We start from the raw sequence: 72,089 nt of genomic DNA, 5'->3' as shown, positions 1-72,089 counted from the left end.
CAATAAACTTTTTTTCCTCTTTGAAAGTGGCTGGAAGTAATTCTATGGCCATTTGTAATGATGGGATTTCGCATTCAATGGGTAACACAGGTTCCAAACCATAAACTAGTTGGAAAGGAGTGAAACCGATTGACGTTTTTATTGAGGTTCAATATGCCCAAAGTGCTGAAAATAGCATGTTATTCCAATTCGACCCAATCAGATCATACAAAGTAAAAACAATAAATGAGCATCCAGTTTAGTAAGACCCAATCAGGCAGTGAATAAATGAACCAATCAAGCACAAACATGATGATAAGGGCATGTATTTGCTAATTTCTCTCACTAGCCCTTATTGTCATACTGCAACTATGATGTGCAGGTCATTTAGAAAACCTAATAGACATAAATTCACTATAGAATGGGTTCCCATAATAGAAGAAACTTGAAATTCCTATATTATGGATTTGGCTACCATTTCGTCAAACAATTTGGCCACTCAGATTCTGGCATATAGAAAAAAATTTAATATGTCTACCATGGATATTCCCCCGTTTTTTATGAGTGCTTATACTATGGATGCACTATTATTAACCTCTAATTTTCCATCCACGGGATGGAAATAGACTTTAGAATCCCCTACCCCCATCCACATATACCATAATATCCTATGGGAAAGTAACTATCTGACCCGTTTCTATAAAACTTGCCATGGGGTATTGTTAGCATTGTATGAGAACATCTTGTATGAAAACCCTGCTAGGTTTTCTAGAGAAGCCCTAGATGACCTTACAATCATAGGAAAATGGTTTGGGGAAGAATGTTTCACTTATGTCAGGATCTATGGAATCCTAGATGCCCCTCATGTCCTCCCTCTTTGTGTCCTAGGTAGATTGTTGGCCAGAGAAGTAGCATATTAGACTGTGGGCAATGGACTGAATAAGTCTCTTAAGGAAGCTAAGAAATCTATTTGGCCACCTTTTCCTACTCATAGTGGATTTTTCACTCTAGAGAATTTTGAGCATACAACGCTTGAAATCGAGAAAATCCTATGTATGAAGTTTCCCATTATTCAACCTAGGCAATATGACCCGAACAAGAAAGCTCAAAATGTCACTGTGCAGGTTAAAGTGAGGCATTTCTAGCATGAACCAGATGACTTTGATGACCTTTTCGAGATAGTTGCAGATTATCATCAAGTGGAGAGATTAGCCAAAGCTCACCTAAACCTAGTTGATTTGGATAAATTCAGAGAATACAGTAACAAAAAGTTTGAGAATATCCTCCTTGACATACCGGTTATAGTTCAAATCCAAAAGGAACCTCCAGTCAATAAGGGAACACTAAAAGTACATCCTTAGTGCGACGGACGAATAAATCACTGCCTACTAGCAATTTGGATAAAGTATGGGAACAATTTGATAAGATTATCAATATAGCCTCACAAGAAACTCAAACCACAAATCCTAAAAAATTTCTTAAAACTCCTTAGGTTAATAAGAATATTTCACTCACTATTGGATCTTTTGATAAGGCAATTAGCACCAATGATTTGGAATTCATCCCAGCACACCCCACATCTGAAGTTGTACTCAATATTGAAGAAATACCTCCCTTGGATGTATTCTACAACCCAAAACACAAAGTTTTTATGAGAAGGCAAAAGAGGAGGAAAGTGATAGAGAAATCCCATGCCCTAATTCTTCCAAATATACCTCTGGATGTTCTATGGAAGGATTCTCAAATCGACCCTGGTAATGATGCCACAACACTGTCTCAATCTACAGGGGCATATGCTACAATGACTGTTGAAAATGCCTAAGAGGTACAAATTCTACTAAGGGAAAAGGATGATAAGATCCTGCAATTAGAGCAATCATGATCGAATGTAAGGCAGAGTATTGGTGAAGAATGACAGGTACAAATAATGTAACTATAGAAGAGCTTTGATGAAATGAAGCTTTAAGATGAAGAAAACATCAAAGGCAAGGCTGAACAACTGCAACATCTTCAGCTAGGGATTGATCAACTCAGAGATAATCCTAATCTTGAAGAATTCAATAAGGAAGTGTAAGAACCTAACACTCTCCTAGCTTAACAAGAGGTTGTATTTTTTCAAAAGATGGCAATAGTCAATGATCTATGTAAGCCAAGAAATTTGCTGATGAATAATTTAGTTTTCTGACCTGAGGACATAATTTGATGACATAGAAGATAAGATCTCTAACTATATCACCTAGCAAGACAACGAAAAAGGAAAAGTAACTAATCCTCCAAGGATTCATGACACATAGAAGGAAATACTTTTTGGGGATTTGGACATGATAATGAGATAGACAGAGGGACGTCACAAGTAATATCAGAGAGACCATTCATGAAAACCTTTTAAATGCAAAGTTGATTCAAGAGTGCCCCATAGATACATTGTCAGAGGTCAAAATACTTATGAAGCATTGGCAGGATTGGTCCAAGACAAAGGCAAATAACATAAACAAGTTATCTAAGTTAAAATGTCAACATTATTGGAAACACTTGGTTAAACCACATAGCCAATGACTAATATTATGTTGTTTCACAAATAGTACTATCTACATGCTACCAACTCTCTCCAATGTAATTTATGCGGGCCAAATGTGACTCAACCCAGCTCATCCTCCAAACTTAAAGTCCATAATGGATATTTATGAAATGGGGCAAAAAATGAAAGAAAGAAAGGCTTCTCATTCTGAATGATTGGTTCTAATAGACTCTATTTTTGTCTTTTAGTTTTATATTAAGGGATGTTGTTTGAAGCTCCTCAACATTTTCATTATTCATTAACTTTTGTAATTTATATTTTTATAAATACCCCTTTCATGTATTTAGAAAGGCATTGTAAATTGTTGTAAGGAAATTTAAGAGACTCACACTATTGTATCTTTCAAGTGTCTTAATAGGAAGGAGGAACTGAGACTATCTTCTTTTAATCAGCAGAGAGTTAACCTATTGGTTACTATTATCCTTGTTTTATCGTTGTATTTATATTTGATGACAATCAAATATTTTCTTTATTGTTTTTACTTTGTATGATCTTATATATTGTTGAATACTTATTCATTATTGAAGATTATGAAATTTATATTCTTGAATCCATTGTAGAACCAACGAAATCCTATATGCGATATGTTTTAAAACAATTAATTTGATTAACTATTTAATCAAATTAATTATCTCTGTTTTATTTATTTCTTGAAATTCTATATGATCTATGTAGCACATTAACGAATTTTTAAACAATAGAATAAGGATGATTTTAATCCTGGTAAATAAATAGTTAGATATATATATATATATATATATATATATAGATATATATATAGATATATATATATATATATATATATATATATAGATATATATATATATATATATATATATATATATATATATATATATATATATATATATATATATATATATATATATATATATATATATATATATATATATATATATATATATATATATATATATATATATATATATATATATATATATATATATATATATATCTTATTTTCATCTCCATCCACCACATCCCTTCTACTCACGATTATACTCGAAATCTAATCATATACACAAAAATGGAAATTGGTCCCTTGATCCCCAGTTGGAGCCACTATTCTAAGTGGATATAGAATGGATTTCAAGTTCCCAACCAGGTCGTTATCCTTGATTTCGAGGCAATGACATTCTAGGCCTTAAACATTTTTGGTGCTAGAAGGAGGGCCTCGACTATGAATGGAAAAATGGTTTGATCCTACATCAAAAGGCCATCTGAAGAGTTACTTCCCCTCAAGATCTCCACCAACTTCTTGAGCTCATTCCAAATCACCCACTACTAGATTGGAAGTTATGAAAACAACCACAAAGTCTCCTAATGCACTACTTCAGTCATCTGATCAACCTCCTTCTCAAGATATACCTGAAGTTCAAAATATAATTCAGAAATTAGAACGAATTTGTATTTCTGACGAGAATTCACAACAATTTTACTTATCTAAAAGTAGTGTTTCCTCATCTTTTCAATCTACTTGTATTTTGACTCATTCCAAAAGCGATAAACTTGGGGTTAGCCCATTTGAGTTTCCCCTGCCTTCTCACTGAAGAAAGAAAGAAAAATTGAAGCTCAATCATCCACTAGCGAGAATTTATCATCAAATTCACCTCAAACACATTTATTTCAAAATTCACAAACATTTTTCTCTCCTCCACTTAATCCTCCCTTTTATTCTCTCCTGCCCAATCAGCTGGTGTTGATTTTACCAACACTATGTGAGGAGCTACTTCTACCTCAACATAGTCAACTTCTTCTACCATTATAAGACCTTCTTTTCAAGTTCCCATAATGGAAGGTAGACAACAAAACCCAACAACAACTAGACCACGGAGTAGTCCTTGAGCTATTTAGATGGCCACGTCTCCATCCTTTACCAAAACATCCTAAAATATGGTTACCAAAGTTCAATCTTTATGGTGGACTTCAGACTAAAGAACATCTCCGTAATTTAATGTTGGCCATTAATCTCCATGGACTAGTAGAAGAAGATTGTGTAGTGAGACTATTCCCATATATCCTTGAATGATATACAGGGTCGTGGTATTTCTCATTACCACCAACATCTATCACTAGTTGGGATATATTTGAAGAACAATTTTTAACTAAGTTTGGTGATGATCGTACAACTGCTACTCTAGTCAATGATCTATCTAATCTTAAAGGCAACCCCAATGAAAAAATCAAAGATTCAGATTCTAGGTTTAATAAATTGTTAAATAAAATTCCAGATACCTCTAATCCTCGTGTTGATATTGAAATTGAATGGTATATTTTTTCTCTTCCTTCCAATATCATAAATTTTGTAGATAGGGCTAATATAGCCACTTTAGTTGACGATATGAAAGAGTCAATAGCTATAGAAAAAAGGATTCTTGCCTTCGAAAATAAAACTTCTGAAGAATAAAGAAAAACTAAGAAATTTACCTTCAAAGAATAACTAAAGAAGAAAACTCCTAAAGATCCTTTTGATCTAGAAGGATTACAAAATGTTCTTAAATGTATGTCAAATGACATGGTAGATATTAAAAACTAGGTAGCTAAGCCTTCTAAAAAATCTTTCCGATCTTTTAGGAGAAACCAAACATCAAACCGCCAACCCCCTACTGTCATACCAAAAATTGAATCTGGTCGAGAGGGGAAAGGGGAAGAAAAAACATGATATGTCAATGAATCACAAGAATAAGAAAAAATCTAACTTCAAGGATTATATGACTTTATTCTTCCATATTTAGATGATGAAAATTAATGTGAAGCTTTTCTAGTTAATACATGGATTAAGGGCTCTATATTTTCATTACAGTAGACCCAAAAATAGAAACCTTCTATTCCTAACACTAAAGGCAAAGCTTCACCCAAAAAAACTCCCATTACACCTTCTATCTCAATCCCATCTTCTTCAAACTCTCCATCCATGTCTAAAACATTGGTTGTTTTTGATACCATACAGTATAAGCTAATAGAGGATATGAATAAGGGGAAGGCTAATATTTCCTTCTATGAAGTAGCTAAAATAAAGAAACAACAGAAATATTTACTTAAAGAATTGAATGTAGTCCCTACACCCCCTTTGCGAATTGTTGTTACTTCTAAAGCTTCTAAAGTAATAAGAAAACATCCCATTGATCCCTAAGATAAGATTGATCCCACCAATGTTATCCTTATTGTAGCTGATAGGTCAAATTCTCATACCCCTCCATTTCTAACACGCTTTGAAATATTCAATAAGAATGTGGATAATTGTTTAGTAGATTCATGGGCATCTTCAAATGTACTACCTTATTCAGTTTGTCTTAAACTGAACATTTCAACCCAAAAATATCTTGTGCATATCATCCAACTTGGGAGAATCAAAGTTAAAGTATTAGGGGAAATTAATTCAGTTCTTATTAGACTTTCCTCTAATGCTAAATTTTTTCAAATCATGGATGTACTTGTCACTGATATCTCTGACATTTACGATTTAATTCTAAGCACAAATTGGTCAGAGAACTTACATGGTTATTTCGCCACTAACTGGTCTCATATGTGGCTTCCTTATAATGTAAATCCTGATCGAATTTGCATTTACTGAGAAACGAACATGAAATATTTAGTAATGGACTTTGATGAAGAAATTGAACCGATGGTTTTTTCTAATCATATTCTTGGGAGCTACTATTTATATTCATTCTTGGGTAATTTTAGTGCACAAGAATCACCTTTGGAAGTCGATTTTGTAACTTCTCAAGTTGAAATATTTTAACAAACAAACTCATCAACATGTGTAAATATTTTAGATAAATGAGTAGCTAAATATTTATTTTAGACAACAAAACCCAACAACAACTAGACCACGGAGTAGTCCTTGAGCTATTTAGATGGCCACGTCTCCATCCTTTACCAAAACATCCTGAAAGATGGTTACTAAAGTTCAATCTTGATGGTGGACTTCACACTAAAGAACATCTCCGTAATTTTATGTTGGCCATTAATCTCCATGGACTAGTAGAAGAAGATTGTGTAGTGAGACTATTCCCATATATCGTTGAATGATATACAAGCTCGTGGTATTTCTCATTACCACCAACATCTATCATTAGTTGGGATATATTTGAAGAACAATTTTTAATTAAGTTTGGTGATGATCGTACAACTGCTACTCTAATCAATGATCTATCTAATCTTAAAGGCAACCCCAATGAAAAAATCAAAGATTTTGATTCTAGGTTTAATAAATTGTTAAATAAAATTCCAGATACCTCTAATCCTCGTGTTGATATTGAAATTGAATAGTATATTTTTTCTCTTCCTTCCAATATCATAAATTTTGTAGACAGGGCTAATATAACCACTTTAGTTGACGATATGAAAGAGTCAATAGCTATAGAAAAAAGGATTCTTTCCTTCAAAAATAAAACTTCTGAAGAATAAAGAAAAACTAAGAAATTTACCTTCAAAGAATAACTAAAGAAGAAAACTCCTAAAGATCCTTTTGATCTAGAAGGATTACAAAATGTTTTTAAATGTATGTCAAATGACATGGTAGATATTAAAAACTAGGTAGCTAAGCCTTCTAAAAAATCTTTCCGATCTTTTAGGAGAAACCAAACATCAAACCGCCAACCCCCTAATGTCATACTAAAAATTGAATCTGATCGATAGGGGAAAGGGGAAGAAAAAACATGATATGTCAATGAATCACAAGAATAAGAAAAAATCGAACTTCAAGGATTATGTGATTTTATTCTTCCATATTTAGATGATGAAAATTAATGTGAAGCTTTTCTAGTTAATACATGGATTAAGGGCTCTGTATTTTCATTATAGTAGACCCAAAAATAGAAACCTTCTATTCCTAACACTAAAGGCAAAGCTTCACCCAGAAAAACTCCAACTACACCTTCTGTCTCAATCCCATCTTCTTCAAACTCTCCATCCATGTCTAAAACATTGGTTGTTTTTGGTACCATACAGTATAAGCTAATAGAGGATATGAATAAGGGGAAGGCTAATATTTCCTTCTATGAAGTAGCTAAAATAAAGAAACAACAGAAATATTTACTTAAAGAATTGAATGTAGTCCCTACACCCCCTTTGCGAATTGTTGTTACTTCTAAAGCTTCTAAAGTAATAAGAAAACATCCCATTGATCCCTAAGATAAGATTGATCCCACCAATGTCATCCTTATTGTAGCTGATAGGTCAAATTCTCATACCCCTCCATTTCTAACACGCTTTGAAATCTTCAATAAGAATGTGGATAATTGTTTAGTAGATTCATGGGCATCTTCAAATGTACTACCTTATTCACTTTGTCTTAAACTGAACATTTCACCCCAAAAATATCTTGTGCATATCATCCAACTTGGGAGAATCAAAGTTAAAGTATTAGGGGAAATTAATTCAGTTCTTATTAGACTTTCCTCTAATGCTAAATTTTTTCAAATCATGGATGTACTTGTCACTGATATCTCTAACATTTACGATTTAATTCTAAGCACAAATTGGTCAGAGAACTTACATGGTTATTTCGCCACTAACTGGTCTCATATGCGGCTTCCTTATAATGTAAATCCTGATCGAATTTGCATTTACTGAGAAACGAACACGAGATATTCAGTATTGACTTTGATGAAGAAATTGAACCGATGGTGTTTTCTAATCATATTCTTGGGAGCTACTATTTATATGCATTCTTGGGTAATTTTAGTGCACAAGAATCACCTTTGGAAGTCGATTTTTTAACTTCTCAAGTTGAAATGTTTTAACAAATAGACTCATCAACATGTGTAAATATTTTAGATAAATGAGTAGCTAAATATTTATTTTAGACAACAAAACCCAACAACAACTAGACCATGGAGTAGTCCTTGAGCTATTTAGATGGCCACGTCTCCATCCTTTACCAAAACATCCTGAAAGATGGTTACTAAAGTTCAATCTTGATGGTGGACTTCACACTAAAGAACATCTCCGTAATTTTATGTTGGCCATTAATCTCCATGGACTAGTAGAAGAAGATTGTGTAGTGAGACTATTCCCATATATCGTTGAATGATATACAGGCTCGTGGTATTTCTCATTACCACCAACATCTATCACTACTTGGGATATATTTGAAGAACAATTTTTAACTAAGTTTGGTGATGATCGTACAACTGCTACTCTAATCAATGATCTATCTAATCTTAAAGGCAACCCCAATGAAAAAATCAAAGATTTTGATTCTAGGTTTAATAAATTGTTAAATAAAATTCCAGATACCTCTAATCCTCGTGTTGATATTGAAATTGAATAGTATATTTTTTCTCTTCCTTCCAATATCATAAATTTTGTAGACAGGGCTAATATAGCCACTTTAGTTGACGATATGAAAGAGTCAATAGCTATAGAAAAAAGGATTCTTTCCTTCGAAAATAAAACTTCTGAAGAATAAAGAAAAACTAAGAAATTTACGTTCAAAGAATAACTAAAGAAGAAAACTCCTAAAGATCCTTTTGATCTAGAAGGATTACAAAATGCTCTTAAATGTATGTCAAATGACATGGTAGATATTAAAAACTAGGTAGCTAAGCCTTCTAAAAAATCTTTTCGATCTTTTAGGAGAAACCAAACATCAAACCACCAACCCCCTAATGTCATACTAAAAATTGAATCTGATCGAGAGGGGAAAGGGGAAGAAAAAACATGATATGTCAATGAATCACAAGAATAAGAGAAAATCGAACGTCAAGGATTATGTGATTTTATTCTTCCATATTTAGATGGTGAAAATTAATGTGAAGCTTTTCTAGTTAATACATGGATTAAGGGCTCTGTATTTTCATTACAGTAGACCCAAAAATAGAAACCTTCTATTCCTAACACTAAAGGCAAAGCTTCACCCAAAAAAACTCCAATTACACCTTCTGTCTCAATCCCATCTTCTTCAAACTCTCCATCCATGTCTAAAACATTGGTTGTTTTTGATACCATACAGTATAAGCTAATAGAGGATATGAATAAGGGGAAGGCTAATATTTCCTTCTATGAAGTAGCTAAAATAAAGAAACAACAGAAATATTTACTTAAAGAATTGAATGTAGTCCCTACACCCCCTTTGCGAATTGTTGTTACTTCTAAAGCTTCCAAAGTAATAAGAAAACATCCCATTTATCGCTAAGATAAGATTGATCCCACCAATGTCATCCTTATTGTAGCTGATAGGTCAAATTCTCATACCCCTCCATTTCTAACACGCTTTGAAATCTTCAATAAGAATGTGGATAATTGTTTAGTAGATTCATGGGCATCTTCAAATGTACTACCTTATTAAGTTTGTCTTAAACTGAACATTTCACCACAAAAATATCTTGTGCATATCATCCAACTTGGGAGAATCAAAGTTAAAGTATTAGGGGAAATTAATTCAGTTCTTATTAGACTTTCCTCTAATGCTAAATTTTTTCAAATCATGGATGTACTTGTCACTGATATCTCTGACATTTACGATTTAATTCTAAGCACAAATTGGTCAGAGAACTTACATGGTTATTTCGCCACTAACTGGTCTCATATGCGGCTTCCTTATAATGTAAATCCTGATCGAATTTGCATTTACTGAGAAATGAACACGAAATATTCAGTATTGACTTTGATGAAGAAATTGAACCGATGGTGTTTTCTAATCATATTCTTGGGAGCTACTATTTATATGCATTCTTGGGTAATTTTAGTGCACAAGAATCACCTTTGGAAGTCGATTTTTTAACTTCTCAAGTTGAAATGTTTTAACAAATAGACTCATCAACATGTGTAAATATTTTAGATAAATGAGTAGCTAAATATTTATTTTAGACAACAAAACCCAACAACAACTAGACCACGGAGTAGTCCTTGAGCTATTTAGATGGCCACGTCTCCATCCTTTACCAAAACATCCTGAAAGATGGTTACTAAAGTTCAATCTTGATGGTGGACTTCACACTAAAGAACATCTCCGTAATTTTATGTTGGCCATTAATCTCCATGGACTAGTAGAAGAAGATTGTGTAGTGAGACTATTCCCATATATCGTTGAATGATATACAGGCTCGTGGTATTTCTCATTACCACCAACATCTATCACTACTTGGGATATATTTGAAGAACAATTTTTAACTAAGTTTGGTGATGATCGTACAACTGCTACTCTAATCAATGATCTATCTAATCTTAAAGGCAACCCCAATGAAAAAATCAAAGATTTTGATTCTAGGTTTAATAAATTGTTAAATAAAATTCCAGATACCTCTAATCCTCGTGTTGATATTGAAATTGAATAGTATATTTTTTCTCTTCCTTCCAATATCATAAAATTTGTAGACAGGGCTAATATAGCCACTTTAGTTGACGATATGAAAGAGTCAATAGCTATAGAAAAAAGGATTCTTTCCTTCGAAAATAAAACTTCTGAAGAATAAAGAAAAACTAAGAAATTTACCTTCAAAGAATAACTAAAGAAGAAAACTCCTAAAGATCCTTTTGATCTAGAAGGATTACAAAATGCTCTTAAATGTATGTCAAATGACATGGTAGATATTAAAAACTAGGTAGCTAAGCCTTCTAAAAAATCTTTTCGATCTTTTAGGAGAAACCAAACATCAAACCACCAACCCCCTAATGTCATACTAAAAATTGAATCTGATCGAGAGGGGAAAGGGGAAGAAAAAACATGATATGTCAATGAATCACAAGAATAAGAGAAAATCGAACGTCAAGGATTATGTGATTTTATTCTTCCATATTTAGATGATGAAAATTAATGTGAAGCTTTTCTAGTTAATACATGGATTAAGGGCTCTGTATTTTCATTACAGTAGACCCAAAAATAGAAACCTTCTATTCCTAACACTAAAGGCAAAGCTTCACCCAAAAAAACTCCAATTACACCTTCTGTCTCAATCCCATCTTCTTCAAACTCTCCATCCATGTCTAAAACATTGGTTGTTTTTGATACCATACAGTATAAGCTAATAGAGGATATGAATAAGGGGAAGGCTAATATTTCCTTCTATGAAGTAGCTAAAATAAAGAAACAACAGAAATATTTACTTAAAGAATTGAATGTAGTCCCTACACCCCCTTTGCGAATTGTTGTTACTTCTAAAGCTTCCAAAGTAATAAGAAAACATCCCATTTATCCCTAAGATAAGATTGATCCCACCAATGTCATCCTTATTGTAGCTGATAGGTCAAATTCTCATACCCCTCCATTTCTAACACGCTTTGAAATCTTCAATAAGAATGTGGATAATTGTTTAGTAGATTCATGGGCATCTTCAAATGTACTACCTTATTAATTTTGTCTTAAACTGAACATTTCACCCCAAAAATATCTTGTGCATATCATCCAACTTGGGAGAATCAAAGTTAAAGTATTAGGGGAAATTAATTCAGTTCTTATTAGACTTTCCTCTAATGCTAAATTTTTTCAAATCATGGATGTACTTGTCACTGATATCTCTGACATTTACGATTTAATTCTAAGCACAAATTGGTCAGAGAACTTACATGGTTATTTCGCCACTAACTGGTCTCATATGTGGCTTCCTTATAATGTAAATCCTGATCGAATTTGCATTTACTGAGAAACGAACACGAAATATTCAGTATCGACTTTGATGAAGAAATTGAACCGATGGTTTTTTCTAATCATATTCTTGGGAGCTACTATTTATATGCATTCTTGGGTAATTTTAGTGCACAAGAATCACCTTTGGAAGTCGATTTTGTAACTTCTCAAGTTGAAATGTTTTAACAAACAGACTCATCAACATGTGTAAATATTTTAGATAAACCTGTAGCTAAATATTTATTTTAGACAACAAAACCCAACAACAACTAGACCACGGAGTAGTCCTTGAGCTATTTAGATGGCCACATCTCCATCCTTTACCAAAACATCCTGAAAGATGGTTACTAAAGTTCAATCTTGATGGTGGACTTCACAATAAAGAACATCTCCGTAATTTTATGTTGGCCATTAATCTCCATGGACTAGTAGAAGAAGATTGTATAGTGAGACTATTCCCATATATCATTCAATGATATACAGGCTCGTGTTTATTTCTCATTACCACCAACATCTATCACTAGTTGGGATATATTTGAAGAACAATTTTTAACTAAGTTTGGTGATGATCGTACAATTGCTACTCTAATCAATGATCTATCTAATCTTAAAGGCAACCCCAATGAAAAAATCAAAGATTTTGATTCTAGGTTTAATAAATTGTTAAATAAAATTCTAGATACCTCTAATCCTCGTGTTGATATTAAAATTGAATGGTATATTTTTTCTCTTCCTTCCAATATCATAAATTTTATAGACAGGGCTAATATAGCCACTTTAGTTGACGATATGAAAGAGTCAATAGCTATAGAAAAAAGGATTCTTTCCTTCGAAAATAAAACTTCTGAAGAATAAAGAAAAACTAAGAAATTTACCTTCAAAGAATAACTAAAGAAGAAAAGATCCTTTTGACCTAGAAGGATTACAAAATGTTCTTAAATGTATGTCAAATGACATGGTAGATATTAAAAACTAGGTAGCTAAGCCTTCTAAAAAATCTTTCCGATCTTTTAGGAGAAACCAAACATCAAACCGCCAACCCCCTAATGTCATACTAAAAATTGAATCTGATCGAGATGGGAAAGGGGAAGAAAAAACATGATATGTCAATGAATCACAAGAATAAGAAAAAATCGAACTTCAAGGATTATGTTATTTTATTCTTCCATATTTAGATGATGAAAATTAATGTGGAGATTTTCCAGTTAATACATGGATTAAGGGCTCTGTATTTTCATTACAGTAGACCCAAAAATAGAAACCTTCTATTCCTAACACTAAAGGCAAAGCTTCAGCCAAAAAAACTCCCATCACACCTTCTGTCTCAATCCCATCTTCTTCAAACTCTCCATCCATGTCTAAAACATTGGTTGTTTTTGATACCATACAGTATAAGCTAATAGAGGATATGAATAAGGGGAAGGCTAATATTTCCTTCTATGAAGTAGCTAAAATAAAGAAACAATAGAAATATTTACTTAAAGAATTGAATGTAGTCCCTACACCCCCTTTGCGAATTGTTGTTACTTCTAAAGCTTCTAAAGTAATAAGAAAACATCCCATTGATCCCTAAGATAAGATTGATCCCACCAATGTCATCCTTATTGTAGCTGATAGGTCAAATTCTCATACCCCTCCATTTCTAACACGCTTTGAAATCTTCAATAAGAATGTGGATAATTGTTTAGTAGATTCATGGGCATCTTCAAATGTACTACCTTATTCAGTTTGTCTTAAACTGAACATTTCACCCCAAAAATATCTTTTGCATATTATCCAACTTGGGAGAATCAAAGTTAAAGTATTAGGGGAAATTAATTCAGTTCTTATTAGACTTTCCTCTAATGCTAAATTTTTTCAAATCATGGATGTACTTGTCACTGATATCTCTGACATTTAGGATTTAATTCTAAGCACAAATTGGTCAGAGAACTTACATGGTTATTTCGCCACTAACTGGTCTCATATGTGGCTTCCTTATAATGTAAATCCTGATCGAATTTGCATTTACTGAGAAACGAACATGAAATATTCAGTAATGGACTTTGATGAAGAAATTGAACCGATGGTTTTTTCTAATCATATTCTTGGGAACTACTATTTATATGCATTCTTGGGTAATTTTAGTGCACAAGAATCACCTTTGGAAGTCGATTTTGTAACTTCTCAAGTTGAAATGTTTTAGCAAACAGACTCATCAACATGTGTAAATATTTTAGATAAATGAGTAGCTAAATATTTATTTTAGACAACAAAACCCAACAACAACTGGACCATGGAGTAGTCCTTGAGCTATTTAGATGGCCACGTCTCCATCCTTTACCAAAACATCCTGAAAGATGGTTACTAAAGTTCAATCTTGATGGTGGACTTCACACTAAAGAACATCTCCGTAATTTTATGTTGGCCATTAATCTCCATGGACTAGTAGAAGAAGATTGTGTAGTGAGACTATTCCCATATATCCTTGAATGATATACAGGCTCGTGGTATTTCTCATTACCACTAACATCTATCACTAGTTGGGATATATTTGAAGAACAATTTTTAACTAAGTTTGGTGATGATCGTACTACTGCTACTCTAATCAATGATCTATCTAATCTTAAAGGCAACCCCAACGAAAAAATCAAAGATTTTAACTTGAGGTTTAATCAATTGTTAAATAAAATTCCAGATACCTCTAATCCTCGTGTTGATATTGAAATTGAATGGTATATTTTTTCTCTTCCTTCCAATATCATAAATTTTGTAGACAGGGCTAATATAGCCACTTTAGTTGACGATATGAAAGAGTCAATAGCTATAGAAAAAAGGATTCTTTCCTTCGAAAATAAAACTTCTGAAGAATAAAGAAAAACTAAGAAATTTACCTTCAAAGAATAACTAAAGAAGAAAACTCCTAAAGATCCTTTTGATCTAGAAGGATTACAAAATGTTCTTAAATGTATGTCAAATGACATGGTAGATATTAAAAACTAGGTAGCTAAGCCTTCTAAAAAATCTTTCTGATCTTTCAGGAGAAACCAAACATCAAACCGCCAACCCCCTAATGTCATACCAAAAATTGAATCTGATCGAGAGGGGAAAGGGGAAGAGAAAACATGATATATCAATGAATCACAAGAATAAGAAAAAATCGAACTTCAAAGATTATGCGATTTTATTCTTCCATATTTAGATGATGAAAATTAATGTGAAGCTTTTCTAGTTAATACATGGATTAAGGGCTCTGTATTTTCATTACAGTAGACCCAAAAATAGAAACCTTCTATTCCTAACACTAAAGGCAAAGCTTCACCCAAAAAAACTCCCATTACACCTTCTGTCTCAATCCCATCTTCTTCAAACTCTCCATCCATGTCTAAAACATTGGTTGTTTTTGATACCATACAGTATAAGCTAATAGAGGATATGAATAAGGGGAAGGCTAATATTTCCTTCTATGAAGTAGCTAAAATAAAGAAACAACAGAAATATTTACTTAAAGAATTGAATGTAGTCCCTACACCCCCTTTGTGAATTGTTGTTACTTCTAAAGCTTCTAAAGTAATAAGAAAACATCCCATTGATCCCTAAGATAAGATTGATCCCACCAATGTCATCCTTATTGTAGCTGATAGGTCAAATTCTCATACCCCTCCATTTCTAACACGCTTTGAAATCTTCAATAAAAATGTGGATAATTGTTTAGTAGATTCATGGGCATCTTCAAATGTACTACCTTATTCAGTCTTAAACTGAACATTTCAACCCAAAAATATCTTGTGCATATCATCCAACTTGGGAGAATCAAAGTTAAAGTATTAGGGGAAATTAATTCAGTTCATATTAGACTTTCCTCTAATGCTAAATTTTTTCAAGTCATGGATGTACTTGTCACTGATATCTCTGACATTTACAATTTAATTCTAAGCACAGATTGGTCAGAGAACTTACATGGTTATTTCGCCACTAACTGGTCTCATATGTGGCTTCCTTATAATGTAAATCTTGATCAAATTTGCATTTACTGAGAAACGAACTTGAAATATTCAGTAATGGATTTTGATGAAGAAATTGAACCGATGGTTTTTTCTAATCATATTCTTGGGAACTACTATTTATATGCATTCTTGCGTAATTTTAGTGCACAAGAATCACCTTTGGAAGTCGATTTTGTAACTTCTCAAGTTGAAATGTTTTAACCAATAGACTCCTCTACATGTGTAAATATTTTAGATAAATGAGTAGCTAAATATTTATTTTAGACTTTACATTTTGATGGTTTTCAATCCAATGATGGTGTGGAAGCACGATGTATCTTAATAGATCTTGAAGGAGAGAATACAATTATAGAATGTGGATTAGATTTTGAATGCAATAATAATATCAATGAATATGAAGTTGTATTTCAGGGTTTGTATAAGGAGATAAGCCTTAATGTCAAATATCTTCAAGCGTTTGGAGATTTTGAGATCATAATTAAATAGGTGAGAAACAATATCCATTGTCTCATGCCACTTGAAACATTATCAATCGCTCATTCAAAATCTCACTTCTCATTTTCTTGCGTTTAATATCTCTCCTATCCCAAGGATTGAAAATGCTAGTACTAATCTGCTAGATAATGTCGTATCTAAACTAATCCAACCAGAGGACTATATTCTAGATAGAATTTCCATTGAATTAATTTTTGTGCCCTTAATTTGTAACAATATTACCAATTGGTGCATGTTCAACGATGATGAGGATATTGTAAGTTTCTTAACATTAGAAGGGTAATATATTGATCAAATAATTGATGAAGATGAGCATGAAAAATAGTTGAAACACAGGATTTCCTTTCCAAAGTTTGTAGTCAAGCTCGAAGATTTATATGACCTTAAGGATAGATTTAAGAAGGCCACTACTTGCAAAATTCAAATTTCAACCTTGGAGTTTTAATTGATTAACCTTGGATCTCATCTGAAACCTAAAAACGTTAATTTAGGCCTCAGACTTTCATCAGATGACTGGCTGGCCTTTATTCATCTATTAAAGAAATACAAAAAGGTTTTCGCTTGGAATTGTGATGATTTAAAAACTTAGGACTCTTATATCATCCAACATACTATCCCAGTGGTACTTGATGATGAGCCTATTTAGAAAAAGCTAAATAAAATTCACCCAAACCTTGAAAATAAAGTCAAAGGTGAACTGAACAAACTCCATAAGGCCAAAATTATTTTTCCAATTAGGAATTCTACATGGGTTTCAAACCCGGTGCCTGTTAGGAAAAATAATGGAGATATTCGCATTTGCATCAATTTTACAAATCTAAATAAAACCTATAAGAAAGACAATTTTCCACTTCCACCCATGGGACAAATTTTGGAGTCAGTAGGTGGTTTGAACTTATGACCTTCCTAGATGAATTGTCAATGTATAACCAAATCCTTGTACATCCAAATGATAGGTTGAAAACTACTTTCAGGACTAAATGGGGAACTTATACATTTCAAAAAATGCCTTTTGGATTAATAAATGTAGGAGAAACCTTCCAACGGGCCATGGACATTGCCTTTAGGGGTTTGATAAAAAAAACTATGGTTATTTACTTGGTTTACATCACTATATACTTCAAGGAAAGGAATATCCATTACTCTAATTTAAAACAAATTCTTGAAAGGCGTCTTAATTATGGGATTTCATTAAACCCTAAAAAGTGATACTTTACACTTAGTGAGGGGAAACTCTTAGGATTTATTGTATCCAAGGAATTGATTTGTATATATCTTTATAGGATAAAGGAAATATTTGAAATTCATTTGCCTCATAATAAAAATTCAATGCAATATTTCTTATGACAGATTAATTTTGTGAAAAGATTTGTTCCGAATTTTTCCTAAATTGTTTTGCCTTCGCAAGTTATGATCAAGAAAAAATAATTTTTTAAATGGGGATGTAATGAAAGTGAATCATTTGACAAAATCAAACAAGTTATTATTTATGATACCTATTTAATTACTCCCAACTTTTTTGATCAATTTATTTTATATACATTTTCTTTTGAGAAATGTTATGTTGCAGTTTTTAACAGAAATCGATGATTAAAATATAGAGGCACCAATCTCATTTTTGAGCTCAAACCTACAAGGTGTAGAAATCAATTATTCAGAAGTGGAGAAAAAATATTTCACTTTCTTTAAGTCCGTTAAACATTTTATGCCTTTTCTCCTTAAAACTCATAGACAAGTAATTATACCATTCTCAGCAGTAAGACAATTGCTTGTTCAAAAATAATTGGGTAAAAAGGGAGCATATTGGGTAACTGCTCTGTAAGGATATGACATATAGGTAAAACATGCTAAAATTATAAGAGGTCAAGGCTTTTGGGGTCTACTTACAAGAGCTTCTAACATACCAACTGTTGGCATTATGATTCAAGTGTTGTCCTTGATGGCAACTCACTCAGAGGATGGTACAGGTGCTCAGAGGTTGGTACAGGTGATGGCAACTTAATCAGAAGACAGATCTTAGTACAGCATGCCAAGGAAGTTCATATACGCATGTTCGTTAAGCCAAAGTCGCGTGTACACGCTAGTTGGATTCAGAAAAAGCGCGTGTATGTGGAAAAGTATCTTTGGTCCATGGTGGTTAGTCCTTGGAAGTTGTGCCTATGATTTCGGACCATTGTGTCTCGACGGGCGTGTCGATCCCTAGTTTTGAAGTTGATGGTATTGTGTTACTATGGTTTTGGCTCTTGGTATTGAGCTAGGCCTAAGACTATATAAGGAGAAGAAGATCATTAGGCAATATCATCTTTGATAAGGCTTGAATATCTAAGAGTGAAAAAGATCTGATATGCAGGTGCTGGGTTGCTTGATCTAAGCCAAGGAGAGATCACATCGGTTGATGGAAGACTAGATCTAAGGATAGATCGGGATCTAATGGTTTGAAATGCACTATCATGATATGGTTGATTTTGCGTATTTCTAGATCTGCATATTGTCGCAATGTTATGTTCTGGGTCTAACTGATGTCTGGTACAGCTGCAAATTGAGAAAGTTTATTTTTAGATATGTACGCAGGTTGGCTTCGGTAAAACCGCGTGTATACGCGGGTTTTGTTCATTGAAGTAGCGTATATCTTTTGAAGCTTGATTTAGGGTTTACAGTGGGGTCTGACTGTTATTGCAGAGTTCTGTAGTCTGCTCTGTGTTCTGGTGACTGGTGATTGACAGGGTTCAGTGGTTCAGTGATTCAAAGTTTGGTTGTTTTATGCTTCAATGATCTATTGTGGAAATTGAATGAATTGTGGTCTTCAGATTGTAATGTTGTGCTTCAGGAATATCCAAGTCTGAAAATGTATGAAAAGTGATACCTGAAGGAAAGAAGATTGTAGGTCAGCACCTACGTACTAGTATTTTGGCTAGTACAAGAGCAAAGGGGGTTGGAGCTCCCTTCCAAGGAAGTTTGGAGAACGAGAGAAGGTTGTAGCCTTCTGCAGGTTGTAGCCTGCGTACTGGTATAAGGCTGCACCAGTACAAAAGATTGTAAACTGAAGTTTCATATTAAAGAAAGATAGAGACAACTTGCAGCAGGTGGTTTTCACCCACATTGGGTTTCCACCTTATATCTTGGTGTTCATGTGTGTGGCTTTTGATCTGTTCTGTTATACTGCACATGTTTACTGTTAATGTGGTGAATAATGTCCTGATGCACTTAACTGAAGAATAAGCTAACTAAATTGTGAGTTTTCTTCTTATACGCTGTTTTACTTAGTCACAGTAGCGTGTACACGCTGGTTCACTTAACTGAAGTAGCGTATATGTTTCTGAGCATTGAAAAAGTTTGATTGATCTGATAATACTGATTCACCCCCCCTCTCAGTATTATTTCCAACAATTGATATCAGAGCAGGTCCTTCAGAGAAGCTTGATCGCTTGAAGGTAGATCATTCATCATGAGCAACTACGAGAAAGAAGCATCAATCAGGCCACCGGTTTTTGATGGAACAAATTTCAATTATTGGAAGGTAAGAGTTACTGCATATCTTCAATCTCTTGGTACAGAAGTTTGGAACATTGTAGAAACAGGCTATGCTTTTCCTTCAGCTACTCCTACAGATCCAGCTGAGAAAAAGGCATATGAAACAAATGCAAAAGCAGTCAGTACTCTATTAGGAAGTATATCCCAAACAGAATTCATGAAGGTCATGCACTTCAAATCAGCAAAAGAGATATGGGACAAAATGATCACTAGCTATGAAGGAGATGAACAGGTAAAGCAAGCTAAACTTCAAACTCTCAGGATTCAATATGAGACTCTCAAGATGTATAATGATGAAAGTGTGGCTAATTATTTTCTTCGGGTAGATGAGATTGTTAATTGTATGAAAAATTTGGGTGAAGAAATAAAGGACTATAGTAGTTCAAAAGATTCTAAGATCATTATCCCCCAAGTTTGAATCTAAAGTATCTGCAATAGAAGAAAAGGAAAATCTCAAAGTTCTCACTATGTCTCAGCTACATGGAATTCTAACTGCTTATGAAATGAGAAAGGGAGGTCCATCAGACAGAAGGGAAGCTGCTTTTAAGGCATCAGGAAAAGAAGATTACTATGAAGCAAGCCATGTTCCAGAAGAAGAGGAAGAAGAATCAAATTTTGTCAGAAATCTTCAAAGGGGTGCTGGAAGGTTCAGAGGTAAGCTACCTTTCAAATGCTTTGCTTGTGGAAGAGTAGGTCATTATGCTGCAAAATGTCCTTATAAGGATAAAGGAAAAGAACCTGCTAGATGGAACAAGAAACAAAGTGCAAATAAGAAAAGCTACTACACCCATGAAGATAGTGATGGCTTATCAAACAGTGATGAAGATGAACAAGGTAATAAATATAAGCTGTTAATGGCATTTGAAGATGATGATTATGAGGATGCTGTAGATGTGGATAATCTCTATAATGAAATTACTAGACTCAAGAGATGCATAGAAGAAAAGAGTGTGATCATTGATACTTTGCAATTTCAAATTGATGAAAAGGAAAAACATCTTGAAAAACTAGAAGGTGAAATTGTTGGTCTCAGAAAAGAAATTGAGAAAACAAAAGCTATTAATCTTAAGTTTGTCAAAGGATCTGAAACTTTGGATGAGATTATCAATGTGCAGCGGTCTCCTCTAAACAAGACAGGTTTGGGCTATAATGGAGAAACCTCTCAAGCATCCACCTCAAAAAGTTATCTTGATGCAGCAAGAAGAAATGAGCAAAGAACAATGAAGATAATCAGGTAAAGCAGGGACGAATTACAAACAGAAACTATCAGGGACAATCCTTCTTAAGGGTGAACAAAAGCTACAACCAACCACAGGTAAAATCTTCTCAGTTTGGCACAAGAATAGATGAAAATAGAAATTACAATCAGTTGGCTGGTAGATTCAATAACCGCAGAAGCTTCTTCAATGGACAATGCTTTTCTTGCCATAACTTTGGTCACAAAGCAGCTCAATGTGTTGCATATAAAACAATCATGACTAGGGAAGCTCAAAAACAAAGAAGTATGACAGGGATTACAAAGAGGACCTATAACAACTTTTCGGTTCTTGAAAATGAAGTTGAATGTTCTATTTGCAATAATTTTGGTCATAAAGAATCTGAATGCAGGAGCAGGTTTCAGGAGAAAAAGGAACAAGCCACGAGCACCAAAAAATGGAGAATAAAGGAACCTCAGACAGAAAGATGTGGGATAGCTTTTTATGCAGAAGGACAGGAAAATCTATGGTACATTGACAGTGGATGTTCGAAACATATGACAGGTGATAAAGAAAAACTTGAATCTTATTCTACTTTAGAAAAGGGAAAGAATTTCTTTTGGAAATGATACTCCTGCAACTATAAAAGGAAAAGGTATTGCTCCTTTGAAAGAAAAGGTCAAGGCTGGAAATGTTTTGTATGTTGATGGATTGAAGCATAATCTACTAAGTGTCAGCCAGATGTGTGATCAAAAAACCGAGGTTATTTTCAGATCGAATGGATGTCTTGTTCGTGATCTTGATACAGGTAAAACAGTTCTCAAAGGCAAAAGAACTCCAAATAATCTGTACATATTTGAAGAAGGACAACAACAATGCTATCTTAGCAAGGATGAAGAGCACTGGTTATGGCATCGAAGGTTGGGACATCTAAGCTTCTCACAAATAAGAAAAGCATGCAAATATCAGGCAGTTCGCGATCTTCCAGATATCAAAATTCCAGACAACACCATATGCAAATCTTGTCAGTTTGGAAAGCAAACCAGAACTAACTTTCCAGAGAAGGAAGGATCAGCTAGCTTGCCTCTTGAGCTAGTCCATACAGATGTATGTGGTCCATTTAGGAAAAGGACACCTCGAGGAGAAGAATATCTGATATTATTCATTGATGATTTCTCAAGGTTTGTTTGGTTAGGGCTTATGAAGCACAAAGATGAAGCATTCGAAAAATTCAAATCCTTCAAAGCATTGGCTGAAAATGAATCAGGACACAAAATTAAGTGCCTCAGATCTGACAGAGGTGGGGAGTTCACATCAAATGAATTTTTCGATTTCTGCGATGAACATGGGATAAGAAGAGAATTCTCTACAGCTAGAACTCCTCAGCAAAATGGGGTTGTGGAAAGAATGAACAGAACTATCCAACAAATGGCTCGTGCTATGCTCGATGAATCAGGTACTCCTGCAACCTTCTGGGGTGAAGCTGCACATGCTGCTGTTATCATTCTTAACAAAACAAATGTCCGAGTAAACAGCACTCAAACACCTCATGAGCTTTGGAGTGGTAAAACTCCTTCCGTGAAGCATTTCAAAATCTTTGGGAGCAAATGTTATATTAAGAATACTGATGAGCAACTTGGCAAACTTGAACCTAGAGCAGATGAGGGCATTCTTCTTGGTTATTCTCCACATAGCAAAGCATACAAGTGCTACAATAAAAGACTTGGCAGAATTGTTGACAGTATTGATATAGTGGTTGATGAGAAGGGATATATTCCTAGGCAAGTTCATCATGAAGACATTGAAGAAGATGAAGGTTACTCTCAAAGGCGAAATGATGAAGAAGAAGAACCTCAAGAAGAAGAAGAATCTCAAGAAGAACCAGAGGAGCAGACAAGAATAGAAGAGAAGACTCCATCCAGATATGTCCAAAAGAATCATCCAGAAACTCAGATTGTGGGGCAGAAAGAAGCAGGAGTACAAACAAGAAGGACACTTGCAGAAGCTTCAAGCTACTTGGCACTACTCTCCTCCATTGAACCACAAAATGTGAAAGAGGCATGCAAAGATGAATGTTGGGTCAAAGCAATGGATGAAGAACTTGAGCAAATCGAAAAGAACAACACTTGGGAATTAGTTCCTAGACCAAAAGATAAGAATGTAATAGGAACAAAATGGGTCTTCAAGAATAAATTAAATGAAAATGGAGAAGTAATTAGAAACAAGGCCAGACTTGTTTGTAAAGGGTATGCACAGCAAGAAGGAATAGATTTTGAAGAGACCTTTGCTCCTGTGGCAAGACTAGAGGCCATCCGAATGTTCCTTGCTCTCTCAAGCTTTCAAAACTTCAAGGTATTTCAAATGGACGTGAAATCAGCCTTCCTGAATGGAGACTTAGAAGAAGAAGTATATATTGAGCAGCCAGATGGTTTCATTCTTGGGAATGATCCAAACCTTGTATGCAGATTGAAAAAGGCACTCTATGGACTCAAACAAGCTCCAAGGGCTTGGTACTATCGGTTGGACAAATATCTTCACCAACAAGGCTTTTCAAAAGGATCAGCAGATAGCAATCTCTATATAAAAGTTGAAAATAACAAATTGCTAATTCTTGTTGTTTATGTAGATGATATTATTTTTGGCAGCAATGAAGAGACTATGAGTCAAAACTTTGCCTTGGTTATGCAGAAAGAATTCGAAATGTCACTTCTTGGAGAATTGACATATTTTCTTGGATTGCAAATCCAACAAAATGAAGGAGGTATCTTCTTGTCTCAAACCAAATACCTCAAGCAGATCTTGAAGAAGTATGGCATGGAAGAGTCAAAGCCAGTATGTACACCCATGGTTACAGGATGCAGCCTCAGTGCAAATGATGAATCAGCAGCAGTTCACCAACCCACTTATAGATCCATGATTGGGAGTTTGCTTTATTTGACAGGTACTCGACCAGATATTACACATGCAGTAGGAATGGTTGGAAGATTTCAAGCCAACCCAAAGGAAACTCATCTTCAGGCAGTCAAAAGAATCTTCAAATATCTTCAAGGGACCCAAAACTATGGCTTATGGTATCCTAGAAATACAGATCTCACTCTTCATGCTTACACAGATGCAGATTGGGCTGGAAGTGTGGATGATAGGAAAAGCACAAGTGGAGGTGCTTTCTTCATGGGTTCCAGATTAGTATCTTGGTTCAGCAAGAAACAAAGTTCGATTGCCTTATCTACAGCTGAAGCAGAATATGTGGCTGCAGCATCTTGTTGCACACAACTTCTTTGGATGATGCAGACCTTGCAGGACTTTCAAATCACTTGCACTCCACCTGTCTCTATCTTATGTGATAATACAAGTGCAATCAGCATTTCAAAGAATCCAGTCATGCACTCAAAGACCAAGCACATACCAATCAAGTACCATTTTCTTCGGGAACAAGTGCTTGAGCAGAAGGTCAAGTTGGAGTATGTTCCTTCTAAGGAGCAAGTTGCTGATATTCTCACAAAACCACTGCCCAGGGAAACTTTTGAATATCTCAGACAAAAGCTGGGAGTAGTTGATGCTTCATCCTGTTGTTGAAGTTTGTTTGTTCTACAGAAAAGTTGGTATACGCAGGTTACGGAAGGGATATGCGCGTATACACGCGGTTTCATGATGGGTAAGTCGCGTGTATGTTGGACGCTTGTTGCAGAAAGTATATCCGCGTACATACGCTGTTTTATACAGGAAAAATCGCGTATATGAAGTTCTGAACAGCAAGGGAAAACTCTGGAGTTCTGAACAGCAATGGGAATGTCAGAATTCTTCAGGCACAGTTTCAGGGAGTGCAACAGGCACAGGTTCAGGGGGAGCAGCTTAAAAGTCTCATAAAGCATTGTTGGCATTCAGATGTTTTGGTTGTTGGTTTCAGGAGAAGGAGCTCAGAAAGAAATCCTGGTTGCTGATCTAACAAGATGTTTATCAGATGCTGCTGGTGCCTTTCCTAAGTCTTGGTCTAGATCTGTTGTCTCTATGTCATGTATCTCTCTTGTCATATCTCTTTTATGGTGTCAAGGTCATGTAACGGCCTATGTTGGTTTCCCCACTATGCCTGGGATGAATGCTGTAATATAATTGGTTGTTTCTGATATGTCCCCTCTTGGTAGGGAGTATGGATGTATGTATTGAGTCTTTTGGTGATAGGAAGGTCCCTTATGGTGTATAAGTCTTGGTTCTTGTTGAAGAACATCTTTTGCAGATCTGGCCTACTGTCAGGGGGAGCACGAGTCAGCACAGCCAAGCAGAGGTATCAGCATGTCCTCAGGGGGAGCACAGCCCTTTGCCCTTGATGTCAAAGGGGGAGAGTGACTTGGTGTGGTGGTTGCCATCAAGTCCAAAGGGGGAGATTGTTGGCATTATGATTCAAGTGTTGTCCTTGATGGCAACTCACTCAGAGGATGGTACAGGTGCTCAGAGGTTGGTACAGGTGATGGCAACTTAATCAGAAGACAGATCTTAGTACAGCATGCCAAGGAAGTTCATATACGCATGTTCGTTAAGCCAAAGTCGCGTGTACACGCTAGTTGGATTCAGAAAAAGCGCGTGTATGTGGAAAAGTATCTTTGGTCCATGGTGGTTAGTCCTTGGAAGTTGTGCCTATGATTTCGGACCATTGTGTCTCGACGGGCGTGTCGATCCCTAGTTTTGAAGTTGATGGTATTGTGTTACTATGGTTTTGGCTCTTGGTATTGAGCTAGGCCTAAGACTATATAAGGAGAAGAAGATCATTAGGCAAAATCATCTTTGACAAGGCTTGAATATCTAAGAGAGAAAAAGATCTGATATGCAGGTTCTGGGTTGCTTGATCTAAGCCAAGGAGAGATCACATCGGTTGATGGAAGACTAGATCTAAGGATAGATCGGGATCTAATGGTTTGAAATGCACTATCATGATATGGTTGATTATGCGTATTTCTAGATCTGCATATTGTCGCAATGTTATGTTCTGGGTCTAACTGATGTCTGGTACAGCTGCAAATTGAGAAAGTTTATTTTTAGATCTGTACGCAGGTTGGCTTCGGTAAAAGCGCGTGTATACGCGGGTTTTGCTCATTGAAGTAGCGTATATCTTTTGAAGCTTGATTTTGGGTTTACAGTGGGGTCTGACTGTTATTGCAGAGTTCTGTAGTCTGCTCTGTGTTCTGGTAACTGGTGATTGACAGGGTTCAGTGGTTCAGTGATTCAAAGTTTGGTTGTTTTATGCTTCAATGATCTGTTGTGGAAATTGAATGAATTGTGGTCTTCAGATTGTAATGTTGTGCTTCAGGAATATCCAAGTCTGAAAATGTATGAAAAGTGATACCTGAAGGAAAGAAGATTGTAGGTCAGCACCTACGTACTAGTATCTTGGCTAGTACAAGAGCAAAGGGGGTTGGAGCTCCCTTCCAAGGAAGTTTGGAGAACGAGAGAAGGTTGTAGCCTTCTGCAGGTTGTAGCCTGCGTACTGGTATAAGGCTGCACCAGTACAAAAGATTGTAAACTGAAGTTTCATATTAAAGAAAGATAGAGACAACTTGCAGCAGGTGGTTTTCACCCACATTGGGTTTCCACCTTATATCTTGGTGTTCATGTGTGTGTGGCTTTTGATCTGTTCTGTTATACTGCACATGTTTACTGTTAATGTGGTGAATAATGTCCTGATGCACTTAACTGAAGAATAAGATAACTAAATTGTGAGTTTTCTTCTTATACGCTGTTTTACTTAGTCACAGTAGCGTGTACACGCTGGTTCACTTAACTGAAGTAGCGTATATGTTTCTGAGCATTGAAAAAGTTTGATTGATCTGATAATACTGATTCACCCCCCCTCTCAGTATTATTTCCAACACCAACAAATGAGGATTCATGTAACATTGTTTGGATATTCTCCACCAAAACTAAATTACAAAAGAAAAATGGCTTTAAGGTTGAAATCCAATCAATATGAACACATTTATGATGTGTTATTTCAGAAAAACTATGATTCTAGTTTTTTAAGATGCTTGGAAAAATCGGAAGAAAAAAGTGTTTTGTAGAAATGACATAATGGACCAGCTGTTAGACACTTTGGAGGAGATACCACTGCTCATAAAATCCTACATTCCAGATATTACTGGCTAAACCTTTTTAAGGATACACATGCCTATGTCAAAAAGTGCAATATTTTTAAAACTACTGGACGAAGGTAGAGAAAACCAAACTTACCTCTATGACCAATCAACATTGAACAACATATTGAACAATCGAGAATGGATATAATTGGTGAGATTGTTCCTCACACTTCTAAGAAACACAAATTTATCCTTACTGCTACATATTTTTTCACAAAATGGGTTGAGGCAATACCACTTAAAGTAGTCAGTTTTGATAATACTATTGAATTCACTGATCAATATATTATCACCAGATTTGGCGTAGCCAATGCACTCATTTTTCATAATTCACCTTACTTTTTAGGAAATAGTATGACTGAATTTACTTTAAAAACATGATTTAAGCTCAAATACTCTACTAACCATTATCCCCAGTGAAATGGTCTAGCAGAATCGACTAACAAAAATGTCATTAGAATAATTAAATGAACTATTGATCAAAGTCAAAGAATTGGCATAAATCTTTGGTTTTCGCTCTTAGGGATGATAGGATAACTATGACAACCTCTATTGGTACTTCTCCTTTTAATCTAGTATATGGGAAGGAGGCAATTCCCCCTCGATTCTAGTTTTCTCCTCATCATCGTTGGTACAATTTATTGAAGAAACCCCTACTTCTTCTTTGAAATTAAGAATATCACATATCCTTAAATTGGAGGAAAAGAGGGAGAAGGCCAAATAAACACATCCTCATCATCAAAAACTAGTAAAATCTTCCTTTGTTACAAGCTTAGCAGATAAGAAAAGAATTCTAATCGAAGACTTCGTATTTAAGTGGGACAAAGCACACGAAGAGAAAGGAAAACATTCTAAATTTCAAAATTTTGGCTTGGATGATTTCAAATTAATGAGCAATTAGGCCCATTAGCTTTTATTTTGCAAGATTTACAAGGAAAGAAGGATGCTCTTCCTATTAATGGGATAGTTCTCAAAAGATTATTTTCTTAAAGGAACATGAGTTCTAATGTAAAATATGTAAATATCCATTTAGGTATTCTAGAGCTTGTAGAATAAATAAAGTTAAGTAACATACATATGGATTTTCATTTATTATCTCTAATCATTCTATGATTTTTGACTTCTGAAATCAAAAAATTTTGAGGAAATAATTACGAATTTGAAGAAATCAGGTAATTATTATAAAACTTTGAAATACTTTTTCCATTAAAATTGAAGCCTCTTTCAACCTAAAACAGTCATAAAATTATTCAATCTGATTATCATTCAGAAAAAGATTTCATCTAAAAAAGTAAAGACTATTCGGAGCTTTAGCATCTCATAACTACAAATTGTCATATGATACTCTTAAGGAGTGAATTAAACTCCCCATTCAATAGTTGTACATTTTTAGAGTGTAATTCAAAAATATAATAAATTTAAAAGGTAACAAGTCTCATGACGAGCTTACTTACCATGATCATGGGGAAATAATCGAATGACATTATCACTACTCGCCGCCAAACTAGGATAATGGCTTATGATTATATAAATGTAATACAAGGAGTCTTATCATGAGCTAGCTTATTCAATCCTATTACAACTCCTGAATAGCATTGTCATCATCTAGCTACCAAACTAGGAAAGTGGTTTTAAGAAAAAAAAATATTAGCTCTAAAGATTATAACTAAAGTGGATGGGATCCTGGTTCATTATTGTTTAAAAGATAACTCTGTCAAGGCTATGGATGGCTGCTAGCAACATTGGCTCTACCTGTCACAAAGAAAGTTAATATAAGAAGAAAAGATTCATTAGCCAAGTACTTTATCTTTATAACTGATTAATGACTCGTAGACATATTGAATATTTTAAGCTATAAAAGATTGCTAGAAGGTTATAATAAAATGAGTTTTTTTATTCAAAGAAATCTTATTTAGATAATATTTCAAGATCGTTTTCTTTCCTAATTATTTTTGTTTATGATAAATTTTAAATTTCACCTTTTTTCCCAGAGATAATAGGTTCGTCCAGTGAATCACCAATTGTTGTGTCGATCAACAACAATGCCCCCCTGGCATTATTATTAGAAAATGTAGCTTAGTTGAATAATGAGGACCCTTTTGAATTTTAAATATAGAGTATTTACTAAAATAAACAAAAAATAGAGTCTCAAAAAATTAAAATAAACAATCATCTTGACCTTAGGTCTTAGCTCCATTAATATTTAAAAAGGAATTAAAGTTGGAAAGGTCTCGAGAATTTCACATATCGCTAATGGCAAGTGGGTAAATGTGTCATACTAAGTTAAAACGTGATGTGAAAGTACCTAACGTAACCCACCACCATATAACTCCTTATTTTGTTTAAATGAAGAAAAGACCACCTATCATTTGAATGATATGTCAAGTCCCACTGATAAGCCATGTCATATCACAAAGGGAAATATCAAATTTCCCCAATGTTATTGTAAAATAAAAGCCTTGATAAAGTGCCACCAAATATCATAGAACCTTATTGCTATATTCTAATCGTATCATATCAGAAAGGGTTAAAGCAGACTACCCTCAAGAATTGCCGATTGTGATAAATCACGCAACAAGTTCCACGTCATATCTCTTGGAAAACGTTGCCAGTCGGATATCACAAGTTTTCACTTCAAAAATCCATCGATGATCATATCAAAGAACTTGTGATGCGATATAATACAAAGTATGCTGACATGTCCTAAATACATGTGAAACCCATGTTTCTTCATTTATTATCAGTTATAACAGTATTAATGGACCTCGATTTTGTGAATGATTTGGTTGATTTCATTAAGAATTTCAATATTTTTGTCTTAAAGGCCTATTTTCACACTTTCTTACCATTCTTGCCATAAGTCTTGAACACTAGTTATTGCCCCCTATTCTTAAACATTGTGCTTACTATAGACACTAAAATTTCTTCCAAGGAGGCAATATACAAATTTTTCGAGGAAGAAGAATCGAGGGTATTCGTTAGATAGGAGACATTGGATGATACTACAACAACATCTGAAACCACTTTGGCATATGTCACCAACTCTCACCTCCATCACATAGCTTCTTGCTCAAAGGTAATTCCATATACAGACTTAGTCAAATTGGTAATTAACGAACTAAATATCATCGACAGGACTTTCACAAGATTTAGGACATAGATAAATATTGGATCATTGAGAGCTGAAGAGCTTCGAAAGATGTACCACTAACCACAACCCCAGAAGATATACAACACCCAGTTTATTTAGAAGTTCAAATATGAGCATCCAGTTCAGTCAGACCCAATTAGGCAGTGGAGGAATGAACCAAGCAAGCACAAACATGATGATAAGGGTATGTATTCCATAGCTTCCCTCACTTGTCCTTATTGTAATATTGCACCTACCATGTGTAGGTTATTTGGACAACTTAATACATAGAAATTCACTATATAATGGGCTTCCCTAATAGAAGTTGCCTCAGATGCCCATATTATGGGTTGGGCTACCTTTTTTAAAAAAAATTTGGCCACACATATTCTGGCACACATAAGTAAATATAATATGTATACCAGGGATATTCCCCCCATTTTTATTAGCGCTTATCTTATGGATTTGATGTGATTTAACTATAATTTTCCATCATTGGGATAGAAATGGAATTTAGAAGACCCTACCACCATCCATATATACCATAATATCCTATGCGAAAGAAAATATCATACCCATTTCTATAAAATATTCCATAGGGTAATGTTACCGTTGTACGAGACCGTTTTTGACTAAAAACCTCCTAGGTTTTCTAGAGAATCCTTGGATGACCTTACAGCCATAGGAAAATTGTTTGGTGAAAAATGTTTCACTTATGTCAGGATCTATGGAAGCCTAGTTGCTTCTCATGTCTTCCCTCTATATGTCATAGACAAAAAGTTAGCCAGAGAAGTAGTATATGAGACTATGGGCAACTGATTTACTAAATCTCTTAAGAAAGCCAAGAAATATGTTTGGCCAGCTTTCCTATTCATTGTGGAGCTTTCACTCTAGAAAATCTCAGCCATGCAATGCTTGAAATTGAGAAAATACTACGCATGAAGTTTCCCATTTTTCTACCTAGGAAATACAACCCAGACACAAAAGCTCAAAATGTCACTACACAGGTCAAAGTGAGGAAATTCCAACATGAACAAAATGACTTCGATGGCGTTTTCGAGACAGTTGCAGATTATCAACAAGTGGAGAGATTAGACAAAGATTGTCTGAACCTAGTTGATCGCTAAAATTAAGAGAATATAGGAATAGTAGGTTTGAGAATATCCCCCCTAGACATACTAGATATTTCACAGCTAGTTCTACATAAAGAACCAGTTACAGTTCAGATCCAATTAATAAATCCTCAGAAATACAACTTCTACTATTGAATGCAAGGCAGAGTATTAGTGAAGAATGGTAGGTAGCGATGACACAACTGTAGAAGAGCTTTGATGAAATGAAGCTTCAACATGAATCAGACATCGAAGGTAAGGGTGAACAATCATGGTCCTATTAGACAATGATATACATACATATATGTATACATATAAACATCAGCATAATCATGATCACAAAAAAATTGCCAGATATTATAAGGTATAGGTTAGAAAACTTCCCTATTTGTACACAACAGGCACAACATTGAGAAAATTCATTCCCAACACAGTTGAGGCATCTTACACCTCAAAACTATTTACTTTACCTTTTCTAGTTACCTTTCACATGTCTATACTACCACAATTTATTTACCACTGTGGATCAACCAGTCCATCCGACTCTCATCTTCTTACCTTCCACTACACTTAGTCATGCACAGAGCTTCATCTGAGTCGTACATTACCTGTTGGGTACAAGACACCTCTCCCCGATCTCCATTCACTTTCCTCTTTCCAAAAAAATTCCCAAGACTCAAAACATAAAAGGAAATTCCAAGAGACAACCAAGAAGAAAACAATGAAAACCAATAACAACACAACACCACAATAAAGTGACATATGTATGCACCAGACACACAAAATATCAAATCAAGCGCAACAATCACAAAGGACCAAAAGCACAAGACTAAGCATAGACACCATGACTCAATCCCCATGGTTCGGAAGGAAAGCTTAACCAAAGGCTTCTTTAAAATTTAACGACAAATTCTTCTCCATATAATCCTGTACATCATGCTGCTATAAACACATAAATGTTAGTGCATAAATAAACATAACAATACATTGGTTATCTTACCTTGTTGTGCCAAGTATGCTTCCTTGGAATTGAGCACATCCATGCCATCTCTCATGGAACTCCAATTCCTTGACAGATCGACCTGCAACTAGAGACTAGCTAATACACTTGTCAAGTACATGCTCATGAATCTAGCACATATCCACATAATGTCAAACCAAAGCAAGGTTAAGAAGACTTCCTATATGTAAAGCACACACTTGTTTGGAATTTGTGTTTCCAAACATAACCCCCAGTCCTTTCTTTTACCATTTATCTTGTTGTAATTGAGTCTTATTACATCATATCAAGTCACCCAATTGTTATTTATATAAACACATCAAATATTACCTTGTCATACTAATACCAGGCATGTTTCTTGCAAATTCTCACACATGTCAACAATAGGTTCCAAATATCAACACAATCATATCTATCAATTTGAAACCAATTTTTACAAACAATCATGTCATAACCCATAGTCAACTCATAGTCATTAGACATAATGATACAACTGTCAATTACATTCAAGCACATATCAATTGTCTCAACACATATATGTTATCACAATCATCTTAAAACAAAATCATTTGAACACATACTTATATTATGCAATTCATCAATCTTTCAACCAACTTGCAGACATACCATGTTAAATAAATCAACTAGATGAAATAATGAAAGCATCAAGCACCAAATATAAGACATAAGTGAGCTCATACCTTATTGTATCTCATGGGAGGCTATTTTTTCTGCACAGTCGATCCAGATTAGTATGTTATAACTTCACAACATATCAACTCAAACACAAGCAAGATCATATTATCCATGACAATCACTAGCTAATGTGTTCACATCCTAACTCATACAAATTATCATTTATGCATAGCAATCACATATGTATGATGAGTCTAGATTAGTACCACACAATTCAATATAATAAGTCGACTCATACCTAAATGCCGTAACCCTAACCATCTGCATAGGCCATTCCAACTTAGTGTGATACATATAACATCAAGGTATAAATTCTATAACTCTAATCATCAAGCTAACTATCATATAACAACCATAAGCTATATATCATGCTCATCAACAACATATAACTCAATCATCAAAATAATGGTCAAACAAGAACAACAATTTAACCTATAACATACTCTTCAACAACATATAACATAATTATCAAGTTATCTTATATAAAAAAATAATAGCAATGCATACGACTACAAGTTACTATGATGCTTGAGTATCTGACACATGCATATAGCTACACTAATCAAATAACATCTATCATGAATGTAACCATCACATAAAAATACATGTACATAAACCTTATGTATATAAACCTAATGCATATAAAAATCCTTGACTTGCATACCTACATGTGAAACATACAAGACTTATATGACGATATGCTCTTACCCCAAAGTCTAATGTTGCAACCTCATTATGATTACCTACATCTCTTGCTCTATCTCAACCAACATATTAGCATCATAACAGACCAATATCTCCTTGATGACCTAAATTTCATACCATGACTTCACAAGGCATGTTTGACCTAGTATTCACGGAATAACTATAACCAAGACCATTCATGCATGACAACTGCATATAGACATATAACACGTGAGCACCAAACCATATACACCTCATTCAAGATAGAGTCTAGTCATCAATGCATGACCATATCAACTACACAAAACATGACCTTATGCATGAGAACAACCATTACTCCATTGTATACATTTCCACATGCAACCATTAACATGCATAAGAAATTGGTAATAAACTACACATACGCATGAACGCATGTAGTGATCCAAAATCGATCTAACATAGACTTCTAAGTCTATGAATTTTCCTCATAGAGGGAAAACGAAAGTCATTGGATGCTTATGGAAATATTCCCATTGCAAAGATCTCTTCATTCTGAATCTAACTCAATTTGAATGGGCTAAAATGGACTTCGGATGAAGAAGTTATTGTAAAAAGAAACCTGTCCAGTATCCTTAGAAAAGGAGGCAATTTCTTATAAATGGGACTTCGTGGAGAATATGTGTTCTTTAAGGAAGTTGCATTAGAAAAAGCCAAAGGAGGACTTAAAGCAAGGGTAGAAGGACTCCCCGATTGCGATTTCTGATATATCGCATCGAAGGAAGGCCTGCATGTGATATTGGAACCCGGGCAGAACCGATTGCGATTGCGATATCGGTGATCGAGCCATTGGGCCATCAGAGAAGTAGAGACACAGTCCATTGGGCCGATGCGATATGCAATATGCAATATCACCGATCAAATCGATCAGTAATCGGTGATCAGTGAATGCCTGATACAAAGGGCCATTGTGATTGCAATATGTGATGCGTGGATATCGGCGATCAACGATCGCAACCACATAAAGGGTCGTTGACACACGTGACATGCGATTTCGATATGTGATTAGACCCAAACCCAATAAGGATTATAAGCATGATTTCATAATATTTGAAATCCAGATTTACGGGATTTCAGTGCATTTCTGTGTATTTGGGTTTTTGGACCTTACATAATGCGATTATGATATTGCGACCAAAGGAGGATGCGATGGATTTATAAATGCGATTTCATATAATTTGAAATTTAGATTTACTGGATTTCAATGTATTCCTGTGTAATTGGTTTTTGGCCATAGGTAATGTGATTTTTTATGAGCGATGAAGAACATGGACCCGATAGGTTTATAGGGATGATTCTATATTATTTGATCTCTGACAAAATGCCCCATGATAGGTTTCTCATCAGTTTTCCTGTGAATTGCGTTACATGTTCAAACACGGGATTTTCGCATGAGGAAGGCTGAACAGTTGGGTTTCCTGTGCCCACTGGTTCATTTTAATGGGACACTGATTCTTTTGTGGAAACGCATGGTTTTCCATGATGGAGGACTGTAACTGATGTGTTACAAATACACAGAGAACAACGTTGCCAAGGGATTCATGTAGAAGCCGAGAAAAACACAGAAAACATAGAGGAAGAGGATCTCCGGAGGCTAAGGTGGAGTCATGCCTAGAGGAAGCTTAGAGAAGTTCAGAAAATATCAAGGATGCTTGGATGCTGAGTGTATGCCAGAGGACATTCTACAACGTAGAGGGTACTCGTTGCAAAGTAAGAGAAGCTTGAGATAGCTACCAAATGTTGGAAGGTAGAGCCAGAGCACTGGTAGAGGCATAGACACCATAGGTTGGAGGTAGAGCGAGAGAGATCAAAGAAGACTTCTAAAAGCCATGGAGCTATAATGAAGTTGCATAAAAGCAAAGAGATCAAATGATCAAGTTGTTTCTTGTGTCTGATGTGTGCTGAAGATAGAAGAAGGAATTCTAGAGAGAATATAGAATTTTGAGGGAGTGAGAGAGGTCAGAAGATCAAGAAGCTTAGAGAACTTACTGAAGGAGTCAAGTCCAAAGAAGCAGGCTAGATCTATCTGCAGAGTATGGAAAACTAAGAGGGGTAAGATGGTATTCTAAGCCCATAGGTACAGTTGTAAACATATGGAGTTGAGTCAAAGACTTGTAAAAGAATTCGGCCATAATCCCAAAGAGCCTAATCGAGTTGATTAGAGCTTAAGGATATGTAGCCCAAGATATCAGGGTGAACTCCATATTAAACTTGTTGTCTTATCGTTTGCTTACTTGCCGCATCTTGTTACTATGTGTATGATGTTTATTTGTTGCACTCTTTCATTGTTATATGCTACATATCAGCCTTAAGCAAATAAACTTTAAGCAAATAAACAATTAAAGACAAACACAATCGTATACCTATTTCAAGTCCTTTTTAGTTCCGAAAATTGCAATCATAAGCATAAATCTTGGGAATATATAAGCTTTGGAGTGGGGGAGGTTTTTGTAAGCTAACAAGAAGCCCTTAGTTCCCCATTTTAGATCAGTTGGTATCGGAGAGGTTATATCAGAGCATTAGCTTGATTAACCCCACCTTCAAAGAAGGTGATATTAGAGCTGGTTATATCAGAGTTAAGTTGTACCAGAGTAGATGGTATCATGATGCAAGTGGTATGAAATCAGAATGCTTGATTGATAGAGTAATCTATTTGCTTGTTTTACTTGAAAGGTGTTCAAACAGTAGAAAGAATTTAGTTGTTTGATTGTTGTAAACTGATTGTTGTTTGAGTTTGCAGAGGTGAAGGGAAAGCTACTATTAGCTAAGTCCAGGAGAGGACAATAAGGAAGAAGGGCTGAAGGCATTCTTCTTATCCCAAAGGACCGTAAAGCAACCCTTGAAGCACAAGAGGCTTGTTGCAAAAGGTTGCTTGAATAATCTCTTTGTTAATCTTGTTTGAAGTTCTTTTATTTATTTTGATAATGACTACTTCTACAAGTGAGTCCTCTAATTCTTCTTTCCTCACAATATTCTTTGATGAAGACATGAAGTAAGACTTGTTCATCATGATGGATATGGTGAGAGAAATGTATGAGGATGGAAGGAAGAGCATCATACTTAGAGAGCAGTTGAATTCTGTGAAGGAAGAGAAGGAGTTTATTTCCGACAAATTGCAGGAAATGGAGAGACAACTTCATATTGCAAATATGAACCTTGAAAGGACACATGAGTTGGAGACGTATCTCTTTGTTGCAAAAGATTCCTTAGTCAAGTATCAACCTGAAGAAGAGGTAGACAATTCTTGTTTGCCTTCAATTTCCTCTAAAAATGGTTATATTGGTTCTTTTGAAAAATATACCAGAGGCATAGGGGACAAGTTAATTTCCAAGATGGGCTATGAAGGAAAAGGCTTGGGCAAACATGCACAAGGTATTGTTGAGCCAATAATAGTTGAGGAAAGGCCTAGGTATTTGGGTCTTCGCTATGGACAGTCTTATGGAGAAAGTTCCAAAGCTTCCATGAAGACAATTGAAACAGTTCCAAGAAGGAGTTCCATTACAAGTCTTCTACCTCAAAAGTGTAAAGATTGTATTCATGGGGAATGCAATAGCTTGAAACACCATTTTCATAAAGAATGTGTATATCATCATACACTTGAACCAGAGAGTTGTGGAAACTCTAAAACCATTGAAGAGGTTGACAGTGTTCCAAAGGGAGTTTCTTCTTCATTCAATTCACCTCCTCAAGAAGGTAATAAAGGTGAAAATAAAGGTATAAATCTGGTTCTAATCATATTCCTTTTGATTATGTAAAGCATGATCAATTTCCATATAAGCATGGGAAAAGAATTGCATGTTCCTTTTGTTGTTTGGATAACCATAATGTTCCTAGATGTTGGAAAAGAATGGCCACATATAGGAAACCTTTTAAGGAAAGGAAGTAAAAAGTAAAAGGTCCATTGGAAAAGGAAAATCATGCTGTCAAAAATATGCACAGGTGTTGCACTTAATGCCATAAGAAAGGACACATTGCTGAAAAGTGTTGGACTCTGAATCCAACAATGCTTCCACAAAACTTGAAGAAGTTGGAAAGAGAAAATGGCGGGAATGGAAAGGAAGTTGCCATAATTGATGTGTTTCAAGATGATTCACACATTGATGTTGATGTGTAGACAAATGAAGGACCTTTGAAATTGATTGGTAAGAAATGGTTAGATTTCTTATCCATTAAGGTTGCATGTCCTTTGAAAATGCATCAAATCAATGCAATGCATTTCTTTGTTAATGAGATGCAAGTTGCACGGTTTACCAAGAAGGTGAATGGACAAGTTGAGTAGGAGACCCACTTTATTACTACAACATTATATTTCATTTCATCTTCAAAAGTACAATGTGCTTAAGCAAAAGTTGAAAGATGAAATGCATGAGCATGATGTGCATGAACATAGGGATGTTGATGATTTCCTTGTATTTAAACATGTATGTGTGATTAACTTGAAGGGTTGATTACTTTGTTGTAAACATGAATGTAATGAAATATTGACTTGGTAAAAGGTTATTTGGTCTCCAGAATGGAGATAATCATGAAGTGTTTCATCTTTGAAAAAGAAATTTAGGGTCAATTGTTTCTTTTTCTACACACTTGAATTGAAGGATCAATTGTTTTAAAGGCATGTTTTGTTGTCTTGTTATCCAGTTAATCATTTGTATGTAGATGTAAAAGCATGGAGGTGTTCACAAGATGTGAAATCTGTTTCTCTTTTTGAAGTAGGAGTTTAGGCCATCCAGTTGTTTTTTGTAATCATGTTGTTGTTATCAGTTGTTGTTGACAGTGTGTCAAATAGGTACACATGAAAATTTTGTGAAGCAGATGTAACTTCACGTTTGTTTGAGCCACCTTGGATAAATGGTCAAGGTAGAGAATTTAAAACTACCTTCTGTAACATTCTCAGCAGTTGTTCTGTAGAAAGTCAAGGAGGAATACAGTTCTTCCCAGGAGGACAAGCACATCCAGGAAGGAATGTGTTTAAAGGCTTTGGTTCAGAGGCACTATGCAAGGAAAGTGTATGGAGGTTGAAAGAAGAGGGTATTGTTACTCTCATTTACTGTTCAGATCAGTATATCAGTCTTTTGGATCCCAAAAGCTTTTTAGTGGGAAGGAGTGATCCAAAATGGATCTAACATAGACTTCTAAGTCTATGAATTTTCCTCACAGAGGAAAAATGAAAATCATAAGATGCTTTTGGAAATAGTCTCATTACAGAGGTCTCTTCATTCTAAATCTAATGCAATTTGAATGGGCTAAAATGGACTTCAGATGAAAAAGTTATTGTAAAAAGAAACTTGCCCATTATCCTTAGAAAAGGAGGCAATTTCTTATAAATGGGACTTAATTGAGAATATGCGTTCCTTAAGGAAATCACATCAGAAAAAGCTGGAGGAGGAATTAAAGCAAGGGTGGAAGGAATCCCCAATTGCGATCTCCAATATATCGCATCAGAGGAAGGCCTACATGCGATATTGGAATCCAAGATATTAGGGTGAACTCCATATTAAACTTGTTGTCTTATGGTTTGTTTACTTGTTGCATCTTGTTGCTATGTGTATGATGTTTATTTGCTGCAGTATTTCACTGTTATATGCTACATATCAGTCTTAAGCAAATTAACAGTTAAATAAAAACACAAGAATACACCTATTTCAAGTCCTTTTTAATTCCACAAATTGCAATCATAAGCATAGATCTTGGGAATATATAAGTTTTGGAGTGGGAGAGGTTCTTGTAAGCTGACAAGAAGTATTTAGGTCCCCATTTCAGATCATGCAGTCAACCATAAGTGATCAATTATTGTAACCAACCTACAAGATTGATACATGTAATCAAACATACAAGAATTCAGCTTAACATACAAGGATGCAATCAAGCTGCATATAACCATGTAACTAGTCATATACTTGTGACGATGTATTCCATAAAACCAACATCAAGTTCCTCATGACAACATTACAATAACCATGATCAACATGATGCAATGAAACAAGCACATGGAATGTAAGTGTAATATACACACATGCAACAATCACCCTCACCCAAGGAGAGTTCAACGATGCTCTCATACCACTTTGTAACACCCCCTCCTCTGAGGTCTACCAAAGCAATTGACTGGCTGGGGTAAACATGTGACGAGAGAGCCCACTGTAAGGGATTCAATCTCCTTAGTGACCTTAAGGAAATGGAATCGATAGAGCACATCAACCAAACCCATACACATTAGCAAAAAAACCCTTAGGAAACATGTAAACCACTCTAACATCCAACCCCTGGGTCACATTGATGTTTTAAGCCTTTTAACCCATGGTTTCTCTCATGCTATATCCATGATTTTGTCTAGAAACCCAGATTCACTCTCACAGCCGTATGTGCCATGGACTCTTCTCAGTAGACCTGTGCTATTGGCCCAATATTTGAGCCACTATTCTAGCCCACAATATTGGCCTCTACCGAGAACTTGTTACAACCTCCAAAATCCATCAAATACATGATGGCAATATAAAACAATCAAAATTCAATGTGAGCACTAGGCCTGAGCATCCCCAATAGGGACTGACATTATGTCATACACTTGACTTCAATGCAACCTACAGGTCTAGGATACAAAACATAGCATGAATGAATAAAATCACTTATAAAACATAACCATAGGGATCACCACCTTCTCCATTAAACTGTTATAACATCAATTTGGTCTTACATCCATCCATTTAACAATTACAAGTAAATACAGGAAATAACCATGACATGAACCAATCATATAACCTTTCTTATAACTGGCATAAAACCATATAAATATGAGTGATATGACAATTATTAAATCCACAGACAAAAAAGTGAAAAAGTGAGAGGGCTTAGCTTTTATTAATCATAGGAAAATCTAGCCAGGTTTGAGACTTCCACATACCACCTAACCATAGACATGGATGACCCAAATATTTCTTTCAGCTAGTCACTCTTGTGCCATATTCCAAGCATGAATGTGGGATCTCGTAGAAAAACCAACCCAAGAACAACCAAGGGGATATAGAGGTTAAAAGACATCCACCCTCATAAAACCATGATCACATCAAACCCAGTGCTCCATTCACAACCGAACCGAACTTCGAATGCCATACAAAATTCATCACTATCTTTGAGGAATTTTTTGCTCCTTGTCTCTCAATCTTTACCGCAATCCAATCCCAATTCGTTAGGCCCTAATCCGAGACCAATCTCTCAGTATTTACAACAATCTAAACCCTTATCAATAAGCCCTAAACTGACACTCCTCCCTCAGGCTTTACTATGTATCCCACCAAAACCGATAAATGGATTCTTAGGCCTTTGGAAATGAAACTTGAGCCCACCTCTGCGCTAGATTTCCAAATCCATCCAGTAAACCAAGGTTAAAAACCAAAATAAACATCCCAACATTATGGCATCCCGAAAAGGGAAAGGCTGGGTTGAAAATCACTGTCATAAACCATCAAAACCATGCCAGCGATAATAAGAGAACAATTCACTAACACAAAAATCCGTGCATTTCCAAACGAGCTAGAAAATAACACATGCAAAAGGTTACTTGCAAGTATTCTTGCAAAAGCTACATGATCCTGCTTTTCCTTCATTGATCCTTGCTTTCCTTCCTTTTCCTTTGCTTTATTTTCCTTCCTTGATCCCAAACTAGAGTACTCCAGGAAAACTCTAAGTGAACAAGAGTGAGAGAGGGAAAGATAGAATAATGAGAGACCTCCAAACTTGAAATGAAAAAATGTTACACTGACGAAGCCTAACACTGACTAAGAGCTTGAGCTAATAGTTTGAGCTAAGAGATTGACAATTGATCCTCAAAAGCATTTTTGTGAATGAGAACTCTACTTTCTTCGTTTTCTATTATTTTCCTTCATTTTCCACCTCACATGCAGCTTGTGACCTTTCACTTTCCTTCTCTCCTGATTTCCTTTATTTTCATAAATAAATGTGCCAAAAAAATCATTTTATGTTTCCAAAACCTTAGCCATTGTCTTTGCCAATTTTTCCTTAGCCAAAACACACATCTAGTGATACCCACTAGGATATGGTTTCCCAAAATTCAACTCGGAATAGTTGTCCATTACCCATGATCTTAGTTTTCCTTTATTAACTTTTATTACATGGAATTTTCACCACGGTTGTTACAAATAATATCTATTTTTTTTTAATATATTAAATCAAGGAGGTGTGTATGATGGGGGTAAGCTGATAAAGCCATGATTGTAAATGGAAATTGTTAAGAGGATTAATTGAATAATAATAATTATTATGTTAATAAGTGTTTCAATATTAGAATATGCCTTTTAGAATATTAATTTAATTATAAGTAATTGTCAAAGGCTTCTTATTTCAAGTTAATGTGGATGAGGATCTATTCACTTTTTTTTTTTAATTTTTAAATTGACCGCCTAGATTGATTCTCAAGGGAATATGCTCAACATCTGATTAGTCAAAATCCTTATGAGTCTGTTACAAAGTTTGTTAGGTTGCATTGACTTTCAATACATTTAAAAAATTATATTCATGCCAAGTGGCTCCCTACCTACTAATTTCCTAGGGATTTTAGATTATTTCAATTCTAATAAGTTCCTCCACGATAATTTCATCATTATTATTTATAACATTCATTTATATAACGAATATTTATTGATGAAAATGGTCTATTACTTTTAATAAATTTAAAAAATTATATTTGTTCCAAGTGGCTCCCCGCCCACCAATTTCCTAGGGATTTGAGATTATTCCAATTCTAAGAAGTTTGTCATTATTATTTATAACATTCATTTATATACATGGAAATTGTTTTAGCAAAATGATCCATTTTAGAATAAGATATGCAATTCTTCTTTTTTTAAAATATAGTTGACCCATAACCATTTTATACATGGTTAATCATTGGTAAGACATTTTCCTTGTTGGAATAGTTTTTTTTCTTGTCATAGTTTTTTAATTATATTTATGAAACCTTTTGCTATATCAACCACGCTAATATTTTTAATGTGGTTGTACTAGTTATTAGGTCGTTAGAGATTCAACATCAATGAAATATATGAGAATATTCATAATAGTAGTCATAGTTCAAGGATTAAGATTTATTTTCAAGTTGGTCAATGCTTTTATAGTTAATTTATCTCAAACAAATTAATTAGTTAGAGAAAATATCATATAAACATGTGTCATATTAAATACATGGTGTTGATAAAGTATGATAGTGACCCATAGTATTGTAAAAATACTATTTCCATGGTAAAATGGGGTAAATCTCAATGTGAGATGTAAAATGTGGTAACTCTTTTAATGCTTATCATAAACTCATCTCTATCCAAATTGATTAACCATTGAATTTAAATAGATGTATTAAAAAAATGATGAAAAGATAAACTCCAAAATAATAATTCTTTGATTCCATCACATGTATATTGGTTGAAGAATTTATTAGGAGTTGTTACTATTATAAGTAGTTATAGAATTAATAATAATAATCCGTCGTCCCAAGAAGTATATGTTGACCTAGGTTGTCATTGATGTCAATATGGAAATATTCTGGATACTAGAGGATGACATGAAGCCAAGGGGAAACCGAGTGATCCATGAAGAGACAAGAGCAAAGCCATCAGGATAGCCAAGCCATAAGCAAGAGGAGTTACCAAAGGAGGCATATGAAAGCATATTACATGATATCAAAGCAAGAGAGGAATTCATATATGCAAGGAGGTCTTTGAAAGACACTGCCAAGCCAAACGAGCCACATTGGAAAGTTGTAGGAGGAAACATATATATATATATATATATATATATATATATATATATATGCATATATATATATATATGCAGAAATAGACATATTAGAGCAAGAGGAGCCAGATATGTATATGTCATATATATATATATATATATATATATATATATATATATATATGCGCCAAAGAAGAGGAGCACACAGAGCCATCGGAGGAGCCAAATGGTAGCAAACAGAGCTATCAAAGCTACAAAGGAAACAAACTACACTATCGTGAGCCATCGGACGAGCAATGGATGCATTTAACATCTATCGGGAGCTATCAGAGCAAGAATGTAAAAACCCATACACTATCAGGAGCTATCAGCAACCAAAAACCCATATACGTGTGCTTTAACATTATCGGCAGCCAAAAACCATATAAATATGCATTTAACGCAAACGGAGGTGGAAGACTTGGTTATATATGCAAATGCACCATCGGCAGTAAAAACCATGCTTATATGCATTTAACAGTATCAGAGGCACAAGCGGAGGGTAAAGCATATATATATATATATATATATATATATATATATATATATATATATATATATTCCAAATACACTGTCAGAGGCGGAGCAGTATATTATATCGGCAGGTTCTATCTAAGTGTCACCCCTGAAACCTCTTATTGTGGTAATGTATGTGGACCTAATGGTCCTATTATATCGCACCCTATTGCTATATCACATCCGCCCATCGCAACAATACACAAAGGAATTTCACCCTCCCAAGCGTTGATTGTGATGTAAGTCACGGACTCGATGTTCCGATTGCAACATGGTTCAATGTAATATGGTATCCAAAATTGGATCGGCTGTCGGGCATCGATGGTGTCATGGGCCCGACATATAAAAGACCTCTAAAAGTCACGAATCGCCGATTGTGATTCAAGCAACGGCCCTGATACATGAATAGATGCGGGTAAAATAAATTTGAAGTCTGCCTTTAGCATTTTTTTCTTGTTTTTCCTATATTTCCTGTGTAGCTCAAAAATGTATTGCGATGGGCTTGTGAGGCAAAAATACATTAAGGAATGGTCCCGATAGTTCAGGAGGCTAAACTACGCTGGTTGCGATTGCGATAGGATGTGGCATGTTCGTTACATCGTAAAGCTTTGTGTATGCCTGTTATCATTGTCGAAAGGAGTGTTGTTGTAGTTTTAACCGAGAAGATGTGTTATGCATGGATTATTTGGTACTCAATCATGACTTAACGTGTCCTGTGAGCACGAATAGATAGATAAAACCAAAAGTTGGGAAGCTAAAGAAGCAAGCGAGCATTGAAGAAGTGGAAGTGCCAATGAAGAGGGAAAACCGAGAGACAGAAGAATAGGGAACATATAAGATAGGAAAAATAGAGAACAAAGGTTGTTGTTGTTGTTGAACACTGTGGAAATAAGCTGGAGGAGACATAGGCCATGTGAGGGTCCAACAGAATAGAAAGAGGATCCAATAGAACAAAAAGAGCGCCGAAAGGCCAACATGACAGCAGAAATCGAAGGGGAGAGGTAGCCAACAGAGAACATAAGCTTGAATAGGAAGTTGTTCTTTATGAAGAGCTTAGTGTAGCTAATAGTAGACCGACTAGAGCTGTGTGAAGAAATTATTAGAGAGCATAAAGGCTATTGAGGACTATGTGTAGGTAGTGTGCAGAGTTGTAAAGACTCATTCATAAGAAGATTGGTTGTCATTGATATTGTAGCTTGGAGACTACATTGAGGTTGTAAACAGACAGAACTCACCAAAGAAGAGTTTTGAGAGCAGAAGATTACTATAAAACATGCCTTGACAAGATTGGGTTGGAACCCTTGGGGTTGGTGCCTCAGATCTGAGAAGGATTGGAGTCCTTGGGGATGGTGCCTCAGAAGTAAGATGGATTGGAGTCCTTGGGGTTGGTGCCTCAAAAGTGAGAAGGATAGGAGTCCTTGGAGTTGATGCTTCAGAAGTGACGGGGATTGGAGTCTGTGGGACTGGTGTCTGAGGAAATGGAAGGATTGAAGTCCTTGGGAGTAGGTGCTCCTAAGTCCAAGATTGGTGTCTTTGCGAAATAGAGTTAGTACTCTGGGGGTTGGAGCCTCACCAATGTCCGATTTGGAGCTTGGCAATTGATTGCAACCACTTATATATTGTATCTATTTTACTACAAACATTATATTAATAAAAATATTTATTATTGTTGTTCATCTTGTGTTTTGAATATAATTTGTTTGACTGGTAAATTAATAGTCGGAAAAAGAAATACGGATTCACCCCTCTCAATATTTCTAATAGTATAATAATCCTTGTGTCTGATAAAATGTCCAACGACACATCTTAATTGCTAGTGCTATGCGACTTGGTTTCTTTTGGTTTCATAAAGATAAAATTAAGGTAAACTAAATAATCGTGATGGCATAATACGCCAATATGTAACGACACAACAAATAGTCATATTTTGTTTTGTTTATTTATCATAAGATCCTTGTGCTTAAATATTGATACTGTCCATCATTTAAAAAGTTTGATTTTACATTACGAGAAGCAGTAATCACATTTTCAATATAAGGGAATTTATATTCACGGTTAATATTGATACGATGCATCATTTAAAAATTCTGCTTTTACATTACAAGCAGCAGTGTTCCCATTTTCAATATAAGGAAATTTATATTCACGGTTATTCTTGTCAATCGAAGGAAGTGTTTATTAAAATAGCTATTACATGTTTTCAATATAAGGAAATTTATATTCACGGTTATTCTTGTCAATCGAAGGAAGTGTTTATTAAAATAGCTATTACATGTGTTAATATGTAGTTAAGGTTTTTATTTTAGTTTTTAAAATAATAATTGAAAATAAGTATTATATTGTTAAAAAATATTGAAGTAAAATTTAAATTAAAAAATTAGTGGACATGGATTATGTATCAAAGGAAGTGTTTATTAAAATAGCTATTAACATATGTAGTTAAGGTTTTTATTTTAGTTTTTAAAATAATAATTGAAAATGAATGTTATATTGTTAAAAAATATTGAAGTAAAATTTAAATTAAAAAACGAGTGGACATGGATTATGTATCAACATTTATATATAGGTTTTTAAATTTTTTTAACAAAATGTTATAATAGTCACATTATTTTATTAGTAAATTTTTGAATAAAATGTTACAATATTTGCATTATTCTACTTGTTTATTAAATTTTTGAACAAAATGTTACAACATTTGTATTGTGATTAACTATTAAAAAAGCTAGTTATCTTTAGTGAGACTTTATCGAAGTTTTTCCAGTGGGTTTTTCCCCTATAATTTCTCTAAAGCCCAGCGTAAATTTATTGAAATTTCAAGCTTGATGGGTAATCTTGCAAGAAATTGTTTGTAATTTTATTAATAAAAAAAAATTATAATATAAAAAAATGAATTTAAAAATAATTTAGGCTTAACCCATAAAATCTAACACCTACAGATATAACCTATAATGGATTGTAGAGGGTGGAACAATTATTATTATGAATAATTATAAAAATAATTAATATATGTATTAAATAAATATAAATTTAAAAAACATGTAAAACTATTTGTAATTATTGAGATTTACCCCACTTTACCATGGTAATAACTCTTCTACAATACCATGAGAAACTACCATGGTTTATGAATACCAGTCCAATATGACATGTTGATATGCCATCTTCTTTAATTAATATTATTTAATTGAACGTTTCAAAAATTTATAATGAATTTATTTACTTACCCCATCATCCAACAATATTTTTAAATAAATAAAATATAATTTGTTCCACTAAAATAAACCTTTGGAGCTAAGATAGTAGAGGGAAACATATTATAATTATGAAACATGGATTTTCATAATATGGATGATATTCAAGATTCTTTTTTATGCATTTTTCTTTCTATGTGGTTTCTTGACTTCTCAGATCACTCACCACTACATCCTGAAAGTGATGACTTCCTTCTAGCTCAACAAGAGATCCAAACTCCTAAATTGTAAACAGAAATTGAACTCATGCCCTCTCAATAGAAAATGTGCTTAGATGAGAGACTCTCCCAATTGAGTTAATCCCATAGGCTATAATGTTCTACATTAATTTTACAATGTAGTGTTTCACTATTGATTGTAAATTTAAAATCAAAGATTGAGTATACAAATTATTGAAATAGAGTGAGATTATAATGAAAGATACAAGAAAATAATGTCATCCAAATAATGAACATAGGAATTAAGAATTTACTTTTTTCTTGTGCGTTAGAAAATGTAAATACACTAAAACTCAATATTTCATGGAACGTGTTACATATGGAGAAACGTATCTTGAATTAAAACTAAAGTTGAGAATTTTGGGACAATCACTCTGCACCTAACCATAGACACACTGTAGCTAATACTCACTTGTAGTTGCCTCCCCCAAGTCAAATTCTAGAGACTTAGAGAGTTTTTAGTCAAGGGATTCTCTGTGATTTATTTGACTGGTTATACTAAGTGCATCAAAATACGTTTACTTTGTCAGTAATGTACTTGATTTCAAACTCAAAATCCCTAAGTATGTCCAACCATATAGCTTGTGTTATGTTTCACTTATGTTAATAAAAAAAATATTTGAGTCCCCAATGATATTTCATAAGCGTAAATCTTTTGTCGTGGAGGTAATGCCTCCACATTTTAAATGTATGGATAATGGAAGCTAACCCCAAATCATGAGCTACATATTTTTCCTCATGTTCATTTACATTTTGTGACTCACAACAAACTACCTGTCCTTCATGCAACAAGATTCCATTGATCCCCTCCTTGAATGAATCTATACAAACCACAAAATATTTATTTAGATCTTTAATTCTTAAGACCGGTGCATTATTGACAATATTTTTCAATTGTTCAAAGCTTGTTGCGCATTCAATTTTACACTCAATTTTTCTTTTCCTTTCTTGTACGAAGAAGCGATTGGATGGCTTATATTACATAATTTTTTATGAATCTTATGTAGTAGCCCATCAACCCAATGAATTATCCAATCTTGTTCAGTGTTGGCCACCCCATTATGGCCCTGATATTTTCCATATGAACTATTATTGCATTCTTGGAGATGATGTATCATAAATATTGTATTTGTGATTGGAAGAACTCATACTTACAAAGATTTGCATAAATCTTGTGTTCCCTTAGAAATTGTAGTGTTGTAGCTAGGTTTTTTTCTCTTCTTTAGGTATTAAATATACCAGCATATCATCAACAAAGACAATCACAAAATTTTCCAAGGACACAATACATTGTTCATTAAACAGATGAAGGTGATAGGGGCATCAGTAAGCCCAAAGGGTACCACCACAAACTCATAATGTCCACATATTTTCCAAATATAGTCTTATCGATATCTTCACCTTTCATGCGTACTAGGTGATATTATGGCCCTAAATAAATCTTGGAGAAAATTGTTGTTCCTCTCATTAGTTAAGTAAATTGTCAAGTAATGGCAATGAATAACTGTTCTTTATCATCATTTTATTTTATTTCCTATATTTAATGTATAGTTTGAGTGTGTCATCTTTTTTATTTACAAATAGAATTAGATCTCCCCATGGGGGCACACTTAGAATTATATAGAATTCATGAAGAATATTTTTAATCTATTATTTTAATTCAACTTAATGGTACTCATCATCTATGGTTTTCCTTCGATTCCAATGTTATTCTAGCAATCGACTCTCTCTTTAGCAAGAGGTAATCTCGAAGCATATGTTAGAAACACATATTCATACTATTGCAAAATAGGGTATATTTTCCACATCTTACACTTCTCTTTCTCAATATTATTGTTGGATTTTTCAATGTTGGAAATTTATACAACAAATAGAAGGAATTTTTTTTGGTGACTGTGGTTAGCTTGCATGGTTATAACTAGCCTCACCAAAGTGGGCATCCACTTTCCTTGTAATATACTCCTCTCTCCAGCTTCATCCAGTCATTTAGTACACTTGTCATAACAATTTACTTTGGTTCTATGTGCATATAACCATTCTATCCCAACTAACATGTTAGATGCACCCAAAGGAATCAAATTAAGGTTTGTTGTTGTTAGCATACCATTAAGTTCAATTTCACATGATTTCACCCATTTGCTCACTCTTGTTTTGTTTTCTATTGCTAATTGAGCCAACCATAATTTTTCCTATATCTCTTTAGTTAGTTGACATTAATCCATAATCTCAGGGTTGATCTAGATATCATTTGATTGAGGGTTGGTAAAAGTAGAAATAACCTGATTGTAAAGCTTAACTTCCATCTTGATTATGGACACTTTGCGGATTTCCTATCTATTGACCACAACTGTATATATATATTTTTTATGCTCTCCACTATATCTCCCACAATATAATCCTCTTGTACATTATATATTAGTGGTCCATCATTTATTTAACATGGGAGATATTTCTTGTGATGATTCTCTCTAGAGGTCTAACATCACAAGTGTTCCTTGGTATCAAACCCACACTTCTCTCCCATAGGATGGTGTAGACAACCATTATCAATTGAACTTATTTTTTGTTGTGATCAGCTTGCATTGGTTCCATTCATGCCTTGTTTCTTGCAATGAAACTTTATTATGCCATTTCATTTTGAATTTAATTTTTCTCTTTTGTTTCCAATCACCCTTTGAAATCTAGCGTGTGTTTTGATTTTTCATAACATTATTTCAACTTTTTAATGGCATGATCTAATGTTTGAGGTTCATGAAATTCAATTTTGTCTCTGAATGATAGGGGAAGCCCATCGATGAACCATTGATTCTTTTGCTTCTCATATTTAGGGTATGGAACATATCATAGAAATTCCAGAATCTTGGTGGTGTATTCTTCCTCCACCATTTGTGCCATTCTAAGCTCATAAAACTATTTTTCTTTATTGTCATACTATTTGTACGATAGATATTTATTTACGAAGAGCCTTTCAAATTCACTCCAAGTGAAGTCCCCTTTATTTATTCCTTTTATCTGCTTCAAATATTCTCACCATAGGTTTAATTTTCCCTTCAAGCTATAGGTGGTTACCTTTTCTTTCGTGTTCTCAGAATGATTGTTGATTTGGAATAATTTATTCATTCTAGGCAACCAAGTTTCTGCATATTTAGATTTCTTCATTTCTCCATCAAATGTGGGTTTTACCTTCTTAATTTCCTTTGGAATATTATCCATTTTTCTCTTTCTCTGATCATGATGATGATGGTGATGGTGATGATGATGATGTATCCTAGTAGTAGATCTAGAATGTATACTAGAGTGATGCCCATAGGTGCTAGTTCTTCTCTCTAGGGTACTCAATGGTGTTTTCCTTCTCATGATGTCTTTAATTTCCCATTTGTGCCTCTTCCTACACCTTCTACCATCCACCCGAATTTTTCTCTCTTTTGTTTATAAAGGGCTCTATCGATCTATATGAATAGCCCCTACATCATGTTGCCTTTGTCACTATAGGTGTAAGAGGATTTGCAATATCACTTAATTTATCTCCACTTTCCTCTCCTCAAACCTCACGAAACCTTAAATTATCTACCTTATAGCTAATAATCTTGACCCTTAGGCTCGTGAAGGTATACATCGAGTTGGGAGAGTTTGCACCTCCCGTTTTCTCCATTGAAGCTTCCTCATGCCCATGTAGTGACTTATTAAGGATATATTTAAGCCATATGCCTAGATATTGTAGATTTTCTTGTCAATTTAGAAGGTCATGTAATCTACTAGAACAAGAGACAAGAATCTACTACTAATTTCAACTAGTGGAAGCTAATAAATCGATGAAAACAATATGAACAAGAAGAAGAAAAATCAATGGAACATAAAACAACAAGTTTTTGTAGGGAAATTCACTGCTTAAAACCTCACCTATTTGTATTTCATTAATTAGAAAATATGAGTTAAGACATAATTCATGTTCTCACTAGAACAATTATGCACATGTATGCTCAACTCTCTTCTTCACAAGTCGCTCTTAGCCAACACATAGCCAATTTACACTACCTTCGAAGCCCCTATTCCCTTGTACAATTCCTAGAATGAATAACCCATATTAATGGGAATCCAATGCTTCCAAAACTGCACAATCCAATCTAGGTTGTCTTCCTGATTGCATGCAGAATCTATACAACTTAGTAAATCATACACCTGATAGTACAGTGTCCCTCCACTCTAGTCTCAACTAGATCTTTATCATAACTCACATGCATGAGTTTCCAATGAGAGAATCTTTGGTTATCTAGAGTAGCACTTGTGGATGCACTAGTGCACTAACTGACTCTTAATCCTCTATTAGTTTAACAAACAATTAGAACTAATTTAACTGTTTATAACTTAGTAAACTCAGTTATCTAATTACAACTAAGTCTAAACTTATACTAGACCACTAAAATTTATGGAGAACACTTACATGAATTCCAAAATACTTTCCACTTGAAATTCCTAAGATAAGTAAGCCAATTAAAATTAATTAGATATTTACAATTTGGTATGAGAATATAATTCTATTTTAATTCTCAGTTTAAATTCAAGGACAAATTTAAACTAGAATTTCTTGTTGTCATTTCACAACACTCCATGTCAACAAGGAAGGGATTATCTACACGTCAAGGGATGAAATGAGGGCATTGTTAGGCATTGCATATTGGTATACCTCACCATTTGGCACGTTCATCCAAGTGTTCAGTGTAGAGAAGCCTCCGCATGTTCTGCCAAATTTTGCTTCAGATGTGCTTCTCATGCAGGAAGTAGCATATCATATCTCAGCAAGATTGATAGCTAGGATACAATGAAAGAAGAAGGCACCTTGGCCCACTATCCCCTTATGGATTGGGTTATACGATATCCAGAGCATCAAGCAAGTCGATGTTGAAGCTGAATAGATGAAGAAGTACCCGTTCAACCTTCGAAGCTTCAACCTATATGACCCACATTGCATTGTGAAGGATCATTGCATGAGAGTTCAGTTCAATTGGATTCATGGGGCATTTCATTGGGTTGAGCAAGATTCATGGAGGTATTTCTACAATTCCTCCAACCCCAATGAATGGGTTAGTTTTTCCTTAGTGTAGTTAGCATACCAACATGATGCAACATCATGGAGAACACTAACTATAGCAACAACAACATAGGTAGGATAGCCAAGTGTACCTATGTGTGACAAAGGGAAGAGGAAGATTGTTGACCACATGGAGGAGGATAAAAGATACAATTTTCAAGTATATCCACTTATAGAACAATCATCTATGGCTATTTAGGTGAAAGGGCAACAATGCAACAAGTTAATCGCACGAAGGCAAAGGGATAAGAAGGGAATGGAAGAAGTAGAGAAGGAGTTACATTACCAGAGGAAGAAACTCCGGAAAGAACAAGAGTTTTGCCAACAGGAGCAGGAAGCGTAATAACAACAGATTTAGCAGAGGGCGCATCACATAAACATAGACGAAGAAACACCCGTACAAGTAGTTAATTCATCTGAATAGCTCGCATCAGGCGAACAGGGTGAACCATCGTAGGGGAAAGAATTTTCTCATGAGATAGAATAGGCACTTGAGCAATTGGATGTAGACATGGAGAAACATGAGTTGGAACAAGATACCGACCTCATGCCTCACCGTAAAGAGGTCGAATCACCCGCTTCATTGCATCCTGATGATGAGCAAGTCTCAAATGACCAAGGAGGCACTGAGATCCTTGATGGTCAATCAGAAGCAGAGATGCACAACATCTCCTTTGACGAATCTCATCATAGAGTTGTGTAGTCTCAAAGAGTGTCGACTCTAGAGGACCAAACATATCCTGCACAATTTGAAGAGCAATTGATTATGACTGATGTGCACAAGCATCCAGATGTGTTGGTTGATGCAACTAGAGTGTATGCCGAAGCCACTAGCTAAGGTGTTCCTATTCTCAATGCTGAGAATGAGCGAATAGTGAAGAAAATACAGGTGGCCAAGCTGGGAGGAGACTTGGTGACAATGTCCGCCTAAGCTGAACTGAAGAAGGGAATACTAGATGAAGTATTGTCCTTGGACATAGTTATGCGAGCATTGTACTCCAAGTTTGGTACCATGCATCAAGCAATCGTTCATCTCCACGGGTGGTGGCAACGATGTACGAGAAGGGCACACATCTTGAAGAACATACATATTGTTGTTGATAACATGCAAGCATGGACAATGAAGTACAAGGGAGCCCCGTTTCAGTTGCCAAATATAATGAAGGCCAATGCAGTCAAGATGCAAACACATATCTAGAGTCAGATACAAAACTATGAAGACCTACTGCAACTCATAACTCGCATAGAGGCTTCCCATGCATGAGTATTCAAAAGCATGGAGGTTGTAGTGTACACTCATGGAATCCCATCACTTGGGATTCTCACCCAGGTGAAGACCAAGAAGTAGGTCCGATAGGAGCTTGATTCGTACTTCGACGACTTGATGCCACTGCCACCAGCCCAGACTTGCCTACCAGTGTAAATGTCATGTGGAAGTACGTTGTTGGTCCAGCCACACTCAAGAAAATGATGTGCATGTTCACAAACGAGTTGGAAGGAGGAGTGCAAGCAGTGTACCTAGATGCTATGGAGGAAAGGCTTAGGTTTTAGATGAATGTCACAAAAAAACCATGGGGCCTTCACTCAATGAAACTATTAAATATCATGTGTGTTCATGGCGTATTAAACAATACCCTTAATTTGACTACATATTGGAAAATAACTCTAAAAATCACATTATTTAACCCTCTACCAATATGAACCCAATACACATTCCCAATTTAAAAACCCCTACTTTCATTAGATATTGTAGGTATCCATTTTTTAATTAACATATTTTATACCCATTTATATTTTATTCATTAACTTTGGTTCCATTTTTAATACTTTCCAATATAAAAACCATTTACCCCCTATATATCCCCCAATATATTATGCTATTTTTTCGTCAATAAATATCCCCTAATATGAACCCATGTGGTATGGTATTGTTCCCACCCTGAAGCCCTCGTGAGAAGAACACACAAAAACTCTCAAGGACTACCAATCTTAGCATCAGTATGTCATTGATGATCAGCATGAAGATTTTCGAGCAGTTGGACTTTTATGGTTGTCTAAGTCTGAATGATGTCTAGTTCGGCTTGTCCAAGCCATTATTCACATGGGTACAGGTGCATTGTAATGTTGAGTGATGTCAAGTGTCAAGAGTGGATGTAACAGTCATAGAGTAGGTGAAGAGTCGTGAGGGTAGTTGAATGGTCACAAAGGGGATGTCAAGGGTCAGCCCACCCTTTTCTATAAATAGTTCCTCATAGCTCATTATATAGGCTTTTCGTCAACCAAGCTTCTACTAAGACTATTTTGAAGAAAGCTTGGAGAGTATTGTAATGTACCTTGGCTTCTCCACTGCACGGAACTAGTACATCACTTTGGAGGAGCAGGCGACGTGGTTGTAATGTTCCATTATTGGGGCTAGTAGGTTTACACGGATGTATTGTATGATTGTGACTTACACTTCTTTATATAATAAGAGTCGGCACATTTTCATGGATATGTTGTTATTCTAGTTGGACTTCTCCAGTTTCTTTAACGATATGCGTTGTTTAAATTACGTACTTGTGTATGAACTGATTCACACGCAATTATATGAATCTTGTTGTTAATGTGTTGCATATGTTGTTAATGTTATCACCATCCGTGTAGACTTCTCTGCGAGACATAAGATAGACCTTTCACTTGAACCTTTCTATAACAACCATCACACTCTTCTCAGACTAATCTGTGAGTGTTGTACATGCTATCTTACCTTGTGTGATGTGACTGCCACATCCGAGGGAACTACCCCACTGGAAGTTGTGCATGTCCTTTGTGTTTTGTGTTCCTAGCTGAGTTGGGACTGATCCCATTCAACCTGGAACTCACCTTCACCTCCTTCCCCCCTTCGAAGTGTTGGAACCTCTCATACACCTTCCTTTTCTCACTACATCAATCACACCCTTGTTGTTGACAGAGTTATTCTACTTGCCTCTCTGTGACACTACGGTCAAGGCATTACCTTATGACCCACTGTTGGGACTCCTAAACCAAACGATATGAGGTCTAATTGGGACATCTTACTAGGAATATCCCCTTGACATGTTGGTGGGTCTAGCACCGTCAACATTTCTGGCGCTAGAAGGAGGGCCTGATGACAAGTTGTTTCCTCTCATCTAGTTTTGAACCTTTTCATATCTTTCACGGAGTCTTGCATTCTTGTCCCCCCAAGGTTTTTTTCAAATCGTGAAGATGTCTCCATATCAAGGAACCTTTTTGATCTCTTGTCCACTCACGTGTATGATGGTGAAGGTGAAGTGGCCTAGCCTGAGCAGCTACATAACTTTCTTTCCATGATTCATGAGGAATATGAGTTCACTGACGAACAAGCCGGTTTGCTGTTTGCATTCACACTTCACGAATCTCCATTTTTTTGGGTGCTCAGCCTACTAGCTCACACCGTGCACTCATTTCAACACTTCTGTGATCTTGTTGAAGACACATTCTATCATTCTGATTCAAACTATCTTGACCAAAAACTATTACAACAATGGAGGGCTCCACATAAATTTGTTATTGATTTTTGGCAGTGTTTTTGTGAGTTGTAGTTTCAAGCTCCAAGGAGTTAGATGAAGCTTCCATATCTTTAGCACAGATTCAAGAAATGTCTAAGAAATATTCCCATCCCAATAGAGATCTTGAGATCAAGCCTCCATGAACCTTCTTCATCAATGGAACTGCGCAATCTCATGTGGGAGCAGGCACTGTCTCAATGGACTCTCCACCTCCCTCTCATTCGATAGTTCCACCCTCGCCCACTGATGCTGAGGATCATCTTTGCACACCTGTTCATCCTTCACACTCTCCCAACATCAATCCACTCAATTTTCATGCAGATGTGGTTGTGAGTCCTTCAGTTCTCATATGCATTCTTTTCTTCAACCTTCGTCTTCGCACTTAGGTGTTCCTCCAGCTAATGTTGTCTTGTGTTCATCCATTCTAAACACTCTAGTTGTGGTGAATGAGGAACAACCCATTGATGAAGTTGTTTTTACACAACCAAGATGCATTGTCATTAATGAATAGTATGAGTGGGAGCTTGAACATAAAGACGCAGAGAAGGATGACTCCCTTTTGTCTGAGCCCCCTCTATTCTTCCCTAGCATCTTTGGTCAACTTGCCATCCATGATTTTTCATGTCTGTCTTCATCTGCAGATGCACCCATTGTTGATCACTTGGAGGACTCACTAGAAGTTAGCCCGTCTTTCGACAACGGAGAGGATAAGTTATTCATTGAAGATACATTTTATCCTTCATCTGTCTTTTCTGAAAACATAGAGGATCAATTTGTTCACTTTTCATCTACCCCTCTATTAGATTCATCTGATCATGAGGATGCTGAAGAATTCAATGATTTTTTTAATCACAATGGTCGTGATCCACTTGCTTCCAATTTTTATCATGATCACGAATCTATAGCAGTTGACCTTTCGAATCCACTAGTGTATGATTATCTACTTGATGATGAAGTTGACACACCCGAGAATGTCGAGGCACTTTAGCCCAAGTTAATGGTTATGTTAGTCCCTCGCTCTCTTGAGGTTAGTCTCACTTCCAAGCATGAAATTGTTCAATCTCCCAAGGCTTCTCATCACTCATCTGTATGCATTAAAGATCCATCTCACACACAAATTACACGTCCTCCACTTGAACTACATGATCCCATTCCTCATGATTTGGAGGAGTCTTACATTGTAAGCACTCATTCATGACAATAGTTATCTTTGTTTCTTTTGTTTTCTTCCATGACATAGTCAAGAGTGTGCTTATGCTTCATAGTTGCATGTAGTGTCACACAATGCCATGAGAAGTCCATGGAATATCCGTCATGCACCTGCACCCACTTATTTCACGTGGGAACTTTCAAAGATGAAGTGTGGTTATCTTCATTGTTATATCATTTTTTCTTGCTAGGTTTCTTGCGGACCAAGTATCCACCAACATAGGTCTACCAATGTGCTGGTGGCTACATTGGAAGTATCACTTCACGTGATCAAGCACATGCACCATTAGTGTAGGAGTAGGAGTAGTGTTTTCTTTCAGTTGTTTGCATGCATGCTTGTTTACTCATATTATTTTTTTGCTTATTTGTTTGCTTGCTTGTTTTCTTACCTAGTTTTATTTCACTTTCACTTCTGCTTTTGCTTTGCTTTGATGTTTGTTAGTTCGTTTGTTTCATCTATAGGTAATTCTTGCAAGAAACGATGTATGACTCTTGAAGAGATCTGGGTAAAGTACGAGAGGACTTGTACAACTTCCACTACTTGGTTATCTATCATCTTGTCTCTGTATGATGAGATTGTTACTCTTAGCCCATGATATGTTGAATGAAAATGCGTACACTTCAATGTGAACCTTGGTGAAAACACAACGCTTGTGTGCTAACTAGTGTCACCTTCTCTAGTTGGTTTTTTCTGGGTTAACCCTTGTCAGCTTAGTCAACTAGAGTAAGATGAGGGGGAAAACCTTAACACGCAAGTTAGAGATATGAAAAAGTACTTCTCTGCTCAAACAACCTCCGCTACTCTTAATAAGTCATAATCCCTCTTTTGCCTATGAAATGGATAAGTACTATGCATAGTGAAAATAAAAATGAAAAAAATGAAAAGTCAAAAAATTCAAAATGAAAAATGAATAAGGTGAAAGAAGAGAAAGGCTTCCAACAGAGGGAGGTGATGGAGGTAACTCTGCTGGGGTACTAACCAGGCTCGCTGGCAGCACAACCATGCTTTTCTCATATGTGACTCCATTGGGGTACTCTCTAGGCCTACTCGCAGTGGAGGAACGCCAGAGATGAAACTAAGAATGTGATGACTATAATGCTTATGCACCTATATACCCCTCAACCCTAATCAAAACAACTTTGTTTCCTTATCTTGGAATGTGTATCAATCAACTAAGGGCTTAGCAGATGCTACATCTTACAATCAAGATAGTTTGAAACCAAGAGGAGCTAAGAACTAAACAATACTTCTCGAGGTGTTAGACTTGCTTTTCACAAACAAGGTCTATGTAGAGAGTTGGAGTTCTACTAGTGTGTCGCCAATTGTTGTACTGGCTATAAACACCCTTCAAAAAATTTCCGTAGCCTTTGTTACAACCTCCCTACCAACCTTACATAACACTTTGTCTTGCTTCATCAATTACTCAAGATTCAATGTTTTCCTAGCATAAAGCCAACCTACTGATCACAGCCCATCCATTCCACTCATAGGCTGCTTATCCAGACTTGGTCTAGCCGCAGGCTTAGCAACTTCCCCTGGAAATTTGTGCATTTCTGTAGGGAGACCAAACTACCCTCCAAGAGTTGAGCAATCCTCTATGACAGCCTATTGGGCTCGAGGATTGCGCAATCTTGCCAGCCAATGCCCCCAACAAGATTTGCGCAATTTTTCCTAGCAGTAGGTTGTTCAGCCCATGATTTGAGCAAAATTTGGGTAGTAGTCATCTACTCTGCCTGAAAATTGTGAAAATCTCCTTAGCAGTTAACCTTGCTACAAGCAAGGAATGCGCATTTTTCCTGAGCAGTTGAGCACTTGCGTGCATGAAAAACCCTGTTGATGAGTTCCACTCGGGATCGAGGAAACTTGACTTGCATGCATGCATGCATGACTTGATCTTCGTGGAATAGCAAGAGATAACATGCAAAAGGCATCCCATGATTCAGGGATCTATTTTTAGCAGTCAGCGTTTACATGGAAAGTTGTTTTACAAGTTTCCCTCCAAGTGTTGTTTTTTCCTAGATTTACGACATGGGTGTCATGAGACAAAAATTATTTATTTGATGCATAAAATCTCATTCATTCACATCCATATTGGAGCTCTGACATCCCACAACATATTGAGGACTCTTTGACACATCCAGCTCAACTATTCATGGGTAAGTGGCCTCAACTTCTCTATTTCAACATCTCTATTTCTTTTTGTGTATTCGCTTGTGCGAGTGTTGTTTGCTTGATTTATTTGACCACCTGCTCTCTTTTGCATATAATCTAGCTTGTCCTAGCTCTGTTTAATTTTTCGTCTCTATCTTACTATTGTTGCATGCATGAAACTATTTTACACGGACGTTTGCTCGATCAGCGAACAACCTCACCCAAATGCATGTTGATATATTTGTTTTGAATCTTCCATTCATGTTTTGCATGCATTGTTTATAACTTTTACTATCACTTAGTGTCACCATGCATTTCATAGACTTACTTGCTTTCAGTTGCCCATCGGTGAGTCGGGCCAATCGTGGCCAAGTCTCTGCCTTCACCAAGGCAGCATTGTGCAATATGGGGAAGGAAGGCTCACCTTCCTCCCCAGATTTGCGCATTCTAGCCCATCACTATCCTCCTAGAATGCTTTGTGCATTCCTGAAGGACAGTGGCTTCTTGGCCGAAGAAATTGCACAAATCTGTCCCTAGGCCAGCAGTCCTTCCCAGCTGGGATTACACATTATGCAATCGCAACAGCCAGCTGCCTAACTAGATTGTGCATTTCACAGATCCAGAAGACCGCTGCTTAACTAGATTTCACATTTCACAAATCCAGCAGCCAGTCTAGTCTCCCAGATAGCCCAGACTACCTTTTGTGCAATTTTGGTAGCCAGTCACTAGGCCTCCTAGAGAAATTTTTGCAATCTTTCTTATTAGTTTCCCAAGTATGTGTCCTCCCTCAGATTTGCTTTGTTTTCACTGACATATTTCTTGCCATGCATGCTTCTTATTTCCAGATATTTCAAGTGATCATTTGTCTCAATGGATGCGAAGAGAGCAAGATCTCAAGACACTAATGGTTTGGCAGCTGGAGCAGCAACTGAGTAGGTGTCCTTCGGTTTTCCAATCTATGAAGATACGAAGCTGTATCTAGACAAGGACATCAAACTGAAGTGGCAAGAGGTGAATGAAACATTTGCATGTACTTTTGGGAAAGACCTTGAAGAACGTCAGGTGTATGTGAGCATTCGTAAGTCTGGCATGTACGAGATTGCATGTAGAAACCTCACATTCCCATGCATGCACATGATTCACTAGATTGTCTCTCACATTGACCCTGAGACGATGACCTTGGGCAGTGTCAGTGGGACGAATATTGCAACCTTCTAGGCACGAGGTTACGATGAGATGTATTTGATGACCGAGCCCACGACTGTCATGACTCCCCCATTCAACTTGCCCAACATTAGAGGCAACTCCAGAGAGATTCTGAAGGATTGGGTAAAGGAGCCATCTCATTTTAGGATGACACCCAATAAAATTTATAATATGAATATATTGAGGAATTCATACCAATACTTAGTCATATTTGCATGTTGATTGGGTGGCCAAGCAAGCACTAAGACATTCCCTCAGATTTGGGTGGTCGTGCTGGACGAACTGGTTAGAGAAGGAAGACCATGCAACTGGTCTGGCATACTGGCTCATCAGCTGAAGGATTAAGTCATGAAGGCTCAACAGTCACTCGAAGGAATGCATGCAGAGATTTACATGTCCGCCTACATTCTAGATGCAGTCTGTGCTCGACATGAGTTCTCGGGCTTAGAGTGGGCATGGTCACTGGTAGTGACTATTGTGAACACATATTTCAAGTTATTATCCGAGTTTAACTTCAGAGGAGTGATCATATGGTTGTTCGACCATTTTCTCACCCTGGTGTACAAGCTGATATTTGAATAGGATCCACCTTGCATGTCAGAGAAAGGAATGAAGGCATTGATAGGCATTGCATATTGGTATGCATCATCGTCTGGCACGTTCATACAAGTGTTGAGTGAAGAGAAGCCTCCGTATGTTCTGCCAAAGTTTGATTCAGATGTGCTTGTCATGCAGGAAGTAGCGTTTCATAGCTTAACAAGATTGATGGCTGGGCTGCAACAGAAGAAGAAGGCACCTTGGCCCACTCTTCCATTATGGATTGGGTTATATGAGATCCAGAGCATCAAAAAAGTGGACGTCAAGGCTGAACATATGAAGAAGTACCCATTCGACCTGCTAGGCTTCAACTTCTATGAGCTACATTACATTGTGAAGGATCACTGCATGAGAGTTCAGTTCAATTGTATCCATGCAGCATTTCATTGGGACAAGGAAGACTCATAGAGGTATTTCTACTATTCCTCCAGACCCAATGAACAGGTCGGTTTTTCTGTAGAGTTGTTAGCACAACAACATGAAGTAGCATCATAGAAAAAACCAACAATAGCAACAACAACAGAGCAAAGCATACCTATGCATGACAAAGGGAAGAGGAAGTTTGTTGACTGCATGGAGGAGGAGCAAAGCTGCAAGTTTTGAGCAGATCCACTTATAGAAAAAGCAGCTATGGCTATACAGATGAAAAGGTAGCAGCGCAACAAGTGAATTTCAGGAAGGCAAAGGGATAAGAAGATAATGGAAGAAGTAGAGAATAAGAGCTACGGTAACATGAGTACGAAGGAAAACAACAATAGATTCAGCACAGGGTGCATCGTGTGCAGAAAGATGAAGCAGCGCCCGTACAAGTAGTTGGTTCATATGAATAGCTGGCATTAGGAGAACAGGGTGAACCATCACAGAGGAAAGACTTTGGTTATGAGATAGAATAGGCACTTGAACAATTGGAGGCAAACATGGAGTAGTAGGAGTTGGAAGAAGATATTGACCTAATGCCTCACCATAAAGAGGTCGACTCACCTGCTTCATTTCGTCCTGATGATGAGTAGGTCTCGAATGACCAAGGAGGCACTGAGCTCCTTGATGGTCAACCAGAAGCAGAGATACAAAACATATCCTTTGACGAATCCCATCACAGAGTTGTGCAATCTCAGAGAGTGCCAAATCCAGAGGACCAAACATCACCTATGCAATTAGAAGAGCAAGTGATCATGACTAATGTGCACAAACATCCAGTTGCATTGGTTAATGTAACTAGAGTGTATGCCAAAGCCACTAGCTCAAGTGTTTGTTTTCTCATAGATGAGAATGAGCGAATGGCGAAGGAACTACAGGTGGCCAAGCAGGGAGGAGACTTGGTGAAAATCTCCACCCAAGTTGAACTGAAGAAGACAATACTAGATGAAGTATATTCCTTGGAAACAGTTATGCGAGCATTGTACTCCATGTTTGGTACCACGCATCAAGCAGTTGTTCATCTCCACGGATGGTAGCAACGATGTGTGAGAAGGGCATGCATGTTGAAGAACATACATATTGCTATTGATAACATGTAAGCATAGAAGATGAAGTACAAAGGGGTCTCGCTTCACTTGCCAAAAATAATGAAGGCCAATTTGGTTGAACTAGAAGCACATATTTGGAGTCAAATCTGGATTTATGAAGACCTATTGCAAATTATCACTGGCATACAGGCTTCCCATGCATGATTATTCAAAAGCATGGAGGTTATAGTGGACAGTCATGGGATCCCATCACTTGGTACTCTCACCAAGGCAAAGACCAAGAAGTAGGTCCGACAGGAGCTTGACTCATAGTTCGACTAGTTGATGTGCATCGCCACCAGCCTAGACATGCCTACTAGTGTAGACATCGTGCGCAAGTACATTTCTACTCCAACCACACTGAAATCAATGACGCGCATGGTGACATACGAGTTGGACAGAGGATCCCGTGTAGTGTACCCAGATGCTATGGAGGTAAGGTTCAGGTTTCAAATAGATGTCATAACTGTTTACACAAACACTCTCAAGGACTACCAATCTTGGCATCAATATGTCACTGTTGATCAACATGAATATGTTGATCAGTTGGAATTTTATGGTTGTTTAAGTCTGAAAGATGTCTAGTTGGGCTTGTCTAAGCCATTGTTCACATGGGTACATGTGCATTGTAATGTTGAGTGATGTCAAGTGTCAAGAGTGGATGTAACACTCATACAATAGGTGAAGGGTCATGAGGGTAGTTGAATTATCACAAAGGGGATGTCAAGGGTCACCCCACCCTTTCCTATAAATAGTTCCTCATAACTCATTGTATAAGCTATTGGTTAGCCAAGCTTCTACCAAGACTATTTTGAGGAAGGCCTAGATAGTATTGTAACGCAACTTGGCTTCTCCACTGCACGGAGGTAGTACATCTCTTTGGAGGAGCAGGTGGATGTGGTTGTAACGTTTGACTGTTGGGGCTAGCAGGTCTACATGGATGTATTATATGATTGTGAATTACACTTCTTTATACATTAAGAGCCATCACATTTTCATCCATATGTTGTTCTTGTAGCTATACTGCTCCAGTTTCTTTAATGATATGTGTCATTTAACATACGTACTTGTGTATGAACTAATTCACATGCAATTATATGAATCATGTTGTTAATGTGTTTCATATGTTGTTAATGTTGTCACCATTTGTGTCGACTGCTCTACTGAACATTAGACAAACCTTTGACTTGAATCATGCTATAACAACCATCACACTCATCTCACACTGATCCATGAGTGTTGTACATGTTATCTTACCATGTATGATGTGACTACCGCATCCGAGTGGACTGCTCCTCCATAAGTTGTGCATGTCCTTTTTATTTTGTGTTCCTATCTGAGTTGCGACTGATCCCTTTCAACTTGGAATTAACCTTCACCTCCTTCCCCACTTCGAAGTGTTTGAGCCTCTCATACACCTTCCTTGACTCCCTACATCCGTCACACCCTTACTACTGACAGAATTATTCTATTTTCCTATGTGCGACACTACAGTCAAGGCATTACCTTATGACCCACTGTTGGGACTCCTACACCAAACGGTTTGAGGTCTAACTGGGCCTTATTACTGGGGAGATCTGCTTGACATGTCGGCGGGTACACAACCATCAACATGACCTTAAGGAAATGGAATCGTCATAACACATCAACCAAACCCATCCACATTAGCAACAACACCCTTAGGAAACATGTCAACCACTCTGACATCCTGCCTCTGGGTCGCATTAATGTTTTAAGCCTTTTAACCCATGGTTGCTCTCATTTTATAGCTATGAAAATGTCTAGAAACATAGAGTCTCTCTCACAACCCTATCTACCAACGTCTGTGGAATCTTCTCAGTAGACCTGTGTCATCCCTAAGATTTGAGCCACTTTTCTAGCCTGGAATCTCGGCCTCTACCCAAAACCTGTTACAACCTCCCAAATCCATCAAATACATGATGAAAATATAAACAAATCCAAATTCAACCTCAGGACTAGGCCTGAGCTTCCCCAACTGAGACTGACATTTGTCAAACACTTGGCATCAATGCAACCTGCAGGTCTAGGATAGGAGCTTGCAGGTTTCTCAAGAAACGGTGTTTGGAGAACGGCTTATTCGCGTCTCATTTCAGGGGCGACGAAACAGTGGTTGATCAATTTCGTTCTATACATAAAGTCTTCGGACATCGCAATTTCGCGAAGGCGTTAAAGCAGCTCCCAGTGGAACACCGGCATCACGTGGTGGCGAGCATGTTATATGAGGCACAGGCTCGGCTTCGCGATCCTGTGCACGGTTGCGTTTCTGAGATTCAAACCCTCCAACAACAATTCTGTAAATATTCATTATAGGGCATGTATTTTCTTGGCCAAAAACTTTAATGTACGAGCTTTAATATTGATAACCAGACTTATTCAATTAATTTTTTCCATTACAGATTGATAGTTTGAAGGAGCAGCTAGCTCTTACTGGCGTGCACGGTTGCATTTCTGATATTCAAACCCTCGAACAAGAGGTATGTAAATATTCATCATAGATCATGCATTTTCTAAGTGAAAAACTTCAATGTACGAGTTTTCATATTGATAACCAGACTTATTCAATTAATTTTTTCCATTACAGAATGCAAGTTTGAAGGAACAGCTAGCTCTTACTGGCATGCACTTTTGCATTTCTGATATTCCAACCCAACAACAGGTCTGTAAATATTCATCATAGAGCATGTATTTTCTGAGCGAAAAGCTTCAATGTACGAGTTTTAATATTGATAATCAGACTTATTCAATTATTTTTTCCCATTACAGAATCAAAGTTTGAAGGAGCACCTAGCTCTTACTCGCGCTCAGCTCGCGGAGTGTTTGAAGCTACTCGAAGGTTATCGCAATATCCAGGTAGCTGACCACACAAATGAGAACCAATCCAAGCTACCATCTTCAAGTCCCTGCCAGTCTCACAAGATCGCTCAACAAAATCAACATTTACCATCTTCAATGCCCAGCCGATCTCACAAGATCGTTCAACAAAATCAACATTTTTCGGCTTTAGGAGACCATCAATCTGCCATGCCCCGGAGCGTTGCCGTTAACAGTTACGCGATGCATCCCAATGGACATGAACAAAGTGGGTGTGAGCAACAACATTAGTAACCTTTCTTCTGTGCACGCGGGAATAGATTTCGGTGCCTTCCACTCCGGCCTCGACGCCTGGACACACTAAGCAGAGTCGGTCCAACTTTATAATTCACCCTCGTGGAGAAGAAGATATGTCAGGAAAGCTTTCCTTTCCGTCGACCCAAGAAGTACAATAATCCTCGCGTCTGATAAAATTGCCAGTCGTGCGCGACTTGGTTTCTTTTGGTTTCATAAGGATAAAATTAGGGTAAATTAAATAATCGTGAGAGTCATATTTTGTTTTGTTTATTTATGATAAAATTCTTATCCTTTTCAAAATATTGATACTGTCCATCATTTAAAAAGTCTGATTTTACATTACGATAAGCAGTAATCCTATTTTCAATATAAGGGAATTTATATTCACGGTTAATATTGATACAATGCGTCATTTAAAAATTTTGCTTTTGCATTACAAGCAGCAGTGATCCCATTTTCAATATAAAGAAATTTATATTCACGGTCATTCTTGTCAATGGGAGGAAGTGTTTATTAAAATAGCTATTACATATGTTAATCTGTAGTTAGGGTTTTTATTTTCTATTTTAAATAATAATGGAAAAGAACTATTATATTATTAAAAAAATTGAAGTAAAATTTCAATTAAAAAATAGTGGACATGGATTATATATCAACATTTATATATAGATTTTTAATTTTTTTAATAAAATGTTATAATAGTTACATTATTTCATTAGTAAATTTTTAAACAAAATGTTACAATATTTGCATTATTTTACTTGTTCGTTGAATTTTTGAACAAAATGTTACAATATCGGTATTCTGATTAACTATTAAAAAAGCTAGTTGTCTTTAGTAAGACTTTATCAAGTTTTTCCTGTGGGGTTTCCACTGTAATTTCTCTAAAATCCAACAGAAATATATTGGAATTTCAAGCTTGATGGATAACCCTGCTAGAAATTGTTTGTAATTTTATTAATAAAAAAATTATAATATAAAAAAATGAATTTAAGAAATATTTAGGCTTAACCTATAAAATCTAACACTTACACATATAACCTATAATGGTTTATAGAGGGTGGAACAATTATTATTATGAATAATTATAAAAATAATTAATATATCTATTAAATAAATATAGATTTAAAAAGCTTGTAAAACTATTTGTAATTATGGAGATTTACTCCCACTTTACCATGGAAATAGCTCTTCTACAATACCATGGGAAACTACCATGGTTTATGAATATCATTCCAATATGACACATCTTGATATGCCATATTATTTAATTAATAAACTTGAGATAAATTAATTATAATATCATAACCACATCATAACCAACTTGGTAATAAATATTAGCCCTTCATCTCTACTACTATGAATATTAATATCTACCATTCACCTAATAATTAGTTATAATTAAACAAAAATTGTAGAAGGCCTATTCAAAATAAAAATGTCTCTCAAACTTAATTATTATTATTTAATTGAACCTTTCAAAAAATTACAATTACCATAAAGAATTTATTTATTTACCCCATCATCCAAAAATAAATAAATAACTAAAATATGATTTGATCCACTAAAATAAAACTCTTTAACTTACATATTAGAGAACTTAGATAAATAAATAAAATATGATTTGATCCACTAAAATAAAACTCTTTAACTTACATATTAGAGAACTTAGATAGTAGAGAGAAACATATTATAATTATGAAACATGGCTTATTTTTTTATACATTTTTCATGCAATAGGTTTTTATATCAGGTTTTATAATGTTTTACAATTTTTTTTCTTACTTTCTTTGTATTGTATGTGGTTGGTTGCCCTAGATTACTCACCACTACATCCCCAAAGGGATGACTTCTTTCTAGCTCAAGAAGAGATCCTAAACCCTAAATTGTAAAGAGAAATTGAACTCATGCCTTCTCAATAGAAAATGTGCTTAAATGACGCATAATGGACCAATTGAGTTAATCCTACACACTATAGTGTTTTACATTCATTTTATAATATAGTGTTTCACTATTGATTGTAAATTTAATATGAACGATTGAGTATAGAAATTATTGAAATAACATGAAACTAAAATGAAAGATACAAGGAAATAATTTCATCCAAATAATGAACATAGGAATTGACACTTTACTCTACTTTTTTCTTGTGCATTAGAAAATGTAAATACACTAAAACTCAATAGTTCATGGCACATGTTACATATGGAGAAACATATCTTGAATTAAAACTGAAGTTGGGCAACTGATTTTGTGACAACCACTTTGTACCTAAGGATAGACAAAGTGCACAATTACCTCCCTCGAGGTAAATTCTACAGACTTAGGGAATTTTCACTCAAGGGATTCTATGTGATTTAATTGACTGCTTATACTAAGTGCATGAAAAACCATGTTTACTTTTGCAGTAATGTACTTGATTTCAAACTCAAAATCCCTAAGCATTGCCAACCATATAACTTGTGTTGTGTTTAACTTAGATTAATAAAACAAATATTTGAGTCCCCTATGATCTTTCATAAGCATAAATCTTCTGTTCTGTAGGTAATGCCTCCACATTTTAAATGTATGGGTAATAGCAGCTAACTCCAACTCAGGAGTTACATAGTTTTCCTCATCTTCATTTATATTTTGTGACTCATATCAAGCTACCTATCCTTCTTGCAACAAGACTCCATTGATCCCCTCCTTGCAAGAATCTATACAAACCACAAAATATTTATCTGGATCTACAATTCTTAAGACTAGTGCATTAGTGACAAATTGTTTCAAGTGTTCAAAGCTTGTTGCACATTCAGTTGTCCACTCATTTTTTTTCCCTTTCTTGTACAAAGAAGTGATTGGGTGGCCTATCTTTCATATTTTTTTGATGAAGGTTATGTAGTTGTGAGTCAATCCCATGAATTATCTAATATCGTTCACATTTTTCAGTGTTGGTCACTCCATTATGGCCCTGATGTTTTCCATATCAACAATTATTTCATTCTTGGAGATGATGTATCCTGAATATTGTATTTGTGATTGGAAGAACTCATACTTACTAAGCTTTGAATAAATCTTGTGTTCCCTTAGAAATTGTAGTGTTGTAGCTAGGTTCTTTTCATGTTCTTCTTTAGGTATTAAATATACCAATATATCATCGAAAAAGACAATCAAAAAATTTCCAAGTAAGGACACAACACATTGTTCATTAAACAGATGAAGATGACTGGGCCATCAATAAGCCCAAAGGGTAACACCACAAACTCGTAATGTCTGTATCTTTTTCAAATATAGTCTTATCGATATATTCACCTTTCATGCCTACTAGGTGATATCCCAACCTTAAATAAATATTGGAGAAAACTATTGTTCCTCTCATCTAGTTAAATAAATCGTCAAGTAGTGGCAAGAGATAACTATTCTTTATGGTCATTTTATTTTATTTCTTATTTTTAATGCATAGATTGTGTCATCTTTTTTCTTCACAAACATAACTGGATCTCCCCATGGGGACACACTTAGCCTTATATATAATTCATCAATTTTTAATCTATAGCTTTAATTCAACTAATTCAATGGTAATCATCATGTATGGTGCCTTCGATTCCAATGCTATTCTAGCTATCAACTCAATAGAGAAATATACCTCTTTGGGAGGAGGTAATCCCAAAACATGTGTTGGAAACACATCTTCATACTATTGCAAAATAGGATATATTTTCAACATCTCACCCTTCTCTTTTCGAATATTTTTGTTGGATTTCTCAATGTTGTAAATTTAGACAAGAAATATAAGGAATACTTTTTGGTGACTCTGGTTAGCTTCCATGGTTGTAACTAGCCTCACCAATGTGGGCATCCACTTTCCTTGTAATATAGTCGCCTCTCCAACTTCATCTTGTCATTTAGTGCCCTTGTCATAATAGTCTACTTTGGTTCTATGTGCATACAACAATTCTATCCCGACTAACATGTTATATGCATCCAAAGGAAGAAAATTAAGGTTTGTTGTTGTTAGCATACCATTAAGTTCAATTTCACATGATTTCACCTATTGGGTCACTCTTCTTTTGTTTTCTATTGCTAATTGAACCGACCATGATTTTTCCTGTGTCCCTTTAGCTAGCTGACATTAATCAATAATATGAAGGTTGATATAGATATCATTTGATCGACGGTCAATAAAAATAGAAATAACATGATTGTAAATCTTAACTTCCATCTTGATTATGGACACTTTGTGTCTTTCCTATCAAGTGACAACAACTGCATATATTTTTGGTATGCTCTCGACTATATCTCCCACAGTATAATCATCTTTTGCATTATATATTAGTGGTCCATCATTTATCTGATGTGGGAAATATTTCCTCTCATGATTCTCTCTGGATGTCCAAAATCAAAAGGGTTCCTTGGTATCAAACCCGCACCACTCTCCCATAGAATGGTGAAGACAACCTTTATCAATTGAACTTATTTTTGTTGTGATCGGCTTGCACTGGTTGTGTTCATGCCTTCTTTCTTGTCTGAAATTTTACTCTTCCATATTGTTCTATCTTTAATGTTTCTCTTTTCCTTCCAATCACCCTTGAAATCTAGAGTGTGTTTTGATTTTTCATAACATTGTTTCATCTTTTTAGTGACATGATCTAATGTTTGAGGTTCATGAAATTCAATTCGATCTCTGAATCATAGGGGAAGCCCACTAATGAACCATTGATTCTTTTCCTTCTCATATTTAGGATATGGAACATATCATAGAAATTCTATAATCTTGGTGGTGTATTCTTCATCCATCATTTGTCCCATTCTAATCTCATAAAACTATTTTTCTTTATTGTCATACTATTTGTCTGACAGATATCTATTTATGAAGAGCCTTTCAAATTCACTCCAAGTCAAGCCCTATTCAGTTATTCCTTTTATTTTCTTCAAATATTATCACCATAGGTCTACTTTTCCCTTCAAACTGTAGGCGGTTTCCTTTGCTTTCATGTTCTCAGAATAATTATCAATTTGGAATAATTTATTCATTCCAAGCAACCAAGTTTCTGCATATTTAGATTTAGTCATTTCTCCATCAAAGTTGGGTTTGACCTTCATAATTACCTCTATAATATTGTCCCTTTCTCTGATGATGATGGTGGTGGTGATGATGATGATGTCTCCTAGTAGTAGAACTAGAATGTCTACTAGAGTGATGCCGATAGGTACTAGTTCTTCTCTCTAGGGTACTCAATGGTGTATTCCTTCTCATGGTGTCTCTAATTTTCCATCTGTGCCTCTTCCTACACCTTCCACCATCAACCCCATTGTTTCACTCTTCTATTTATGAAGGGCTCTATCGATCTATATGAATATCCCGCACATCATGTTGCCTATGTCACTATAGGTCTAAGAGGATTTGCAATATGACTTAATTTATCTCCACTATCCTATCCTCAACCCTCACCAACCTTTCATTATCTATCTTATAGTTAATAATCTTAGCCCTTAGGCTCTTCAAGGTATACATCGAGTTGGGAGATTTTTCACCTCCCATGTTCTCCAATGAAGCTTATTCATGCCCATGTTGTGAATTATTCAACATCTATTTAAGCTATATGCCCAGATATTGTAGATTATCCTCTCGATTCACAATCTTATATAATATGCTAAAACAAGAGACAAGAATCTACTTTTACTTTCAACTAGTGGAAGCCAATAGATCTATCAAAACAATATGAACAAGAAGAAGACAAATCAATGCCACATAACAAAA

This window comes from Pinus tabuliformis, chromosome 9 (assembly GCF_031772625.1).
Source record: "Pinus tabuliformis cultivar Carrire ecotype Pingquan chromosome 9, CPIR1, whole genome shotgun sequence".
Taxonomy (NCBI): Eukaryota; Viridiplantae; Streptophyta; class Pinopsida; order Pinales; family Pinaceae; genus Pinus; species Pinus tabuliformis.
This window is presented reverse-complemented; position numbering follows the sequence as displayed.